The sequence below is a fragment of the Pinus tabuliformis genome, chromosome 7 (genome assembly GCF_031772625.1).
Source record: "Pinus tabuliformis cultivar Carrire ecotype Pingquan chromosome 7, CPIR1, whole genome shotgun sequence".
In the NCBI taxonomy this organism is placed as follows: domain Eukaryota; kingdom Viridiplantae; phylum Streptophyta; class Pinopsida; order Pinales; family Pinaceae; genus Pinus; species Pinus tabuliformis.
Window position 1 is genome coordinate 699,215,545 of NC_142293.1, and position 72,089 is coordinate 699,287,633.

The window sequence follows — 72,089 nt, forward strand, 5'->3', positions numbered from 1 at the left end:
CCTTAAATGGGCTAGCACTAGTCTATCTCCTCGTCTCAAAATTAGCCAACATATAAAAAATTACAATTTTTGTCATCATCACTTAACACTATCTCATGAATGACCCATTCTATAGATTATATGCATGAATTTATGGAAGGCCATCCCCTCTACCTATCTTATGATTGATTGTGACATCAAGTGAATAAAGGAAAATTGGTGTATCTTTATTCACAGGATCCCCTACTTATAAATTGTACTTTGTTCACATGTTCTCACAATGAATCATAGCCTAGGTAGAGGCAATGGTATGCCATAAATTCATGCATATAATTTGTAGAATGGGTAATCTATGAGACAATGTGAAGTGATGACGACAAACATGGTAAATTTTCATTTGCCGGGTCATTTTGAGATGGTGATGACATACCGTTGCTAGCCTATTCAAGGTTATAATCATTAATGGGCAACGTGTGAAGGATAATTCATACATCCCATCATGGAAATCACACTCGTGTGTACTTAAATTGTCATCATAATCACAAACTGTTGTGAATTGAAAACTAATATATGTTAGACTAATAAAGATTAGAAAATCCAACCAATATATAGATTAGTTACAATAAATATAGTAGAAATTAATATAGAATGCATTCCAACAGTGTGGACTAGTCTATATTGAGACTAATCTTGATTCTTCATGGGATGGTGTATCAACTCATCTCATGATTTATCCCAATAATCATTGAATTTCATAATATGGCTCTGTGGTTCTATTCAAATTATGGAAAATTATAAGACTTGTAGCCTTCCACTATTTTCATGGCTCTCTAGCTTCATGTGGTACACTAAGTCTATGTTAATTAGTAGATGTTTAATGAAGGTAGTTTATTATCCTTAGTCCATATTAAAAATATCTTGCAAACATTCTACCATAGGTATGGGATCCCGTAGGTTATTCATACTCTCTATTTTCTTAGTTTGATTGATATTAGAAGTCTCATGGTCATAACACACACACATACACATATGGAAATATTTATCTAGTATTAATCATTAAGATATATGCATCGAACATAGCTCCCAACTTCTATACTCCTTTTTAGACTTAAGATCTTATATATGTATGTGAAAGACCACTTTTTCCTATTCAAGTACAATCACTGTAGTTTCAGACTAGGTCTGATATTTTAACAATGCATTTTCTAACTTAATTTGGATACCCTATTCAGAAAGTGAATTTCAGTATTTAATCATGATCAATATTTGTTTCTGGATTTTTGAAATTGTGCAACAATTCATATGTCTAGTTTAAAAAACAATGCTCATGCATGCCGTTTGAATGAAACCTAATCTATTGAAGGATAAGTGTGCAATTATTAATTTTCCAATGCTATTAAATTTCACATTTTAAGCATCTAAAAAATCATTGACCACACTCTTCCCTAAAAATTTTATACAAATCCCTCTTATCGATTCCCCTAAATCCATAAGTATTTTGTGTCTATGATTAATGCATGAATTAATGAACGTTATATGTTAATGAATAATTTCTATATGTCTTTTTATGTACATGATCTTGTTTCATATTATGTAAACATATTTTTTATAAATTTATTGAGATGAAATATTTTGTGGATTTACGAATGAATGAATGAATGTTTTCTAATTGTTTTTTTTATGTATCTTAATGTCTTGCTTTCAACTATTTCATATATAGTTGATAGACTGGGTACTAGGGAATTGAGAGTGATGTGGGGGGGGGGGGGGGGGGGGGGGGAGGGGGGGGGGCATGAGAGCTTTCACCTTCACGCCATTGGCCCTGTTTAGTAGAGGGAGAAAAACACATCAATCCAACATAGCAACAACAAATTCAATGTTGACTTCACTACTGCTTCATCGAGTGGAGGGAGGTTTGCTCGACCAAGATTAAACTACTCCAAAAATTCATTCTCGAAACCAAGAGGATCTCATTAAGATATTCATATTTTCTATATTAGAATGAATTTTTTTCACATTGTCTGTATTAGAATCTCCATATTTCCTTTGTTGTCCTCTTCTTGGAAAATACAACGTTCAGCCATTGTAGCATCTCCACAATCCATTAGTGATTCATGGTTAAAAAAAATGATTGATGTTAACAAACCTAGAACTGATCTTCAAAAATTTAAAAAAGGGAAAATTAACACAATATCAAAATGGAAAAGCACAATTCTATAGATACTTATCAAACAAATCGCCAATATTGATGAAAACAACCAATATTGCATCCCATCTTCACGAGTAGAATTTGGGGAATCTATGAATTCCAAACATACTCCTGCATAGATTCCATACACACTACTGGTGACTATGGGAGGCAATATTGGTTAACTTGACCAATATCAACATTGTGTATGAGAAGTATCTACAATATTACACTTTTATGTTTTGATATTGTGGTAATTGTTTCTTCTTTTAAATTACAGTGTCGACTAGTGCACGAGGTAAAGAAAAATCTAATGATACCTTTATTAATGAATAATAACACAAAATATCAATTTAACATTTCCTTTTTGTTACAGCTAATGAACCACCCCTCTTACGGTAGCCTCGACACTGTTATGAGTAAGTGAACATGTCATCAAAAATAAATAAAAAGAAAAATAAATGATTGTAATAGTTATCTCATTAGAAACATCACGTAACATATCATGAAAACATATTTTTGATGACTAATTCTTTTGAGATGAAGTATTTTTTGTCTATGATTAATGAATGAATGTTATATGTTAATGAATAATTGATATATGTCTCTTTATGTACATGACATTGTTTGATATTATGTAAAGATATTTTTTATGATCAAATTTATTGAGATGAAATATTTTATGGGTTTATGAATGAATGACCGTTTTCTATTTTTTTTTTTTATGTATCTTAATGCCTTTCTTTCAACTATTTCCTATATAGTAGATAAATTTGGTACTGGAGAATTGCGAGTGATGTGAGGGGGCAGGGAGGAGCCATGAGAGCTTACACCATCACATGGTTCGCCTAGTTCAGCTGAAAATAAATAAGGATTTGGATAATCTTGGAGAAAATCACCCTCAATCCAACATAGCAAAATCTAATTCAATGTTGACTTCGTTCATGCTTTGTTGAGTGGAGGAAGGTTTTCTCCAAGATTAAACTACTCCAACATTTTATTATTGAAACCAAGAGGAGATCATTCTAGTATTCATGCATGTAAGAATTTTTAATTATTATTTATTCATGCAATTAAATTTAATATCTGGTCAAATTTAATCTAAGTTTTCCTCATTGGTCTCATGAATATGTGTAGGAAAACTAGTTTCAATTTGGATTTTGAAGTGGAATAACTATTTGAAGAAAATAACTAAAAATGGTAAGGGTTTAGGTGAGCCAACAAATTTTATTTGATTTTTGTGTTGTATGACTTGTCTAAGTGGGAGTTACATAAAGTTTTATAAGAAATGACAAAATTTTCCATGAAAAGAATTCTAGTATTTGTCTTTCTTTGAAAATTGTGTTTTTATATGAGTGAAACAACACAAACTGTCATTTTGCATGTAAGGAAATAGGAGAAACTCTTAGTCTATTAATTGGGCATAAGGAACTGGGATACTTTTTCTTCTATTTTATTAATTATTTATCATATCTAACTTCTTCTGCTTCCTTTGTTTTATAGGTACTTTCATTCACATATCTGGATTTGAAATATTAACTATGGTGAGAGTCATATATGCGAAAAAAAATCATCGAGGTACTGTTGGGTATACGACCAAAGTCCCACATTGACTAGAAGTGGGGAGGATCATGGGTATATAAGGATGGACAAATATCTCCATTGGTATGAGGCCTTTTGGGGTAAAGCCCAAAAACAAATCCATGAGGGCTTAGGCCCAAAGTGGACAATATCATACCATTGTGGAGATATGTGGTGTCCAGAGTCCTAACAAGTGGTATCAGAGCCATGCCCCGAAGTTAGCCAAGTGGATGAATCCTCGGAATGCTGAACGAAGGTGGTGGGCCCCGGTAATATCACGATGGGATCCGTGGATGAGCTCGGTTAGACAGGTGGTGTGCTCCGGATTCTTCATGGACGTGTCCTGGTCCCAACACGGTGAAGAGGAGTTGACCTGGGATAGAGCAAGCTCTCGAGGCAGGTGGTGCTTCCATGTAAGGCGTGTGCTTCCAACGCATTGGAGCGGAGAATCCTGGTTGGTAGAGAGTGGACGGATGGATAATCGTTTGAGGGGAGGCTCGATGGTCCTTTGTTCGAGGGGAGGATTGTTGGGTATATGACCAAAGTCCCACATTGACTAGAAGTGGGGAGGATCATGGGTATATAAGGATGGACAAATATCTCCATTGGTATGAGGCCTTTTGGGGTAAAGCCCAAAAACAAATCCATGAGGGCTTAGGCCCAAAGTGGACAATATCATACCATTGTGGAGATATGTGATGTCCAGAGTCCTAAAAGGTACTACTCAACTTTAGCCCACCAAGTGGTTGGCTACCAGGTGTGTGATTTAGTTTTTCGTCGCATTTAATTTCAAGCAATTTTTTATTTCTACATTGCAAATATTCCAAGACCATAAATGTTGAGAAAAACTAGCGCAAACATAAATAAGGTTTCTTTTATAATTTTTTCTCTTGTTATATTGAAAATTTTTATGATATAATGTTAGTTCATCATCATCATTATTTTGTGTTCATCATCAAGACAATGCTAATAAAAAACATCACAATGCAAATAAGAACACCAGAAATAGGCTCTAGTCCAGGGAAAAACACCTCCATAGGGGAAAAACCCCAAAAAATTATCTTCTTATAGAAATTTAAAGAAGACTTCCAAGACCTTTGATCAAGACAATTCACCAAGTGATAGGCGAGCCACCCAAACAACAATTATTCTCTCTATAACTCGGTCTACTTCTCTTCTCTAACTCGAATCTGAATAGAGATAGCTTTCTTACCATACATACGAGTTTTACAAACAAATAATTGATGCACAAGATAAACAAATAGACCTTCTTGCTTTTCTCACTATCCTTCACCTATTTTTGACTCTGAATTTTCCTCAGCTAGTCACCATAGTCATGACATGTCATCATCAACTATTATGCATCATAAATCATTCATCAAGGATTAATTTCATATGGGTAAGTAACAAGAGATCCTCCATACAATATCAAATCATTTCCATCAGGGACCTAACCAAATCCAGATAGAGCACCTTCATAAACAAGGAAGTCCTTTACTATACTTGTTGGGAGGGTTCAACATATACCTTCATCTATATTTGATGTTCATAAATTCAAATCTAGAAGACATGCTTTGATTCTCAATAATGAGTCTTCTATTCATTCGCCTAAAAACCCTAAGGTATTCCCAAATATATTTTTCATCTTTCACTAATATCTAGATTCAAGTTACTCTCATGGTTTACTGTTATGCATCACATATATAGGATACTATCACATGTTACTAATTTTTGTTACTGTCGTCATACATTTAGGGTTATATTTCATTTCTTATTGCCATCAAGAGTTGAAGGTAAAATTGTAATATAGGAGTAATAGAACTTCCGAATGTCAAAGGAAACTATGGTTACAAGTGTTGTATGTCATCATTAGAGTAAGGCTTATAGACACCAATTTTATTGGCATGACAATGATTACATATATGGATCACCAACATTGAATCATTAACATATACAAGAGTGAAAATATAGGATAGAGTATACATATATGAGTGAGAATCACAAAATGTAGTACCAAAAAGCTCGTTCATACCATAATGGTTGTTTTCCATACAAATTCATCCCAACCATAGTAAGTAAAATTCACAGAGACAAAAGAGTACAAGCTCACCCAATCTATATGTTGATTATAGACTTGCATAGGAGTATATACGCTTCATACTATCATAGATCATGTTAACTTATTTATGTAACAATCAAGGTACTATCATGGTACCTTAGATTTCACAAAGGTCATTTGTCATATTAAGAGTTATTGCTATGATGTTGGAGATGTTGCAAGTTGTTTATTCACACACCTGTCAATTACAATTTTGTTATATACAAAGGGTTAGCATGAATTAAGTTATTATTATAGAATAACTATACTTTTTTTTGTAAGTCAATATTCTATTAATTTTGGAGAAAGGAGTACATAGAGATGCCATCAAAATAGGTCGTCTCACCCCAACCGGGTTTGTTTACCAAAATGTTCACCATATGACAAAAGTACGAAAGGGCCTCTAAAGGAAGAAACTAGAACCGATTAGGCCATAGGCACCAGAACACATCTAAAACAAAAAATACTCCATAATGCATACTAGTCATAAGAAGTTATGGATGCAGGGTTGTCTGGGTCAGTTCCAGGAGACAGTGGAGGGCAGAAGTTGTATTGGATGTGCCCTTTGAAGTGCATCATCCGGGTCTCCATCTTTTCAACTTTATTTGAGAGGAGATTCTAACCTCTCCACACCACAACTACACACTCCTTGAGTTGATTCTGGAAGTAGTGAAGTCACTCCAAGGTTTTCATCTACAGCACATCTTCTTCTCTCCGGATGCGTTCAAAAAAATCCATTCGATTCATTAGATTAAAAATGAGGTCTTGATAAATTTTCCCACAACACTGGTGGTGGAATTTCCCTTCTTGAGCTTCAGACACTCCTGAGCTACTTTTCACTCCACCTCGACGTCCACCACCCCAGTTCCTCTATCTGAGAGTGTTCTCTATGTCCCCCCAGCTCATCCCCTGTTTTCCACCTCTCCTAACACCTCCCCCTTGGCAAACCCCAAATAATCCTCGACCTCTACCACCTTGTGACCCACCGACACCTCTTTGCGAGCTCCCAATCATTTTTCCACCACGACGAGGAGGAGCCAAAACCAACACTTGGGTGGGCGATTACTCAGTAGCAAGAAGACTAGAGGAGGAAGCCTTTCATGAAGGGGTATTCATGGCATCCAACCCAGACGGGGAATTGCACAGAGCTTCCAACATCAAATTGAATCCCACCATCCTGCACTCACACCAAACGAAATTATCCAGAAACAATCCATTGAATGTCACCATTTTCTTAGATTTCTCTTGGAAAATGGCATCCTTCGGAGTTAAGCGGATTATTACCAAATTGGAACAGAAATTTGAAGAGATTCCACCTGTGGAATTTGACAAACCAAACTCGATAGTAGGCTCTCCTGGTTTTACACTGTGGATGAAAAGGGACGCCACGAAGGTGGGCCGGCTGCCGTTGCGCAAAGAACGAAGGCCAATCTAGCAAACGCCACCACCTTATCCCACTAGTACACTACCAATTAACCACTGGAGCTGAATCATGGACTCTCCATACCCAAATACGTTGAACACACCAGAGAACATAGCTCTGTAAGTAATGGAAGCCTCCCTCTTCCCTCCCAAACACACCTCCAGAGCTCTCTGCCCACAAAAACTAGGTTTACTAGCTCGCCATGCCTTTCTGACCACCATCCCATCACCTTCCTCCAGAAACGAATGAAAAAGCAAATGAAAATACTTGGGATCGTCATCACTCTGTCATATTTCAGCCTGCCACCCTTGACACAGTTTCCAAGAATGCTCATTGCACGATTAACCACCCACTCTACTATACCAATCCCCATGATTATTAATGCCTGAAAGGACTGGGAGGCCCATACCCCCCACCTTGAACATTTCAATTTAGTCATGTGGTGACACAACCACGTGTTGCTGACTCTGCACCCCCATTAGGGATATAGAATAACTATACTTGACAAGGTTTTTGTTTTAAAATAATCCACATTGTAGCTTGTCATGATTATGAAGCAACTTACTTTGTTTTAGAATGTAGCATCTAGAAACCATTTTTTTTTTCAAATACATACCTTCACATGATATGCTACTTACATTGCATTGGGTCATAGGTTGACTTAGCCTTTTTGTATTCAGATCACACATTAATGACTTGCATACCTTATGGTATGTAATGCATAGAGGTTACTTGTATTACTGTAGGATGCCATGTCCAAAAGAGATATTTTCATTTGACTCCTTCAATCAGTGCCCTCTTGGAGCTACTTCTTCTTGGAAATTCTTTAAAATAAAATCAATGTTATCTAATTACGTATGTAACAAAAGAGAAAAACTAGGGTACTTATATGTAATGGAGAAGGAAGCAATCAAGTTCCTCTTGTATAACCATAGTTCATCAACATATGAAAATTTCCCTCTAGAGTGCTACCATATTTTTAGATTCCATATCCTTCCAGTGATCACATTATTTCCTATTGGAGACTAGCCCAACAAGGGTTTCTCAAAAAATCACTGATCATATCCATAATGTTTCAATGTTGAAATCCCATTGAAAATTAAGGCCACTTTTTTAACATTCCTTCCAAACCCTAACCATCAGAGGGTTTCTAAGTTTTCCTTCAAACACTAAAATTCTTTTAGGTCACCACAATTTTTTTTTTTTACTTGCTTCCATTGTTGGTCTCTTCATAAGGGTGATATCCATGAATTTTCTTCAACCCAACTTTGAAACCATGTTAATTTTTCCTAAGGGCTTCATTGTTCTCTGCTTTGATGATTGCATTATATTGAAATCACCCCACAACATTATAACATCAATGCAATTATGTATAAAAAACAAAAATTCAATGAAATGGAAACATGAGAAGAAAATAATCCACATATATAGAGACACCATGATTTTTTGGAGACTAGGGAAAAACCTCACATGGGGAAAACCCAAAATTCTTATTCTTCTATTATATTTAATCAATTGTTTAGCTGATAAATTTAGTACATCACCATGAGATATCATATACATATCAAGACTCTTAAGTCAAGTCAAAATTTCATTTGTGAACTGACTTAAACAATGTAGAAAATAGGAACTAATACAACTTTACACTGACCATAGAAACACTAAAACCACTGTCATATATGTGCTATAAATATTGTCAATTTTTTCATGCCAATACTATCACTAGGGTTTCACTTGAGGTTTCAAAAATGTTGTAAGATAAAGTGGAATTGTTTGCAACTTCCATCCTTACATGATGCCATACTACTATGTTGCGCACATATATAGTCACACACTAATGAAATATACGTTGAGAATGAAATGACCCAAACATAGAGAAGCATAGCAGTGTCAAGAGTATATGAAATGATACTGAAACCATAATAAAAACTTTGAGCCATAACAACTATACGAAGACCATATATATATCAAATAACATGCCCATACTTTTTGAGCCAAAACTATGACATAATATATAACGTGATGTATGAGACAAAATTGTCATGTATGAGCTAACACTATGACTTATGAGCCGACACTGAGATGTATGAACCAAGACTGGGAATTATGAGCTGACATTGTGATGTATGAGATGAGACTTCCGAGACATATGCTATGAGATCTATGTGGGTGCCAAAACGTATGTGAGAGTGATTACATATATAGTGAATGTGATGTGATCCACACAGTAAATATCATACCAACAAATATGTGAGACATGCCCATCCATATGCGAGAGTCATTATAGAAGCGGCAATCCTATAGAGTATTAATATATATCTCAGACTAATCTTCAATCCATCTAGCGAAATTTAGGAATACTAACCATGGTTTAATGAATGTGAACTAAAGTGAAAAGCCCCTCCTCAAAACCATATGTGATGGAAAAATATAATGATCATTGCATTCATAAATTTGTATGAATCCTTTTCTGAATTCCAATGAGCCATCGGATAATAACTCACACTCAGATGCATGATCCTAGAGATCCATGGAGATGTCTTATTTAGAATTCAATGGAGGCACTTGTTTATGAGGGTAAATTTAGAATGGGAGGGAAACTTAAATTTCAAATTTGAATTTCACTCCATAATCGCTTTTTAATACTTGCAAGTCCATGAAATAATAATAATAATTTCTTTAATACTTAATGGGCTTTCCTTTGTGGCTTAGGGTTTCCCTTTGGGAAATTCGTCCTGAAGCTACCTAATTTTAACAGGTTGAGACACACTTGATCCTTTGACTAAGGAAATAGACTTACACCAACCACCAGACCAGTTGTTCTTGTAATTGTCTCTAAAATCAATCCAAAAGAAGATGTGCTCTAACTTATGCAAAGTATGGCAACCCAGTAGTTGAATGAGCCCATGATGGGATAAAAACTCATGTTTTCCCCTTTTTTTTCCTGGGAAATCATTCCATTTATGGATTGGAGGAGGAAGTATGAAACATTTATGGTATCTACAAGTTATAAGTGTGGTTGGTGTCTAGTTGGTTGGTGTCATAGGAGATGTATTTTAAAAATATGATATGCTACCATATTTATACTAGTGTATATTCATCCAAGCCCTCATTTCAATAGCACCTAACTTTCCCATTATGGAGTCAACAAAGCCTTAGGTTGATGCAAAAATTCTTTAATCCTACTCAAGCATGCATAGCCTCTCACATCACTAGACATAATCCAAATGTAGGATTCTTCCCTTTTGTAACCTTTGTAAGTCGTTTCTTATATTACTAAATAGATCCAAATTTTTTTAATATGGGGTTTCCCTTTTAAGATAGGATCTAGATATTTGATCTAGATATCCTGTAGAAAACAAATGTATTTGGGATTTTAAATATCTGAAATTTCTTGTATCCAAAACTATCGATGAAGATTAGATATAGATGATGAAAGTTTGAGATGTTTGGATCTCATGTCACCTCCACATCTATTCGTATTTCTTTAAAATTGGATATTTGAATGGGATGTGGGGCCACATTTCAAACCTTTCAAGTGTTTAGTTGTGGATAGAATCTTGAAGTGGAACATTAAGTGTGGAAATTTGAATAATTTGGGTTTTCACTTTGAGTTACTTTTTTTTATGAAGTCCATATCTATTTCTCATGCTCTATTACTCCTTTGATGTGGAAGTCTAAATGGAACCTTAAATTGGGTATTTAGATAACCTAGAAAATATTGTGTTATGCTCTTAACCTGCAAAATAATACCCAGATACAGAATATGCAAAGAAAAGATACCTAGATCACAGAATATGTGAAGAAAAGATACCCAGAACACAGAATAGCAATGATTTTATTATTCAAAGAGAAATTTTCACATGCCTCTTCGAGGGGGCAACCTCCAATAGAGCAGATCTCGATTACAAAATAAGACACGATGCTCCTCGCAGGGAGTCTCTATCCTTTATATATGACTCATACATGCAATACCACGGGCCAATACCGTGGGTTTTATTAATACCATCTATCTAATACTACGGCCTATTTGCAACTAACTGTGGTCCCGTCATTAATTGCGGGTTAACCACTTACAAATATTAATATGGGCTTTATTGACTCTTGACTATGATGTGATCCCATGACATAAATAAGGGGGTTAGGGTGGGACCCTAACATGCCCTCCCCCTTAAGACTAGCCTTGTCCTCAAGGCTGAAGCTGCGGAAACTGCTGAAGAATAGTGGCTGGTTCCCAAGTTGCATCTTCCGGAGAGGTGTCTTTCCATTTGACGAGGACTTCCTTAATCATGCGGCCGCGCAGGTGCTTGTCTCGTGTGTCTAGAACCTGTTCGGGTTGAAGCCAGATTGACCCTTCTTCGTCCAATTCAGGTAGATTGGTTTGAACTCGGCAATTGTTCCCAATCACTTTCTTGAGGCACGATACATGGAAAACTAGATGGATTTTTGCCGTAGGTGGCAAAGCCAACTTGTAAGCCACTTCTCCAATGCGCTGAAGTACTTGGTATGGTTCGTAGAATTTTGGAGAGAGCTTTTGACAACCCTTGTCTTTGAGTGATGTTTGCTTATATGGTTGCAGCCTCAAAAAGACCTGATCCCCTTCTTGAAATTGGCGCTCTGAGCGATGTTGGTCGGCCTGTTGCTTCATGCGGTTCTGAGCTTGATGAAGATTCTCACGAAGATGGGCGAGCATGGTTGCGCGGTGTTGAAGGAGTTGATCCACTGCTTGTACTTTAGAGCACCCCTTGAGATAAGAAGTAGGGGAAGGTGGAAGTTGACCATAGACTGCTTCATAGGGAGTCATTTTGGTGGTGGAATGATAGTTGGTGTTATACCACCATTCAGCCAGAGGTAACCACTGTGCCCAAAGGTGTTGCTTTTCTGAAGTGAAACACCTAAGGTAAGTTTCTAGACATTTGTTGACGGCTTCGGTTTGACCATCTGTTTGCGGATGATATGAAGTACTGAGTTTGAGTTGAGTGCCTTGTATTCTGAAGAGTTCCTGCCAAAAATTGCTGGTGAAGATCAGGTCGCGGTCGGACACTATAGAAGTGGGCATGCCATGTAATTTGAAGATCTGATCCATGAAAGATTGAGCAATAAAAGTTGGTGTAAACGGGTGGGGTAGGGCGCAGAAATGAGCATACTTCGACAGTCGGTCCACAACCACCATGATGACTGACTTGTTCCCTGACTTTGGAAGACCTGTTATGAAATCCATAGAAACCTCCGTCCAAATTGATGCCGGAATGGGCAATGGTTGTAATGTGCCTGGTGTGTTGACAGTTTCCCCTTTGTGGCGTTGACAGACATCACATTCTGCTACGAAAGTAAGGATGTCCTTTTTCATGCCTGTCCAAAAGAATGATCTTCTGGTGCGAGCATACGTCTTCTGAAAGCCCGAATGTCCTGCAATGGGAGATGAGTGCAATTCTGCCAAAATGCGACTTTTGAGGGTGGATGTTGGTGATATTACGACTCTGTCCTTGTAGCGAAGAATATCATTCTGCCACGAGTAGCCCTTGCTGGAATTAGGATCTACCTGCAATTGAGAAATGAGTTGGGAGAGCCCTGGGTGTGAAAACCATTCCCTGCGAGCCTCTTCAATCCAGTCTGGAATGGGAAGGGAAATTGCGAGCAGAGTACTTTCCTCCTCAAATTGGCGCAATAATGCATCTGCTACACTGTTGTCTTTCCCTTTCTTGTAAATGATCTCATAATCATATCCCAGCATTTTAGCTAACCATTTATTTTGTTGTGGGGAGGATAGGCGTTGCTCCAAAAAATATTTAAGACTGTGATGATCTGTGCGGATTTGGAAATTTTGCCCCAATAAGTAAGGTCGCCAGGTCTCGACTGCATGTAAGATGGCCATCATTTCCTTCTCATAGGTAGATTGGCCCAGATTCCTCCCACTGAGTTGTTAGCTTGTGAAGGCCAATGGTCGCCCTTCCTGCATTAAGACCGCCCCAATACCTGTACCCAAAGCATCACATTCAATGACAAAGGATTTGGTGAAGTCAGGTAGTGCTAAGACTGGAGTGGAACACATGGCGTTTTTGAGAGCGGTAAATGCCTGTTGTGCTTCCTCGTTCCAGAAGAAGGAATTTTTCTTTAGGAGTTGAGTGAGGGGCTTCGCTATGCGGCCATAGTTGCGGACAAATTTACGATAATAGCCTGTGAGACCCAAAAATCCTCTCAAGCTCTTCAAGGTCTTAGGTTGAGGCCATTCTTGCATTGCCTGGATCTTTTTGGGGTCCACCTTGACACCTTCACGCCCCACAATGTGGCCCAAATACTCAGCTTCTTCCATGCCAAATGAACACTTAGACATCTTGACAAATAATTTATGCTTGCGGAGCAGTTGCAAGAGTAGATCTACATGCTGAAGATGTGCCGCCCAAGTGCCACTATAGATGAGAATGTCATCGAAGAAGACAAGGACAAATTTTCTGAGATATGGTTTGAGGATGTGATTCATAAGACTCTGAAAAGTAGAAGGGGCATTACAGAGACCAAATGACATGACTAGGAACTCATAATGGCCTTCATGAGTTTTGAAAGCCGTCTTGGGAATGTCGACTTCCTTCATGCGAATTTGGTGGTAACCGGAGTGAAGATCCAACTTAGTGAAGAATTGAGCCCCATTGAGTTCGTCCAGCAAATCGTCAACCACCGGGATGGGAAATTTATCTTTGACTGTCAACTTGTTGAGGGCCCTGAAGTCGGGACACATCCGCCACTCCCCATCTTTCTTGAGGACCATGACCCCTGGGGATGAATAAGGACTAATGCTGGGACGAATGACACCTGCTTCCAACAATTCCTTGATGATTTTTTCTATTTCATTCTTTTGGGTGAATGGATATCTGTATGGCTGCACATTTGGGGGTTGGGCCCCTGGAACCAAGGTGATGCTATGATCATGTTCCCCTCGCGAGGGTGGAAGCTCATGAGGCTTGTCAAAGACCGTCCGATGGTTATTTAAAATCTGCAGCATCTCAGGATGAATTGGCAGAGACATGGTTTCGACGACATGGATGGCATTAAATTGAGCTACCACTCCATGATGGCCCTTTTTTAACAATTTTTCCATCCTATGTGAGTTGATGATAGATGGGGCTCCCGCCTGGAGTCCACGGAGGGTATGTGTGGAGTTGTTCTTCTTAAAACTCATATATAACTCCTGGAAATCCATTGTGATTGGCCCAAGAGTGCGGAGCCATTCAACGCCTAGTACAATGTCGCAACCCCCCATGTGTATGGCAAACATGTGGGTTTTCAACTGATAATCCCCCATTTGAAGTTTGACATTTTCACAGTGGCCTTCACATTTCATTGTGCCCCCATATGCAATTTGGACTTGGAAGTTAGAAACTGCCCATACAAAACAATGCGCTGCTTCGGCGATTTTTTGATGGATGAAATTATGGGTACTTCCACTATCAATCACGACTACTACTGGGCGATGTTTAAGAAAACCCCTGATTTTGAGAGTTTGAGGGGAAGAAATTCCTGCCAACGCATTTAGCGAAATCACTGGTTCATCAGATACAATCTCCTTTTGGTTGTCTTCTTCGATCGCCTCCGGTTCCTCAAGTGGTGGATCTTCCTCGGTGGAGCTGTAGTCAGTGGCATCTATTTGAAAAAACTTGGGCTCCTTGCATTTATGACCCGGGGAATATTTTTCATCACAGTAGTAACATAGTCCTTGCTTCCTTCTTTCGGCCATTTCCGCAGGTGACACCTTTTGGATCTTAAGTGTCTGAGTCGTGTTGTGAGCTTGTGGGGAACGACCTTTAGCGGGGAAATTGGGGCGGCTGTATTGGGCTGCTATTGCACGTTCCACCTTACGAGCTACCTGGCAAGCCTTCGTCCATGTGGGAGGGTGGTGGAGTAGAACTTGAGCTTTGATGGCTTCTTTAAGACCGCTGATAAAACATTCCGTGTAGAACTCATCTGTGAGATCCTTAGTGCGGAAGGCTAAGGCTTCAAAAGTGGTAATATATTCATCCACTGTACCCGTCTGTCGGAGCTTAGTGAGACGCCCCAAAAAAGAGTCTTCCTGTTCAAAGCGATCTCGAAGAGCTTTGGTAAATTAGGCCCAATTCTGAAAAGTTCCATTGCAATGTTGATGCCATTCCCCCCATTGCAATCGTTCATTGTCCAAATACATGGTTCCTACCATAAGCTTAGTCCCCTCATCTAGGATACGATTCAATTTGAAATACTGCTCCATTTGTGCTAGCCATGCGGACGTGTGAGAACCGTCAAATTTATGCATATCCAACTTGGGAGGTCGCTGACTGGGTGGTGGATGGGTGTGCCAGACATGAGGAGAATGGCTAGACTCACCCTCATGGTATTCATGGCCATTAGACTCCTCCACTTGGGCTGGCTCCTTGCCCTTCTCGAGTACTTTCTGTACCTGGATACTTAGTCTGCCAATCAGACGGTTGAGGTTGTTCAGATCTTCTTCAATTTTGTCTAGCCTTTCATTGGCCATTGCTTGAGCTCTAGTTTCTACCATACACCAACTTGATGAATAATTGGGACCGCCAAATTTTTTTTTTTTTTCTAATAAATTGAATGGTACTACCTTGCTCAGCTCGTCGTCTTGATGCTGATGGGCTAGATCACCAATAAGCGTCTCGGAAGATCTCAGACTCGTTTTTTTTTTTTTTTGGGAAAACTCCTAACGGAGTTTTACTCCTTCTTGATCAATACTGCAGTCGCCAAATCTCAAAATGTCAATGTTGCCAAACATCCTACGAAAAGTATACCCTGGTACAGGAACCCTTCACAACAACTCTGATCTGGTGGATCTGAGAGATCTGAATGGTGGAACAACTGTTGCTGCGGATCTGATGTCTGCTGCTGCAGTACGTCTTTGCACACGCGGATCTGATGTGTGATCCCCGATAGAAAAAGGAAATATGGTCTAGAGGAGTGTCAGGTGCTACAGATCACAATATACATAAGGGTCTGACAGTAGTACTCGGCTCAATGTTTCAGGGCTCTAACTAAGGAGGATCGACCATACCCTTAGCCGTACAACCCAACTACCCTATCGTACGGGCGAGTAATCTCTCCGAGTGCTGTTCTCGGTGTACTGTAGCCACAAGACGGCCGAAGGTTTATCTATGGCGAGGTTTCAAGGGAGCCTAGGGGGCTTCCTATATACCCAGAGGGTACGTGGAAGACAGTCTGTGCGCGGTTCTGTCTAATGCGCGACTACTCGAAGGGGTACCCACAGGGGTTACAAGGGAGTCCAATAGACGTGACCACCTCTTGTATTTCCTGCGTGCATGCCTCCCCAAATCCGCAGGTTTATGCGCTTAACGACAGATCCCGTGGTTTAAAGACGCTGGAACACGTCTCTAGCCAAAATTTTTTTTTGCTAAAAATTGGAGATCCCACCGAGCCCTGGAAAGTGCTCTGATACCACTTGTTATGCTCTTAACCTGCAAAATAATACCCAGATACAGAATATGCAAACAAAAGATACCCAGATCACAGAATATGCAAAGAAAAGATACCCAGAACACAGAATAGCAATGATTTTATTATTCAAAGAGCAATGTTCACATGCCTCTTCGAGGGGGCAACCTCCAATAGAGCAGAGCTCGATTACAAAATAAGACACGATGCTCCTCGCAGGGAGTCTCTATCCTTTATATATGACTCATACATGCAATACCACGGGCCAATACCGTGGGTTTTATTAATACCATCTATCTAATACTATGGCCCATTTGCAACTAAATGTGGTCCCGTCATTAATTGCGGGTTAACCACTTACAAATATTAATATGGGCTTTATTGACTCTTGACTATGACGTGATCCCATGACATAAATAAGGGGGTTAGGGTGGGACCCTAACATATTGTCTCTCTTCTTGATCAAAATAGTGGATACTAGATAAAGCTTTTACATAATGACTTATAACCAAAACCTTGAGGTTGGAACTTTAGTATTGAAATATGTGAATAAATATAAATTTGGATGATTTTCAAAAGTCTATATGTCCCACCTGAGTATACTCTTCTACAAAATTACTAGGTTTTAGGAACTCATAAATTTCTTTGCAATTTGGATAGTTATTTAACCTTGCCTTGTATGTGGTGTTTGAATTTCTTTCTTTTTTAATTAAGTTCAAGGGATTTACGTTTTTTATCCTTTCCTCTTCTCAACATTACTCCTTTAACAAGTCAAATTCAAAAGAAAATTATATAGAAATCTTATCCCAATTTAAATCATTTTAGTTAACAATGTAGAAAAATCAAGAGAATTTTTTTACCAAAGAAAAGTGGAACTGGAAAATTACTTTAACGATGTAGAAAAGTCATGAGAAGATTTTTACCAAAGAAAAGTGGAACCAGAAAATTACTTAGAATCAATGTTAACTTAAGTTTGGTGGTTAAATATTTTGGAGCGATAGAAATTCGTTTTTGTTACTTTTCCTAAGGTGGATTAATGTCAAAATTCAAATTATATGAAGCATCCATTTAATATAGGAGGAAAGTTAAATCCACACTTAGGAATCTATGTAGGTATATGAAGCTTGATAAGTATTTGACACACATATATAATATGGAGTAAAAAAAATATAATCCTTTTGTTTTGACTAGAATTTGATGTAATGTAAGATTAAAAATGTATCTAGTATCCAAGAATCTAGAAGAGCATGATAAATGGGGAGGTCCCTTAACTAGATTAGCCTTAGGTCATCCAATACATTTATTTAAACTTTTTGATGGCCCAGTGATCCATTAACCGAACTAACCCTAAGTTTTTGAAGGAAATCTTAGTCCTCCCAATGGTTTATGTCCTAGATAACTATTGACATTTGATATAAGTATGTCCGTTATATGGCATCCATTAATTGAAATTGGATCTATCAAGGTTGGAATTCATATGGAGTTGATTCTAAATATTTTTTAAAGCAATTAGTGGGAAGTTGGGATGTTCTAGATATCTAGACATCTAGAAAATGTATGACAGCATTTTTCCAAAAATCTAGATGGTAGAATGCATGCATGACAGAAGCTAGAGCTAGTGGAATGTAGGATCTGAAATCTATTAAGATCCATATACCAACATAAAAATCCATCAAGTTACGGATACAATCCACAAAGTTTGTCATGACTGGAAGATTGGTTATTCGAGAAAACCAATTAGAGTCATTTACTAGAAAACCCAGATCCAAATTCCAATGTGGCATATTGCATTGGTTGGTGATTATGTGGCATGATGGCATGTCATAATGATGTGGAACTAGGTACTACTTTGGATTACATGGTATGCTAATGTATTCACTATACTCAATCAGTCAAATATATGAACTTCCAAATTCCCCACCACCATGCTACATTGTCACCAATCATATCCAAATCCTGAGAAATTATAAAGGACCCTTCTTTTCAAAAAGCTATACTTCCAAATATTTGTCTAAAAATGACAACGCTCCATGGTAAAGTGCATATATGAAGCTTGACAGACATCTGGCACTCAGAGGTATCTATAATAAAACAAGTGTAACCTTTTTTGTTTTGATCTAGGTCCAAATGTAATTAATGATTAAAGATGTACCTGGTATCCAGTAATCCTAAGGAACATGAAGAATTCTTTTAACAATATGACTAGATGTGGATTGAAGAAAAAGAGGAAAATAATCATGATCATGAAGTTTTTCATGTAAATCATTCCTTGATAGATCCATATCTAGATATAACATAAAATATAGGACAATACAAGATGTATAATATGTGGACATATGGGATATTTACATTATGTGTAATGGGGCCTTTATTTAGGATTTAAATGATTTTTGCATGAAACCCCATAAAGAAGTTATTTTATTATTAAATAATGTATTCACTTTATTCATTAAATCATGTTGTAAAATGTATCCAAGGTATATGGTATCTTGATATTAGTTATGACGAGTTTCTATAAACTTGTCTAGATCCACATGGTAGCCCTTTAGCCCCATGTCAGCACCATACAATGGTGCATCAGTTAACATGTGGCAACTTACCTTCCCACATGTAGCCTCCTCATAAGGCTACATCTTCATTTAGAAATTTTATCCTATTTGATCCATTCATATCACAAAAAAATTGTAAAATCCTTTTATAAAAGTTATAGATATTCGATCTTCCAAATTTCCATTTTTTCAGATCTAGGATTTTCAAAATTTTTGAATCCATCTAGATGCATGGTTTTATTTTTCCTCCAACTCACTCTTATAATTTCTACTGGATTTTTCTACAATCAATGAGTCAAATCTATGAAATTCTGAATTCCCTGACATCGTGCCACATCAACACACTATGGCAACATGCCATGGCACCAAATCCTATCCAAAATGCCACATCGCTAGTGACATGTCAATAGGAATTTATGTTTCCATGTCACAGTCTAGTTGGGTTCATCCTATGTGGATTTACAAATCATTAGTAACACAACAGTAGCCACGGCCATTGACTATCCCCAAAAAACTCCAAAACTATCCCCACGACAAAGTGTGATTTGTTACAAGAGAATCTGCATTCTTCTTCACCATGAACCAATCGTACAAGTTGATGTGATTCACCAATTTCTTATGCCTTCTCCTCTCCACACCCTTGGCTATATATATGGGGTGTATGGCGAGTAAAGGGTCATGTCCCTTCAATTCCTATGGGGTTTTCATATGACACCATGCAAGCTAACTCACAAAAATTCTTTGGCCGACACACATCTCCTCCATGAAATATATATAACCATTCACTCAAGTGTTATTTTGGGTGTGCCTTTAACTAACCACACCCACTCGCCACACATGCTAAGCCATGTTCCAGGGTTATCACCAAAACTCATTGACCAATCCATGATGTGACGCATGATTGTAAATAGTTGTGCTCATACTCAACTTGTGTAAGTGCTCTATGCACAGTAAAATTTTTGCGCCAATTTCTCTATGCCTTCTTGACACACTTTGGCCATTCTCCTTTCCACAATTTCAGAAGAGTAAAGTTTCTCAATCCTTCTTCCTTCACACTTGGGGAATTTTCTTTCCACTACCTTCTTTTTCTCTGTCCACATTTAATAAGGAGAGGGGAATGTATGATTCCATCCTCCACTCAGGCTTCCCACTTCGACTTCAATGCTTGTCAGTGTAGGCCAATACTTCATTAGGTAGATAGTTATGATAATTAAGGGTGGTTTGTATGAGCCTACACATGATACAACATACGGAAACCAACTAATATGAAACAAGCTTTCAATTTCTATGCAACAACCCACCAAAAAATTTCCCTCTTAGAACTTTGGATTTGTATGTCTGTCCATTCAGGCCAGTCATCAATTTATTTTCACAGATAAATAATTAACATAATTGGGTTTATATACATGGGTTTTTATGGAAAAAGAGTTGTTACACATTTTTCTGTTCTAGAGTATCTTTCCATCACACAAAATAATATCTCTTATGATTGTTGTTGACAACCATAAATCTATAAGCCACAATATCCTCTAGCTTCAACTCTGGGTGATCAACAATATGAAGAAAAGTATGAGTAGATAGTAAGAGCTAGAAAATTGTGCACTGGATGTAGAGCTATGGTATTGATGCTGGCCTTGAGAGTGTTTGGTGTATTCAGTGTCTAAGTGGTGCGAATATTATGAATGAGAGCTATGTTTTTTGCCCTATCGGTTACAAGTGAGGTGGAGAGTGTTGTGTTTGTGTGGGATATATGAGTTGTTGTCCCCTACCAACTGAATAAGTGATCAAGTGTCATGATGAGTGTGTAAGGCTTGACTCTACCCTGCTATGTGTGAAGTATACTATGTAATTGATTGAATACGTGCTACTAAGGATCCAAGAAAGAAAATATCCATAAGATATAAAGAACTATAGATAAGATATCAAGAACTATAGAAAATATAATATATAATATGATTGGTTTTGTGTTGTTTCTCTTGTGATTCGTATGTATCCCAAGAGTTCCATTCCCCTAATTGTATGTAATGGAAGGAAGCACATTAGGCTCACCACTTGTTTAGGATGGCTTCCTGAATCTGTCACCTGCTATGGGTTTGTGGAGGAGCCTCTTGTGACTTCTCTCCCCTCCCCAAACCCTTAATCGAGGCTTTGAGCCTAATCCTTTCTTTCAGTGGTTGAGTAGAAAGAGGATAGTCCTAACCCATAGGAAGGCCAATATCGGGTTTACATACTGTGTATTATATATATATATATATATATATATATATATATATATATATATATATATATATATATATATATATATATATATTTTCAATGCTTATCTTCATTGAATATTTGAAAACAGAGATAGTTCATCGAATATTGGACGACTGCCAGTGAGATTACTCATTGGATAATTGATGATCGAATCGATGAATAAAATTTTCAGTACCTTAACACTTCCATTTGATAGAACTCCAGTCCGTCGCATATCCAATGCTTCACTATCAACTTGAAAGCATCGGAGTGACAACACTTTTGTCGCACAATTTATTTATGTCTTCAATTACCTGATGCCTCAATGTCGGTTTGTTCAGTCGGACAAAATGATCTATGAAACTTAACCATATATCGAATATATGAAACTTAACCATTGGCTTGAAAGTGTCAAAGTGACAACACTTAAGTCACACAATTTAATTATGCCTTCGATTACCCGATGCCTCAACGTCGGTTTGTTACATCGAAAAAAATCACCTATGTGTCGAATATCTGATTCTTCACTGTCATTTTGAAAGTGTCAGATCTACAACACTTTTGTCACACAATTTACTTATGACATCCATTACCCAATGTCTCAACATCGGTTTGTTCTGTTGGATATCCTATTATTTGTAGCATCACAAAACTGACTTATAAACATTATATTTTTAATGACAATTTCAGCCTTTTTATGTGTTAGATAATTGACATATGTATCGTCGCATATACGATGGTAACTAAACTGTATACTATTCAACAAAATTCTAGCAACAATTTGATAACCAATAATGTGTCGGATAGCTGATGCCAACAAGTCGCATATCCGACTAATAGCCATCGGATTTTGGCCCCATTTATATTAGTGTGTTTACCCTGGTGAGCAGGTTACATATTAGGGTGAGGTGGTTACGTATTGCATATGTGTAAACACATCCATATCCAAATACATACAACACTTGGGAGAGGAAGAAGTATCTAGCCTAGATACAAGGTACATCAAGAGGGCCATGCAATCACGTATAAGTTTTAGATTACTTCCAATGATTTGTAGAGAAGGAAACTCAAGGGAATTAACCAAAATTTCCTAGAGGCCAGGGTATCTGCCATGACACTAGATTTACGATACAATTACCAAATCTTAAGAATACCATGTTTAGAAAATCTCAAGGTTATCAATGGAGCTCAATTTACCTTAGATGTTAAGCAAAAGATAAAGATGGTTCCAAAATCCACATTTCATAATAAAGCTACAAACCAAGCTTTGATCAGTGAGTCTCAAGACATCACCACAATATACAAGTGTTGGCTTAGTGGGTCCTGACCCAGGTTCAGAATTAAGTTTTCCAAACAAATCCCTACACTACTGGCCCTTTAGACATCAATCCGTGCAGTGCAGATTGAAGTTTTACCCGAAGCAATATGGGAGGATGCTGGAACCAAGTTTCTACACCCAGTGATGGTTATGATGTCATTTTATGCCCTAACCCTACCTTCACACAGATCGATAAGCCCTTAAGGCTTATCGATATAACTTTCTCTTACCAGCCTCTAGACCTTCGCAAAGGTCTATGACTGTCTTTCGCGGACCTTAAACAGGTGAATCAACTACTTACGCACTTATGAGATTGGTTCTACTTCTGTATTTACCCAGATCAACTTAAGTGTCTGATAATTTTAACATGCATTAAGATACTCTTCGCGTAAACATATATTATGACTTGTGTTCGTATAACAATGTAAACCATATAGATTTGCACATCAACACAACATTAAATCATAAACCCATTATTCATCATAACATAAACACATTCATCCATAATAGAAGTAATTAGATAAAACACAAAGATTTCTAGAGTAGTGCCTTGATTGATACTTCAGATTTGCTTACAGACTCAAAACTACCCTGTGCACTCAGCTGCAGGGGTCTGCGCACTCAGCTATGGAGTCTACTTTAGGCCTTTGCGCACATAGCTGCAAAGACTCTCTTCTACTCTAAGACTCTTCGCTCATCACTTCTACTAACCCATTACATCAACTATGAACTTTTTCTCTATAAACTACCTTAGACACTCTAAGACTCTCCTTTTTATACAATCCCATGGTTCACGGACCATGGGTAGGTCTATACAAGCTGACACAACTTACATAAAATAAGGGAAAATCCCATTATGACACTTACTATCTACCTGCTCCTCGATCATAACTTGTGGAGACTTTACACTTTACATCACAAAAACTTGGGCTTTTAGCCCCAAAAATTGACCTTAGGGGACCCAGTCCCAACAGGCCCCCAAAACAAATATCGTGACTCACTCCCAAGTCACTCTGCTGGCATGAATATCTTACTACGAAGACCTCCCAACTCCACTTGCGCTACCGCAACTTCAACTGTGCACTTCGTATTTTCTTGCTTGACCTGCTCCACCAACTGCTCAATTGTTGGTCCTCCGCTATCTTCCTGGATCTTCTACTATGATCTCTGTAGGCTAGCAAACTTCTCCCTAATGGTGGCAGAGATCACATAGGCCTCATCCAGCCAAGGCCCCAATCTAGCCTTGAGGACTGCCTCTTTCCATATCGCTGCTTCCACATATTCTTGCAGTCGCTTTGCCTCCTATAGCTTTTCTAATCTTTGCGTGACAATGATGGTGTGCGCTGTCACCTTTTCTTCATCATACTGCTGCTATAGTTTCCAGGCCTCTTTGTTCAACCTCTATGGGTTAGGATCTTCTTGCAGACTTGTGATTAGCTCCATAGACTTCTCGAAGGGCACAGTGCATTCTGCCACTGCGACATCTACTGCAGCAACTCCATCCCTCACAGTAGCTTCACGTTTTTCTTTGACCTTGGGTGGAGTTGAAGGTTGTGCCTTCAACTCAAGCTCTGTAATTTTCAGGTTCAGCTTAAACTAAACCTTTGCCATCTTGGTCTTCACGTCACACACACCTATAGCCACTTTCTGAATCTTGGCTTCCATCGGTTCTTCTTCTGGGATATGCAGTTTGGGAATGGTTATGCATTCTCTAGCTACTATTTTGGTGGTGTGCTCATTCTTCTATTGAACCTTCTTCTAGGCTTCTAGCACGGCTGTCTTCTCAAACGGATATCTATTCACTGTTGATTTTCTTCTCACTGATAATATGCAGCGCACGCTGCTCTCGGGCCTTAAGGTCTTCAATGACACCTGCTTGTAGGGTGTGAAGGAATTCACTGGGGAGTGCGGCCAATTTGAGGCCAACGTTCCTCAGCGCGTTGACAGTAACCTTGTATGCTTCTGCCTCCCCGCTTAGAGCTCCATTCAGTAGCACGAATTCTTGGAGGTCTAAGATAGAACCAACTCTGCAGCTTGAGTGGTCCCCAAAGCTAAACTAGTTGATGACGCGCTTCTCTATCTTGCACTGTCTGTAGTCTAGTGGTTTGGATCTGCAGCTCATGCATACCTGTCTAAATGACACTTAATGCCCACTTCTACTGCTGCTCAAACTGCTGCAGCAGTTTCACTATCGTATCCCTTACCTTATGCCCATTGTCATCGAAGTCACCCTCTGTCAAGGTGATCAGGTCTAGCGATGACTTAGTGGCCTTGGTCTTCTTTCACGGTCCTTCCTTTTCCTGTTCCATGTTCTGCTTCACCCGGAAGGGAGTGATTTCTAGATCTCCACCACCCTGTTCTGATTGCTTGTCATCCTTCATCTGTTATGAAGGGGATTTCTGGCTCTTGTTAGAGCTACGCTCTTCCTACTCTACTTGTTCCTTGGCAGCATGCTCCGCTTCTACGCGTGCCTTCTCCTCAGTCTCCTTCTTTCACTTTTCATCCAACTGCTGAACTTTCAATCATGCCACTTCTTTTTTATGCTTTTCCGTGGACTTACTAATTCCGACAGACAAATCCGATTTTGTGTGCCAGTCTGCTAGCCACCGATCGAGGACCGCTGCAATGGCATCATCCATTGCGAGGTATGGTAAATCATACCACTTATTTTTTGGGTCCTTTCATGCCCAGATGGAGATATAGTGGAAGTTTGCTTTGAACTCCGTGTACCCAGGCAAATGCTCAAAGACGGTTGGTGACAACTGTGCCTTGAGTTGATGACCATATTAATGCCCATCTCCATCAATACCCAAAACAACTTGCTCTCTCGAACCCACTCAACGCCCTTTGTGGCCCATGGCGAAGTAAACTTCACTGCTTCTGGCAAATCTGGCATGATCGGAGGAAATTGGTTGTCCTTTGGCAACTGCCACATGACTGGCACAATCAAAAGTAAGAGCCATGAGTAGTGAAACGTCTTGCTCTGGTCCTATGCCTCCCTACAGTTCATGAGGAACTCACAACACAGGTAGCACGCCTAGTGAATTGTACGCCCTCTGCGCACTGGGCTGCTAGTGAAACAACTAGTGCCGACACCTTGTCTGTGCGGCACTTTATCGTTATTTTTCCAACCAAAATCTTGGCAGCCACCTTTATTGCGGGGTTAGCTATGCTTGAAATTTAATACCTGCGTAGCTTCCTGACAAGCTTAAACTTGTCCTTCATCCACTCGGTGAGGTTGTGCTTGCCCATCTTTCTGCCAAATGCCTTGGCTAGATTTAGTCCTAAATGTGGTAATAAGGTGATCCTATGGATCAACATGTCAGTTGTAGGGATCGGCTCCTCCAACCACAGGCACCCGTCGGGCACCGAGCACAACAACTGTTTGATAACAATCAAATTTATGGGAGCGAGGTGTTAATGCGACACCCATAGCACATTCAACAATCCTGCCTTTTCCACCTCAAGAATCCACTTCACTGGCTCCCACGTGGTCACGCCAGACTCCTTGTAGAATAATCACTGCATGAAATTATTGGTAGCCAGGTGGGGGAACTGCTTAGTGTCCCCCAAGTCCCAATCTTCAAGCTTCAGATGTGGGATGCATGCCAAGCACGAACCTTCAAATGTGAATTTCTCTGGCAGAAGGGGTGTATGAAGGAGAAAATTTCCCTCATCTGGGTCCTTTGGGAGCTTCACCTTGCCCTGACATGGAAGGATGTATTCTAGCCGCCTAAAAATAGGGTCTACCCCGTCAATATCAATGTCCTTTGCGCCATAATCTCCCTCTAGGTCGACCACTTTTTCCCTTTCCTACGTGGTTGGATTTTCTTTTCTCTATTGTTTCCTTGGTGATTCATCCACCGACAACGTCTTCTTCTATTTATCCTTCTTCTGCTTGGGAACCTCTCCTGCTGGCGTAGGCTTCGGCCGAGGAAACCTCAGAAATTTTGGCACTACTACGGACACCTCCATACTTATGACCTTAGGGGGAGCTCCCTTAGAGTCAATAGACCCTCTAGCACTTTCAGCTTCCACGGATTCAGACATGAAGCTATTAATAAGTTGCTGGGTTTCCTTAGGTAACTTGTCAAACATAGAACTAATGACCAAGTCCTCAAAGAACGCATGGTTCATGCACACCAGATAGCGCAACACATAAACTCTTAGAATGCAAAGTGTCTCTCATTGGGTGGCCATCAAAAATTTATAGGCAATTTTGAATTCAAATTGAACCGTTCCCCCCCAAAATATGCTCATAAATGCTAGATTGGTGGCAGATTTTCCAAGATCTCGCTCTTAAATTTAGCCTTAAATGCCTCCCCCCTGATCCTCTTAGCCATTTTCTCACTATCAAATCATGAACAGTGATGGTAATGGTCACTTTCTAGCTAAGCTGCACAGTCTCTCATCCTGTAGTGCAGCTCCCTTCGTGCATCTGCTAACACTGTGACACCTGTCTATCCCGTGCAGGCCCCTTATCGTGCAGCTCTACAATCCAAGCAGTGTAGTTTATAGTCCCGCACCTCCTTGCAATTGCCTAGAGTGCTAAGACTGTGATACTGTCATATAGTCATCTAGACGGATCCCTGGTGCATGGATTCAAACGACTACCATTTATCTTTCTGGGAAATGGATCTCCATTAAATTTCACCAGCTGAACTGCTCCATCATCAGTAATCTCCTTGATCACATATGGCCCCAGCCAATGCATCTAAATTTTTCCTAGAAATTTATCAAACTTTCTTTCATATAATAAAACTAAATCGTTTACCTTGAAGGTGCACAGTTTGATGTGTCGATCGTGCCACACCTTTTCGCGCTCCTTCTGAACTTGTTGATGGAATCCATCCAAGAATATATCTTCCTCCAGCTCTGTCAGTTGCACAAGCCTTTCTTCTAAGGATCTATGGTCCACCATTCCTGTGAACATCACTATCCATAGACTAGGCATAATGTACTCCATCAGCATCACAACTTCTATGCCATAGACCAGTCGAAAAGGTGTCTGTCTAGTCAGCTTTTTACAAGTAGTTCTATAAGCCCATAACACCGTTGGTACGAGCACATCCCATTCATTCCGTTGCACATTGAAAACCTTTGTCAGCACATTATCCAATATCTTATTAAACACTTCCAGCGTCCCATTAGCCTGAAGGTGATATGGCATTCTCTTTTGATGATAAACTTGGAATTCCTCCATCAGCACACTAATCGTTTCATTAAGTAAATGTGTACCGTGATTGCTCATCAAAATCTTCGGGCAACCAAACCTAGTCAACACATATTCATATAGGAACTTCGCTGTTGTTTCCCCTATATAATCCTTTACAGACGCCTTCACCCATCTAGTCAAATAATCAGTCACGGTGATGATATCCTGTGCACCCGTCTTCTTTCCCGGAGGCTGAATCGGTCCTACAAAATCAATTGCCCATTTTTGAAATGGATGCAACGACACTTGTGGATTCAGAGGTAGCTCATCCTTCCATGATGGCCTGTCTGTCCTCTGACATGCATCGCATACCCTACAATAAGCTTTGGAATCCTTATGCAGTGTCGACAACCACAACCCAGCGCGTAAAATCTTCTATGCTGTTGCTTTTACAACATAATGGCCTCCTATAGCCCCTCCATGAGCTTCGACTATGATGTTGCTTCGTTCAAACTCAGGTACATAATGTCGCAATATCTCATCCACACCCATCTTATACAAGTGACTTGCAACAATAGAAATTTTTTTTTCTTGCACCACCAATTCCTTCTTATGTTGACTAGTGTACCCTTATGGAGCCGTTCCTATAGTCAGTAATTGTATGATGTCTGCAAGATGATTATTTTCTAGGTGCACCACAAAGAGCTGCACGTCAGGCAGTCCTTCCTCCAAACTGGTGGGCTCCTCATGTGTTTCAATGCTCGACAGATGATCCGGTCCTGCATTCAATCACCCTAGCTTCACAATGACTTCAAAATCATATTCCTAAAACAACAACAGCCATCTGCATATGCCCCCCCCCCAACACTAACTTGTTGACCAGGCACTTTAATGCAGAATGGTATGTATACATCTTAAAGTGTCCACCTAACAAGTAGTGTTTGAACTTCTGGAGTGTGTACACCATAGCCAAAACTTTGCGCTCTGTCGTCGAATAATTCTTCTCAGCCTTAGGTAACTTCCTTCATGCAAACACGATAGGGTGATCCAACTCTCCCTCACCAGCCTATGTCAGTAATGATCCCAACGCAATACATGATGCATCCACATGCACATGAAATTCCTTCTTCCAATCTGGGAAGACTAGGATCAGCGCGATGACCATATTTTCTTTTAACACATCCAACTTTGTTGACATTCTTCATTCCAACAGAATGTAGGCATCCTTGTTCAACAATTTTTCCATCGGTGCGGTAATCTGGGCATAACTCTTGATGAACTTTCGGTAATAACCAGTATGCCCCAGCGTTGTGCACAACTGTTTGACACTTCTTGGCGCCTCCAAATTGATTATAACCACGATCTTAGCTGGATCCACCATTAATCCTTGTTTGCATACTACATGACCCAGCAAGATTCTGAAGGGAACATAGAACAAACATTTCTTCAAATTTAGCGCGATCTGATACCTCCGGCATGTATCCAGCATCAAGCGTAGACTAGCTACATGGTGTTTTACTAGCCCAAACACCGTCCAATCATCAAAGTATACCTCCAAAAACTTGTGAATGAAGTCCTTGAATGCCGCGATGACTACATGCGAAAATATCAACAGTGTGTTCTTCAGTCCAAAAGGCATTATAGTATACTAAAAGCATCCCCATTCAGTCATGAAGGTCATCTTACTCCTATCTTCCGGTGCGATCTTGATCTGATGGTACCTCGAGAACCCATCAGTGAATGAATATGCTTCTTGTCCTCCTACATTATCCAACACTTCATTGGTGAACAGAGTTGGAAAAGGATCATGCACGCAAGCATCATTCAGCTTCTTGAGATCTATGCATATCCTTATTTCATCCTTCTGCTTCTTTTCCTAAACTACCATAGGACTGACCCAATCAGATTCCTCCACTGGTTCAATGATTCCTGCTGCCAACATTTTGTCAAATTCTAAGCGGACCCTTTCTTTGTACTTAGGATTGAGGTGATATGGCCTCTGTTTCATAGGCTTCGTGTCTAGTTTCAACATTATCTTCATCACCCCTAAATCGCCTATTATTCCTTTTAGGTCTGAAAATGATCTAAAAATGAGATCTAAGATAATTAATAAGGTATTACAAACTTATGTGCATGGATTAGTCTATGCCATTATATGCAATGGATTGATAAGATTGTGAAATGCACAGACAATGAAGCAGTAGCAAAACATGATAGATAACACATGACACAACAAATTTAATAAGGAGTTCACCCAATACTCCTGGGCTACATCTCTTGGTCCAACCTTTAGTGGTGGCCTCTCTATTATGTCTTCAAGCAGAGTTTTGTTTACAACAATGAGCTCAATTTGAGCTTCACACACAATAGAATACAACAATAAGAGTTTACTTGAACCTCTCAAGTTCTCTATGAGTACATAGACTCCCCTAATACTCTTTGTCCCAACTCTATCTCGGCATTTTCCTAAATACTACTCTCCTTCCATTATGCTCTCTGTCTGTGGCTTTATAGCCAAAAATATGTTGCCTATTCATTTCATGGTCCTATCTCTCAGTCTCCCCGGCCTCTTGAACGCTTTGAATCCCTCTCCAGCGTTATACAATCATTGCTCAATGCATGGAGAGGAGGTGGCCACCCATTCTGCAGCGCTAGAGTGCTTTCAGCCCCTGAAACGCCTGTAACGGCCGTGCCCTGTTTTTATAGTGAAAACACAGTTTAACAGAGATAAGCTACCAAAAACATGATATGTCAGACTTTAAAGTCCTTTAATTATGGTTCAATCCCTATCGGGTCTGCTTATTGGTCGCCATCGCATCTCAGAAAGGCTTTGTCCCTTTGTGTTTTGGAAATACATGAAAATCACGAAAATACATTGAAATGGCCCTGTTACAGACTTGAAATTATATCAAATTTCCTTTAGAATGCTATCGAGTCTAGCTATCACATGGTGTATTGATATCGGCCCCTCTGCATAGTTTCGATGCAATGCGATATATCGCAATCGCTCATCAAAAGAACCCTTTTGCCATTGTAAGCACTTCTGCAATCCCTTGATAGTGATCTGGAAATGTAATATGGGTCGTCGATCTGCACACTTGATCAATGGTCCATATTAACTCCACCAATCACCGTCACCATATACATATGTTAAGCACTAATATCGCTGTTCGCAATCGCAACTCTTGAGTATATCCCGCCGATCTCTGCCAAAGGTTTCCGCTTATTGTGATTGTCGATCTGATTGGGACCGTTGATCGACCAGATTGGACGGCTACTATGCATCACTGGTTCCGCCTCCAATTAATCTATTTTCTCGTTGATTTCATGGGTTTTGGTTTGCCTGATAGTGTTTTTCCGCCTGGCTAAGGGTGTCCCTCTTATGATGATTTCGATATTTTAATGGATTTTTGGCCTTGGGCATGCTTTTTAGAAGTTTCATGAAGACTTAGAGGGAATTCTTGGATCCATTTGGATCACGCCTTCCCACTGAAAAAGGCTTTTGGACCACCAAAAGTTGGTTTTCAAGCATCAATCAAGTGACGATATTGCTGCCTCACTTGTCCAATCTCTATCCATTTCACACTGCTGGGTTTTGAACCTTTGAGTCCAATCCTTAGGTACTCAACATCTCCTCTGCGCATCGTCCTCACCTTCCTGTCTAGAATTGTATCTTCCTGCAGCTCATTGAGGTATTCAGGCAACATATCATCAATGGAAGGCAATTGGCTTTACTCTTTAGGATCTTCAATTAATGAGGTTCAAACAGTCTTAAATTTTTTGCATTTACTACTGAATAGATGTGCATGTATGCTGGCAGATCAAGGCGGAAAGCATTCTCACCAATTTTCTCAAGTACCTTAAAAGGCCCATACCTTATTGGCTTCAACCTCTCTTTGCTTCACCTTGCATTCTGTCCTTGCTGATATACAACCATACTTGATCGCCAACTTGGAATTTGTGCTCCACCCGGTGTTTATCATGCCTTGCCTTGTATTTGGCTTGGCTCTTTTCCAGCTATTCCTGGACTGCCTGGTGAGTCTCTTGGATCTATTCAATAAATATGGTTGCTTTATCCACATCACTGTGTCCAACAACTGCTATATCTTTTTCAAAGACAAAATCCAAAGGAGACCATGGTATAAAACCAAAACAGGTCTCAAAAGGAGATCTCTGTGTAGAAGAATGTTTAGCACGGTTGTAAGCATGTTGCACATAACATAAATGTTCATCCCAAAGCTTGGGATGCTTGATGCAATAACCCCTGAGCAACTGGATCACTGTCCGGTTGACTACCTCTGTTTGGCCATCTGTTTGTGGATGAAAGGTTGTGCTTTTCTTCAGTCTGGTGTCCATTAATTCCCACAGACTTGACCAAAAATTCCCAACAAATTGGGAGTCTCGATCAGATATTATGGAAGTGGGTAACCCAAAATGCACCCAAACATGCTGAAAGAACAATTTCGCTATTTGTTTAGCTGTAATCTGCTTATTACAAGGTATTAAAATACACATTTTGCTGAACCTGTCCACAATAACATATAAATAGTCATGTCCCTTTCTAGATTTTGGCAATCCCCCGACAAAATCCATGGAGACACTTTCCCAAGGACGGGAAGGGACTGGCAGTGGAGTGTACAACCCTAGTTTTCTATTGTTGGGCTTGCTTTTAGCACACATGGTACATCCTCTTACATATCTAGAAACTGTTTCATCCATTTTTAGCCAATAACACTATCATTGTAGTTGTGCAATTGTTTTGCTTGCACCAAAATTACCTGATATCAGAGAAGTATGTGCTTCCCTAATTATATTAATTCTCTCTGTTTGTGGAATGCATAGCTTTCCCAAATGATACAAGAGTTGGTCCTTAATGTAGTAATCCAATTCTTCTACCTTTTTGCCATTACTTAACGCTGCGTATACATCTTTAAAGTATATATCTTGAGCATATTGTTCAATGTAGATTTCATGCATTACTGAGTTATGCTTAAGTATAATAGATGCATTTATGATTGGTCTGGAAAACATATCTGCAACATTATTGTGTATGCCCTTCTTATATCTGATGACTAAATGAAACTGTTGTAGGAAACCCATCGACCTATAGTGTCTTGATTGTTGCAACTTAGTTTGTGAGTGCAAGTACTGCAGTGGCTGATGATTAGTATGTATTACTGTTTCTTTTCCCATTAAATAATGTTTCCACTTTTTCACACTCTGGAATAATGCATACAATTCTTTATCATATGTAGGATAATTAACTACTGCAGAATTAAAAGTTTCAGAATGGTAGCATATGGGTTTACCATGTTGAATCAACACTGCTCCCATGGCATAATCACTGGCATCTATTTCAATCTCAAATGGTTGTTGAAGATTTGGCAATGCTAGTACTGGTGCTGTACTAATTTTTTCTTTCAAAGTGTCATATGCTCTCTGCTATTTTCCTCCCCACTAAAACACCTTGTTCAATCCTGTCAAAGCATGTAAGGGAGCTACAATTAAGGAAAAGTTAGCAATAAACTTTCTCCAATATTGTGTTGCCCCTAGGAAGCTTCTAACTTCTGTAGCAGACTTGGGTTTAGGCCAGTTTACAATGACTGCAACCTTAGAGGGATCTATCTTTAGTTCACCACCCCCTACTATATGACCCAAATAATTCAAAGATGTTTTTCCAAATTCACATTTTGATAATTTAACATAAATATTTTCCTTTTTCAAAACATCTAGAGTTTGCTTCACATGCTTTAAATGTTCTTCCCATGTTTTACTGAATACAAGAATGTCATCTAGATATACAATCAAAAAATCATCAATAAAAGGCCTGAGTACATCATTCATTACTCTCATGAAAGTGGCAAGAGAATTAGTTAAGCCAAAAGGCATAACTAGCCATTCATACAGCCCTTGCTTTGCTTTGAAAGTAGTCTTCCATGCATCTTGCTCTGCTACACTGACCTGATGGTAACCACTATGTAGGTCCAACTTGGAAAAGTAAGCAGCCTCTTTTAGCTAATCCAATAGATCATCTATGTGAGGAAGGGGATAACGATTCCTGATCGTTATTTTATTAAGTGCTCGGTAATCAATGAACATCTTCCACGAACTATCCTTCTTTCTCACCAACACAATTGGAGATCTGCATGGTGATGTGCTTGGTCTTATGAACCCTTTCTCGAGTGGCTCCTATACCTACTTCTTGATTTCTGCATTCTCTAAAGAAAATAATCTGTACATTCCGATGTTAGGCAATGGGGCATCTTGTTGCAAATTAATATCATGTACAATTTCCCTTTTTGGTGGTAGACCTTTAGGTTCTTGAAATAATATATCATATTCTGAAACAACTTTTTCTAAATCAGTTCATTGTTTAGCATCACAGCCCTCAAATATATTGGTTTTTTTCAGGTTTCTTTTCCTTTAAAACCATCAGTAAAAATTTCTTGCATGAATTTACAATCCTTTTCATCTGCCCTAAGTTTATGAGAGTATAATTATTTTTGAGTTTGTGAGCTCTTACAGTATATTCTATTCCATCTTTAACAAGTTGATACTTATTTTCTGCTCTATAGAAAATTGCTTTTCTATCATACAAGTAAGGACTCCCTAAAACAATCCCACATATATCCAAGGGAATTACATCTAACTCAACCTCATCTACAAATGCTGAACCAATGGCAAACCTAAGTTTACATTGTCTAGTCATTTGTAGCTTTGCTTTATCACATAATCAACCTAATGGATATGGCTTCTTGTGAGGTGTGGTTAGTAATCCCAGTTTCTTTACAATTTATTCAGAAATTAAGTTTACTTGTAAGCCACTATCAAACAAAGTATCAATCTTTTGATGCTTGGAAATAACTCTAATATGAAAAAGCTCATGTATTCTTCTCTCATTTTCTTCATTATCAATATTTTGGGCAGAATTACTAGAAGATGCTTCAGAATTTTTACCTTGTATACCTGTGGTTGTGATGGTTGGTTCATTACCTGAGTCTGACCCCAAATCTCTTTGAACAGCAGCAGCAACCTTCTTCTTATTGCCATCGAACTTCTTGGGTTTCAGCTTCGAATGCAAAGACCAGCAATGTTCATCATGATGTCCATCCTTCTTGCAGTGAGTGCATGAAGGTTTGGCCTTTTGTACAGCATTGGCCATTTGTACAACATTGGCCTTCCTCTCTTTCCATTTCTGCTTCCTCTTTTCCTTGTTCTTGTTTGCAATGGGTTTCGATGGTCCCCCAATCTCTGGGTTCACATTCTTGCCTCTAGCCTCTAGATGGGTAGCTTGAATAGATACTTCATCTATGCTAGTAGGGTTAAACATGAGAATGGTGTGTCTCAAATAACTATGTAGACCACTTATATACTTCAGCAATGTTTCAGGTGAGTCTAAATAAATGCCTAGAATCAAAGCTCTTTTTCTAAATTCTTGGGTGTAGCTTTGTACACTTTTCCCTTTTAATTGGTGAAGAGTTTTCCAACTCATCATAGCTTGCTGCATATAAGCTAGTGGATAGAATTGTTTTTTAATTGCAGAAACAAATTCACTCCAGACAGAAAGAATTTTACCATGTTTTTTCAAGTCATGTTGTGTCCTGCCTTCCCACCATACCAAGGCAGTTCCTCCAAGGCATAAGCTGGCCAGCTAAATCTTACTTCTGTCTGAGTCAATGCTCTGCACCCTGTAATACACATCAATCTACCTAATCTAGTTATCCAGCTTCTATACATTTAACTCTCCATCATATATTGGCAGATCAAATTTAACATCTAATTTAATCAAAGATGCTTTCTTCTTTTCATTTTCAAGACTATCAGGATGTGTGGGAAGCTTTTATTCTTTCCCTTTGCCTTTAGAATGGTCATTTAGGAGAGATTATTCTACTCCTTTGTCATGGGAAGTTGAAGAATATTCACTTCGACCTTTCTTAAATTCTCTATACATTTCCTCTACCATGGCTCTCATAGTCATGAAACTGTCCATGAACTGAGAGTCTGATTCCAAGGGAATTTCTTCTGACATTTTCCTCCTAGTATAGACTCTACCCATTTCTGGGTTAGATTCAACCAATTCTCCTTCTCCTAATTTAAGCTTTGATCTAGTTAGCATTCAAAAATAGTCCAACACAAGCTTGTCTAACCTTGGCAACCTAAAGCTTTGATACCACTTGATCTGAAAATGAGATCTAAGATAATTAATAAGGTATTATAGACTTATGTGCATGGATTAGTCTATGTCATTATATGCAATGGATCAATAAGATTGCGAAATGCACAGACAATGGAGCAGTAACAAAACATAATAGATAACACATGATACAACAAATTTAATAAGGAGTTCACTCAATACTCCTGGGCTACATCTCCTAGTCCAGCCTTTAGTGGTGGCCTCTTTATTATGTCTTCAAGCGGAGTTTTGTTTACAACAGTGAGCTTAATTTGAGCTTCACACACAACAGAATACAACAATAAGAGTTTACTCAAACATCTCAAGTTCTCTATGAGTACACAGACTCCCCTAATGCTCTATGTCCCAAATCTGTCTTGACATTTGCCTGAATACTGCTTTCCTTCCATTATGCTCTCTGTCTGTGGATTTATAGCCAAAAATGCGCTACCTGTTCATTTCATGGTCCTGTCTCTCGGTCTCCCCGGCCTCTTGAATGCTTTGAATTCCTCCCCAATGTTATACAATCATTGCTCAATGCATGGAGAGGAGGTGGCCACCCATTCCGCAGTGCTAGAGTGCTTCAGGCCCCTGAAACACCTGTAATGGGCGGGCCCTATTTTTATAGTGAAAACAGAGTTTAATAGAGATAAACTGCCCAAAGCATGATATGTGAGACTTTAAAGTCCTTTAATTATGGTTCAATCCCTATCGGGTCTACCTATCAATCACCATCGCATCTCGGAAAGGCTCCGTCCCTTTGTGTTTTGGAAATACACGATAATCACGAAAATACATTGAAATGGCCCTGTTACAGACTTGAAATTATATCAAATTTCCTTTAGAATGCTATCGGGTCTGGTTGTCACATGGTGTATTGATATCGGCCCCTCTGCATAGTTCCAATATGCGGCGATGTGATATATCGCAATCACTCATCGTAAGAACCCTTTTGCCATTGTAAGCACTTCTGCAATCCCTCGATAGTTATCCAGCTATGTAATATGGGCCATCAATATGCACGCATGATCAACGGTCCATATTAACTCCACCAATCGTCATTTCCATATACATATGTTAAGCGCCGATATTGCTGTTTGCGATCGCAACTCTTGAGTATATCCTGCCGATCTTTGCTGAAGGTTTCCACCGCTTACGATTGTCGATCTAATCGGGACCGTTGATTGACCAGATCGGATGGCTACTGTGCATCACTGGTTCCACCTCCAATTACTCTATTTTTCATTGATTTCACAGGTTTTGGGCTGCCTGATAGTGTTTTTCCGCCCGGCTAAGGGTGTCCCTCTTATGATGATTTTGATCTTTTAAGGGATTTTTGGCCTTGGGCATGCTTTTTAGAAGTTTCATGAAGACTTAGAGGGCATTCTTCGATCCATTTGGATCAGAAAATGTTGTAGGGAACAAATCCTGGTACTCGTGGAGCAACTCAACGACCTTATCCACCATAGCATCATCCCAATAGTCCCCTATCTTCGTAAACTTTGGCTCCGCCTCTATCCCAATGTTCACTTGTCTCGTTTTTAGCGGTGCAGTGATATCGGGATTCTCTATTTGTGGCCCCTCAACTTCGCAGTGACATTCTGCCTTGGGGACATCCACCTCTTCTTCTTGAGCAGTCACATTGTAGCAATCCAGTGCATGGCGCAACTAAGTGATCCAATCTAGTTGAATCAAATTCAAGGGATCCTATGGGATTCTAAAGATCACTGCTTTGACCTCCTGCAACGCTTCATCAATACACTCAAATCCATCTTCAAAGCTGAATGTTATCAAGAATCCCTGTCTCAAAGTATCCCATTCGTCCATGTTGTGGCATAGCTCTGTTTCCAAGTACTAATTCATTGGTATTACATCCAAGGTGTGACAGAACAGATGCACCCACTCCAGTTGCAGTTCTGTTCCATAAGCATCAGTCCATTTCACTAAGTGATCACGCAGATCACTCCTCCTGTCATATTTTTCTGTTAATTGTACTTTTGGGCAACCAAACCGCATCCTCATCATTCTTCTATATTCGCGCCACCCATCAAAATTATCTTTATGCATACCCCACCATCTTGCAGGCGTAGTGCCAAGTCCAAGGCTTGGAATCACTGCTTCTGTGGCACTTCCCTTTCAAATGCATCCAAAAATTTATCAACATCAGATAAACCTTGATAATAAGGTAGACTTCTTACCTCCGTTGATACGTAGTGCAAGGATTTGGTCATCATGTTACATCGTAGCGTAGACACTTCGTGCAATCTATTCTGTGAGTGTTCCAATTCCTCATCTGAATCTGATGTGTAGGAGATTTCACGGTCCCATGCAATATGTCCATCTGCTGTCAGATTCACCCAATCTTGATCTCATTCCATTATCTTATAAATTTGGTCCAAATCATCGTCACTTTCGTAATCACGGACTGGTTCAGTATATCGCGGTCCTTCTACAGGGTCCAACGGTACTACTATGCGGAGCGATTTTCTTTCAAATGACATCATCTACTTCTTAAAATTGATTAACCCATTCATGTCGATAGCCCAGTTGATCCCAAGGAGCACGGGGTAGGGATTGTTGTCATCGATAATCTTTATTCCTTCGAAATCCGCCAATGCACTCGTGCCTTCAATATCGACTATCACTCCCTGTAATCTTCCCACGGGGATAATCTTTTGCTAATTTTCCATCCTCAATTGAATATGAGACCACTGCAATACAGGTCTCCCCATTCTCTCCCATTTTTGTTTCGGAAAAACATTCACATCTGACCCAAGATCCATAATAACTTGGTCCATTTCATACTCTCCTATTTGCGTGGTGAGCCTCATCTCACGCTCTGTTCTTGCCTTATGCTTACCAATTTTCCTAACCATGCACGGTCCCTCAACAGCATTACCAACACATTTATTAATCAAATCTTATAATCCCTCTACGACCTTGCTATCGCGTAGCAACTTCATACAGGTCTCCAAAAAGGTAGTAAGCATGGATGGGTCCATTTCTTCAGACTTCTTATCCTGACTTCCTGAGGTAGAAGCCTCAGCGAACCTTTTCCTTGCTTCCATGAAGGTTTCCTTTGCGTGCTCCAAATCAAAGACAACCTCATTTTCTGGAGCTTTGCAGACCCATTCACCTTCTTCAGGCCACTTTCTCTTATCTTCGCTAGTTGTCATTCCACTTCACATCACAATATTCATATTGGGGTCCTCTTCGCGGGGTTCAACCCTCATCATCTGCAGGTTATGCGTAGGCTGGTGACGTTGCGTCCCCTTTTTGCACATCTTAGTTATTAATGCAGGGCAGTCTTCTGTTGCATGGTCAAAATGAGTACAGTATCGACATGACAGGCGCATCAGGTTCGTAGATTCTCGCACGTAGTGTCTTAGACCTCCATAATTGTAGCAACTAACTTTCCCCCGACCTCTTGCAGGTCCTCCTCCACCTTGGCCTTGTCTGAACCACTGATATCTTCCTCACGGCCCCCCAACGCCTTAATCCGGAGGCCGAGTTTTTGTCTATATTTGATAAAAGGGTGTTCTCTCTATCATTAACTCATAACTACAGTAATCGCACTCCTCACGACCTACCGATTTGCAGAATTTGCAGAAGAGCTGTTGTGATGTCTGTACAAATTTTTGCAATAAGTGCCAATTATCTGTCATATGTTTTCTAGCTACCTAACAGATAGCACACCACAGCGCAGGCCCTGCACTTGACCCTGCTTGAGATTTTTCCCTCAGAGGCATCGACCCTCTTCCTGCGACATAATTCGCGAAGATAGGGCAATGATCTTTATCATGCCCCTTGACTCTTACATTTCAAACACCAAACCTCTTCGTGCACCTCTGACTAAGCCACTCTATCCTTCTTCAAACTTTGGAATTCTAGGAAAAGGTTCTACAACTCTGCGTGGATCTATTGAACTCCTAAAGCAACATCTTGAATTGGTGTCTTGTGCAATCTCATCGCAATTTCCAGATCCTCCGCCTAGGTCCCAATCTTTTGTTGTGATAAAGCAACCCTTAGATGAGGCAAGAGTGAAGCCAAAAACCATTCATAGTGCTGTCCATCTGTAAGATTCATGTTAGCTTCGCAAATCTTGCACTTCAATCTCTGATCCAACTCCCAGGGTGTCTCTCCAGGCTTCATCATGATTTCCTTGAATCCAATAATTGATTGTGCTTCAGACTTAGGATTACTAAATTCCTTATTCACCATAGTCTGAATGTCCGCTAACGCAACCATCGGGTTATCAGTGCAGTACTTAATGTACCACGTCAGCGTGCATTCCTGTGAAGCAGTAACTAATGTTTCTTTCTTTATATGATCATCTGTAATGCCCTGGGCTTCCTACACAGCCTTCGCAACGAACCAAAACTGGTTCAGGTTCTCATTCCCCAAGCCCTTGAAAATGGGCAATTTTACTAAATTCTCCATATTGAATGGTGGTGGTGGTGTGGACGAAGGTGTATGCGGTGGAGCTGAAGATGGAGGTGGTGGTGGTGTGGACGAAAGTGTATGCGGTGGAGCTGAAGATGGAGGTGGTGTGGGTGGATGTGGTATTCGCAGGAACCCTCGCCTTATCAACTGGACAATGCTTTGTGGAGAAACCTTTGCTGCTTCTTTTTCGTCACTTATAGGAGGCTCGATCAACGAGCTATATTCAAGACCTATTCCATTTCTATCCCTGAAGATCTTTCCACTTTGTGTAGCTCCAAATATCAAGGTAGTTGCATAACATGCTTTTCACACAAGAGAATTTTAATCCAAGTATTCAAAGATCTTAAATACTTACCTCGCGGTCCTTTGAAGAAGTGTCGCTCTGCTTCGCTATAGCTAACTGAGGTACCAACCGCAAACTCTGTCACAAATCCCCTATGATATGATCAAGCCAATGATTGACAACACGTGTGATCTTATCTTTCAGAGGCTTCCAATCTCTGCACTAACTCCGTGGTCCACACTATCGGACCGTCAAGCCTCCAACCTCCTTGGTTGTCTGCCAATTTAGCGATCCACTCATATAATTTGGCCGGGAAGGAACATAAGAAAATTTCATGTATCTCTGTGTATAGATACTTGTCCAACCACTGTTCATTCGTCAACCATGGGTTCTTGTTCTCTTGCGCCTTGAATTGGTGGATCTTTCTATCCACCCAATCTTCAATTTATTTCTTTTTTGTATTCTAGTGATGTGACATCACACATCTCTTTATGTGGATCCCGATCCCAGCAACGAAACCATTTTTTGGCTTAGTGGGTCCTGACCTGAGTTCAGAGTTAAGTTTTCCAAACAAATCCCTACACTACTGGCCCTTTCGGCATCAATCCGCAGAGCGCAGACTGAAGTCTCACTCGAAGCAGTATGGGGGGATGTCGGAACCAAATTTCTGCACCCAGATATGGTTATGATGTCATTTTATGCTCTGACCCTACCTTCCCGCAGATTGATAAGCCCTTAAGGCTTATTGATATGACTTTGTCTTACCAGCCTCTAGACCTGCGCGAAGGTCTACGACTGTCTTTCGCAGACCTTAAACAAGTGAATCAACTACTTACATGCTTATGAGATTGCTTCTACTTTTGTATTTACCCAGATCAACTTAAGTGTCTGATAATTTTAACATGCATTAAGATACTCTTCACGTAAATAGATATTATGACTTTTGTTCGTATAATAATGTAAAACATATAGATTCGTGCATCAACACAACATTAAATCATAAACCCATTATTCATCATAACATAAACACATTCATTCATAACAAAAGTAATTGGATAAAACACAGATATTTCCAGAACAGTCTCTTTATTGATACTTTAGATTTGCTTACAGACTCAAAACTACCTTGCACACTTTGCTGCAAGGGTCCACGCACTCAGCTACAGAATCTACTCTAGGCCTCTGCATAGACAGCTGCAGAGCCTCTCTTCTACTCTAAGACTCTTTTCTCGTCACTTCTACTGACCCATTACATCAACTATGAACTTTTCCTATATCAACTTCCTTAGACTCTCTCAGACTCTCTAAGACTCTCCTTTTTATACAATCCCCTAGTCTGTGGACCATGGGTAGGTCTATACAAGCCGACACAACTTACATAAAAGAAGGGAAAATCCATTTATCAAACTTACTATCTACGCACTATGTGATCATAACTTGCGGAGACTTTACACTTTACATCACAAAAACTTGGTCTTTGAGCCCCAAAACATGACCTTAGGGGACCCTGTCCCAAGAACAAGTATGTGTAAAACAAAGAATGGTTACATCACTCTTAAACCAAGTGACCATCAACACTAGTTGAATCCTCATTTAACACACAACACATAAGTTACGTTCTTAACATGTGAGATAGTCTACAATCTTAAGTATGGAAATGATCCATTCAATTCATTATTGTTCCTATTGTTATAGACATTTTTGGGCACTGCAACCCCAATCAGACATGTCCATAAACCAAGGGCTCCTAAGTCCCTAAAATTTTTGTTCCATAAACTAAAAGAACAAGGTTAGCTGATTACATCATCTCCCAGAAGTTCTCCTTGAAAAACTGCTCAGAACTGGTCAAAACTGGACCATCTCACCTGCTCCATGGTCAAAGTGTGATGCATCCCACCTAATGCACATGGGAGGTGCGATGCATACTGAAAATCCCTTCTATGGGGTGCGATGGGTGAGAGTGGACAAATGGTAGAGACAGTTTGCGAGGTGGATGATCATGAAATATTCCAGAAACTTCTTCTGTGACACTTGCCCCTATTAATTTGCCCAGGGATGAGTAAGAGATCATCAATCTCCAAGTGGAATCAAGAACTATCAGAGAGAGGACACTAATCAGGATCCTAGAAGCTGACTCACCCCCTGCAATCATCTATATATGGATCCCTCATCCCAGAGATCCAGAGGCTTGAATTTTGTATCTTGTAAGTAAGTGTTGTTGGTTTCTTGTTGGAATATCATAGTGTTGGGTGATCTAAGCTTTTCATGAGGTGAAAGAAGGGCTTTCATGCTGGAGGATGACGTTGGGTCAGAACAATTGGTTGTAATCCTCTTTGCTTATTCTTGATATTAATAAAGCTATTCAAGTTTTCCTCCACATTCTTGTATGTTTGATGATATACGCATTTGTGTGGTCAATATACATCTGGTCCTATATTGTTTATGATTGTAGATCTTTGTTCTCCGATAGCATTATGCTGCTTTGATTCCACAAGTGCTCTTTGAAGCTGGGTAGACGAAGGAGAAGTGGCAAGGATCTGTCAGAAGGGAGAGGAGCCGAGTAAGGAACCAAGCGCAAGAATGAGGTTGGTGTCCTTCATTCCACTCTCATCTACTTCTCATAAAGGAAAACAAAAGTAGTTTTAGTTTGTTTGTTTCTAAGATAGCTACCAGTCTTAGTGGGACTAGCAGATCCCAGTGGACACTAGATTTCCCGATAAAAAAATGGCGACTCCACTGGGGAGCGAATAGATTGTTTGTTTGTCCATATTTGTTTGTTTTATAAACTTACAGACGGAGCCTGAAGTCAAGCCAACTAGTCTTCGAACTGCATTTGCTATGCATGTGAAAAGTAGATCAATGCTGCTTCAGTCTATCTCCGGGTTTTGTTTATAAACTGAACAATTGATTTGCAAACCTTCTAATTACCCTAGTGGTGGCTCTAGTAACCTCATTAGATCATCCCCTATGATTTCTATTTATTGTATATCATTTGCTCGGCCTAAATCCCTGAACTGAGCTGCAAACTATGACCAAGAGCCAAGTAAAGTCTTGTCCTGGTACCATCGCACCCTCTCTTCAAGGAAACCAGTATGCATCGCACCTCCCATGTGCAGTAGGTGGGATGCATCCCTGTTTCCCTCTGTTACAGGTGCGATGATCAGAAAAGGCTAATTTTGCGTCTAGGTCTTGGTTTTTCTTCACTCTTTTCAGCTCTATTCTGGAGTTTTTCTGTCTGTGATCAATATACCAATGTGGAAACCCCCTTCCTTTCCATCATTCTACCTCCATTGTGCAAATAATTGTGAATGTTTTTATGTATTTTCCGCCATTTTCAGTTCTCTTTTGCAAAGTAGTAGCATAGTCATACTATCGTCTTTTGATTTGAAAGTGTTGCAAGTGTCGTTTTTAGTCAAAGAAAAGAATTCTATTATTCTTGATGGTCGATTATATAGTTACTCTTGTATTTGATTTGAATTAGTAGTTTTTCAAGTGTTGAAAGCAGTTTTCTATTCAAAATATAAAGTGTCGTCATTATCTTCCTTTCATTTTTGAAGAGAAATTTGTTAGTACTATCACTTTGAAAAGATAATTCAGATTTGTACTCAACATTCTTCTTGTCATTCACACATTAAGAAAGCTGAAAACAAATACATGCATGTGCATTTGCATGTAGACTTCTTGTTGGTTTGATTTAGGACAGTGCATCTAGTGTGTGCTCTCTACTCTATGTTGAAAGAATACTGTCTCTCTTTCTTTAGTAGCTAGGATTTTCATTGCAAAAAGAAGATTAAACGATTGTTTATCATCTTAGATTGCATTTTAGGAATTGTACATATACATCACGTGGTGAACCTGAAAGGAAAATTTCTTAAGAAAGATCAACTGTAAAATAAATTTAATGAACCTAAAAACACTTTGTAGTAGCTAGGATTTTCATTGCAAAAAGAAGATTAAACGATTGTTTATCATCTTAGATTGCATTTTAGGAATTGTACATATACATCACGTGGTGAACCTGAAAGGAAAATTTCTTAAGAAAGATCAACTGTAAAATAAATTTAATGAACCTAAAAACACTTTGGAACCTAACGCACAACATCTAGAAGTCTAGGCTAGAGACGTATTACGGTGTTGTAAAGCCTGGTAACTGTCGCTTTCACTATTGGTTGGGTGATTCCTCCTCTTTGAGACGACAAGTGCCAATACGGACTTGTGCTCCCACGTACCATCGAGTATATATTGGGAGACCACAATAGGCTATATCCTTTATCCATAGGAAGTCGTGTCTGCTGCCCTATCGATCGCAATGCACTGAACATAGCATTCGGGAAGATTGACTGCCAGACCATAAAAAGTATTCGGCAATTTTGTGATTGGTTTGGTAATCCCTCTGTCTAGAATTCCAGAGTAGTCTCTTTCATTCCTTTTCAGACTCCTTAAAGGAAAAGGTCCATCTGATCACTTGTCACTTTAGGCTCATTAAAAATTGAAGGCAACTAGAGTCATCTTTTGTTTTTTCTCGACTCTTAAAAATTGAAAAAACAAGTTGTGTCAAAGCGTATAAAATTCGTTTAATTTGGAAACATTTTCCCCTTTATTTTTAGTTGATCGAATAATCCGAAATTGTGGAAGAAAGTCAATTGAAACCCCGTCATTCACGGAGACTTACAATTCAACCGTCTTTGTCCCCAGAATCAAAACTATTTCGGATAAAGCGAACTCGTTTAATCGGCTCAAAGTCCCCTGATCGGGTTGGAACAAGTGTTCTGACACACTCGGAGACTCCGGTTACTCCAAACATTCCTAGTATCCCTGCCTTTATAGAAGAAGTTCCGCAGCCACAAGAGGACAGTAGAAGTGATCCTAGTGTGAAGGTAAACACTTCTATACCTGAACCGGCTACATCCATAGCTGATTTAGAGGGTGTTGTTCCCCAAACATCAGGCACTGTAGAATCTATACCTTCTTCGGCACCGGAAATATTTTACGGACCTGACGGTCTACCTCTTCCACCTGGTTTGATTGCTATAGAAGAGATTGTGGAGGATCCACCATCTAGTACTCCATCGCAATTTGGAGTAGGGGTCACTCCGTATCCTTCTTCATCAGAAATTAGTCTACCGTTATTGGAAGTTCCTGTAGAATTAATAGGAAACGTTTTGGATAGACTAGATATGTTTGAACAACCGTCGACATCTAGGACTGTGTCATCTGACACAGCAGCGGCATAACTTCCTGCTGCTACTCCGACAATGTTCGCCGGCATACTGCCTGTCGCAACTAGCTCTCAATCACTGGATGGGATCCATCCAGGGGCTGTTTTGACGGTATGGTCTATTCCTGTTTGTTCATCTGGAATAATATCTAGAATCTCTTATGTTGAGTCTCAACAAATTGATCCTTTGCAATGTCAATTTGGGCAGTCTGGTCCTCAAAGGCAAATAATTCCCTTAAGCATTGGATTACCGCCATATGGGGGGCAATATGCCCTGCCATTGTCTCCTCCAGGAGGTCAAACATACAAGAGTTCCCAACAGAATTCAGGTTATGCTAGAATTACATCCAGTAGTTGGATGCCAACACTGCCCCAACAACCAAGAGTTGTATACTCAATGCAACAAAGTATGCCTATGTCAAATATTCCCACTACACCAGCTATTGTGACAGTGTCACAAGTAAAAGCATTACCTGTTGTATGCCAACCTCAAGTCTCTGAGGTAGCAATCCAACAGCCCCGTGTGCCTGCGACGCCACCACAATAATCAGTTAGTGGCTCCTTAACTGGAGTGACCCAGGCTCAAATGGGTACCATTACCCCTCATCTCAGTCAAACAGCTAGTATTGGGCAACAGCACATGGTCTCACAACCATGGCTGGTGCAATATCTACAACCACAATTCCAACAAGTTTACCAAGGATCTGAGCAACAAGTCTTTGCAAGTAATGGGCAGCCGTATATCCAAAATGGACAACATCAACCATTTCATAATGGTTATGCCCATCAACCTTATCAGAGTTATCAACATCAAATGAACTATGCTAGTACGCAAAGACCCACTACTCAGGCGATCCCATCTTATCCTGGGTACGCTTCGCCAAACCTGAATCAACAGTTGCCCTTCGTGGCAACTTTAGAGTTACTAGATCTAAACCGGCTAACAAACGATCCAATCGCTTACGCCCCTTGGTGGCCAGCGATTCCTCATAAACTTCCATTAGATATTCCTAAATTTAATGGAAATCCGGGTGAAGACCCGTCGAATCATGTGATGACCTTTCACCTATGGTGTTCATCTAACACTCTAAATGATGATTCGATCAGGCTTTGCCTCTTTCAGCGAACGTTAACTGGTCCGGCGGCAAAATGGTATATCGAATTTCCTAGAGCTTCGTTTGATAACTTCAGCACCCTAGCCACAACCTTTTTAACCCATTTTCAGTTACCCATAAGGTACGAAACGGGAACAGAACTTCTTACCAATTTCAAGCAAACGACGACCACTCACATATCCGATCATATTCATGAGTGGCGACGTCGTCGTAGAATGGTAAAAACATATGTTCCTGATCAACTATTGGCTGAATGGTTTATTAAGTCATTGTTACCTTCTATTATGAAAGATGTGGCAAAGGGAGGAGTCGTCACTGAAGAGCAAGTAATTGCTCGTGCACAATATCTAGACTTGATTTATACTCAGTCTGGCACGCTCTACGATAAAATCCCTGATACGCCTAGATCGGAATTTTCCATTCCTCCATCTCCTAAATTAGAAAAAGACTCTCATGTCGGGGATGGCATGATAGGAACGACCAGCATGAAAACTGTAAAGGCTAAGTTGAAGAAAGCCCGTTCGGTTTCAGGTCAAAATGCAAATGAAGAACTTCTTGCCTTGGAAGTAAATTCCGTGTCGACTGACAAAGGCAAAGAAACCAAGCAACCAGGAGGCAAGAAGAAAAAGAAAGGGAAGAAGAAGAAATAGGAATAGTCGTCCCATGAAAAATCTTCTGCAAACCCTTATGGAGATAGGAAACCAAAAAGTCCATGCCTAATATGTGATGAGGATCATTGGACAAGAGAATGTCCATATAAAGCTGAGCTTAGAAAATTCTTCAAGAATTCAAAAGCCTCAGCAGTATTGACTGATCTGTTTCCAAATCCAGGAACAAATTTGGTTGCTAGTGACAATGCTTCCCCGTCCCAAGTGCTAATTTTGTCAGTTTCAAAGCAGCAAAACGATGCTTTGATATCGACAAGGAATAAAGATTACGGGAATCCACAGCTGTCGGACAACAAGGCCAATGATCAACCTAGTAGTTCGACAACAACTTCAACCGAAGTTGTGCCACCCATCATTCCTGAACTAACGATAAAGTCGCCAAAGGGAGTAGTACACAAATCGACATTTAATCCTCGTGCCAGAGTAGCACAACATTATAATATAGTGGAGGATCTGGCCCAATCGCCATCTGCTATGTTGACACTTGAGGTACTGCAAAATTGCTCCACTCAAAAGTAGGCTTTATTATCAGCGATAGGTGGGATTGACCCAATGGATCCCAATCTTGTGTCTTTTAATCACAAAGGATATGACCCTCAGTTACCAGCTCAACTAGCTTTCCTTATTCAAGTGAAAGCCCTCAACAAAATTGTTCATCGAACAATTATTGATGAGGGGGCATCCACATGTATTATGTCGATGAGTTGCTGGAAAACTTTAGGATCTCCACCCTTATCACGATCTTCGACAACATTAAAAGCATTTGATGGACGAACATACACCCCATATGGGATTTTAAGTAACTTGCAAGTCGAACTAGGGGGAAAAATAGTAGAAATAGATGTTGAAGTAATTGATGGAAACCTCGATTACAACATCCTACTGGGAAGGCCCTAGATATATGCTATGGCAGCCGTTGTGTCGACCTACTTCAGGAAGATTGCATTTCCCTTTCAAGGAGGAATTACAATCATCGACCAACAAACATTTCTCCCCAACAGTTCACAAGTTACGAGAAGCATTCCGATGATCCACAGAAGCCCTCACTCGCTTCAAAATATCAGAGTAGGCCTACTAAAAGACCCTATATTAATGGGGAATTTTTCCCTACCACCTCCAGTCAATCTAGCGGAAGTAGCAACAGTGGGAACCTGCAATATGATATCTTCCATTCAAAAGATCTCTAAAAATGATATTAAAATGGATCATCTGCAGGTATTGCCCCCAAGCCTAATAGAAATCTTGTTGCAATGAATGTTTTCGGCATGGGAGGCAAACCCAAATCAACGCTCATCAAGCATTTGGATAGATAGGTCTAAGGAATATGGTACCCCTTCAGATCCTTGGTCGCAAGTACATTATACAGACGAAGGAATTGTTCAGTCAATGATGATTGACGGGGCACCATGGGAAGATTACCACCATCGTTCCCATCTTCTGGATTACAAAGAAGATACTCCTAGTGACCTTCATCATCCCTCAGTTTTTGAATTTTTATCAAATACAATAAACACGGTGGATTCTGAGTGAAACTTGTCCAATATTGAAGAGACTATTGCCATAAATATCTCGACCAAAACAAATGTTGTAGAGAATATTCATGTCGGCAAATCTTGTTCTCCTTCAGAACTGGAAATATATAACGCTCTTTTTTGCAAATTTAGAGATGTCTTTGCTTGGTCGTATGATGAAATGGCAGGAATTGACTCGAGCATAGTTGAACACAAAATTAAGATGTATCCAGATGTCAAACCGGTACGACAACGGCTACGGCAGGTGCACCCCAAGAAAGCCACTGCCATCAAGGCAGAAGTTGAAAAACTTCTCCATGCTGGTTTATTTACCCGGTTCCTCTAACCGATTGGGTATCAAATATTGTTCCTGTAATGAAAAAACAAGGAACGATTAGAGTGCGCGTCGATTATAGGGATGTAAATCAAGCTTGTCTGAAACACAACTACCCTACACCCTTCATTGACCAGATAATTGATGAATGTGCCGGATGTGAAATCTTCTCATTTATGGACATATTTTCTGGGTATAATCAAATAAATATCCACCCACAGGACCAATCAAAGACTACATTTATTTGTCCGTGGGGCACATTTGCATATCGCAAGCTACCCTTTGGTTTAAAGAACGCAGGGGCAACATTTCAGAGGGCAATGAATTATGCCTTCCATGACATCAAAAACATTGTTCAACCATATCTCGACGATCTTCCGGCTCATTCGCGAAAGCGGACTGATCATCCACAACATTTGAGAGCGATATTTCTACATTGCCGACACTACAATATATGACTCAATCCACACAAATGTGTATTCTGTGTCAGTTCTAATCGTTTACTTGGATTTTTGGTCTCAAAGGATGGGATTCGTCTCGACCCATGTAAGGTTGAGGCAATCATTAATTTTCTTCCACCTTCAAATTTGCTTCAGATTCAAAAACTCCAAGGGAAAGCAAACTTTCTGAGGAGGTTCATTCCAAATTACGCCAAACTTGCTAAAGGTTATACTCGTCTATTGAAAAGAGAAGTACCCTTCATCTGGGATCAGGTCGCGAAAGCTTCCTTTGATGCTTTAAAAGAATCCCTAATAAAAGCATCATTAATGTATGCTCCTGATTATCAAAAAGACTTTAACCTATATCTAGCTGCAGCGGATACAACCATCGCAATGGTTTTTAGTTCAAGAAGACAACGGAGTTGAACATCCTATATTGTATTTAAGTAGAAACTTAAATGATACAGAAAGCAAGTACTCCTACGTTGAAAAGCTAGTTCTCGCAGCTATTCAAGTGATACAGAGATTTCAACACTATATCCTCTTTCGAAAAACTACCATTCTATCAGATTGCAACCCCATGACTTATATATTGTCGTGACAGTGATTGGGGGGAAAGTATTCAAAATGGATAGCAATTCTACAAGAGTTTGATCTGGAATTTATAAAATCCAAATCGAAGAAATCCCTGGTTTTCGCAAAGTTACTATGCGATCTCCCATTGTCGTCCAACGATGTAACATCAGAAGAAACAATCGTGGACGAATCTTTGTTTCTGATATCTTCAAGCAATTCGTGGTATGGAGACATAATAATCTACCTCCAAACCCAAACATATAGGTTTAATACCTCCCGCTCGGAACAATGATGCATTCGATACCAAGAAAAAGACTACATGATCGTCGGTGATACACTTTACCGTCGTGGTGTCGATAAAGTTCTGAGGAGGTGCCTCACCCACAAGGAGGCTGAAAAAGTCCTGAATGATTGCCATTCAGGCACGTGTCGGGGGAGTCAATCTGGTTAGGCCATGGCGCAAAAGATTTTATGAGCGGGATAATTTTGGCCAACAATGTTTAAAGATTGCATAATCGTTGTTAGAAGTTGCCATGCATGTCAAATCTTTGATCGGAAAACCAGAATACCACCCGCACCTCTGCAACCAGTAGTTGCTGTTGGGCCATTTGCCAAATGGGGCATAGATTTCATGACATGTAACCCCACCTCGGCCGGGGGGCATGGGTATATCATAGTCACAGTAGACTATTTTACCAAATGGGCCAAGGCGATGCCTACATTAAACAACAACGGCGAAATGGTTGCCCTCTTCTTTTTCAATCATGTAGTCTCCAGATTCGGCGTTCCACAGGCCATAGTCACAGATCATGGATCGCATTTTCGCAATCACATGATGGTTGAGTTGGCTGCCAAGTTAGGGCTGTCCCACGATAGCTCTACTCCATATTATCCGCAGGCTAACGGACAAGTTGAGGCAATCAACAAGGTCCTGAAGCGGATGCTGCAAAGGATGATTGGAGTCCACAAAAGGAGTTGGCACCTGATCCTGTACTTAGCCTTGTGGGCATACTAGACATCGGTGAGGAATGCAACCAGGTTTACACCCTTTCAATTGGTGTATGGCCTGGAAGCAATCTTACCAGTTCAATGTGAAATCTCGTCCCTCAAACTCGCAGTCGACCTTCTCCCTGGAACTTCTGAAGAAGAGGCTCGTTTCTTGGAACTAATCCAATTGGATGAAACCCGTCGTGATGCCGCTTTGGCTAATGAAGCCCATAAGAAACGAGTCAAGGCGCAGTTCGACAAGAATGTCAAACCCCGTGTCTTCTCAGAAGGTGACCTGGTCTTACTTTACGACTAGGAATCCGACAAATTGGGAGCAGGTAAGTTCAAATCCTTATGGATGGGCCCCTATATTGTTAAACGTGTATTAGCAAAAGGAGCCTATGAGTTAGTAGATTATGATGGGATTCCACTGGCGCAACCTCGCAACGGGTTGTACCTTAAGCGTTACTATGCTTAACTCAAGATAGTAACCCCTATGCTTTTGTTACATTTTTGTTTTCGCTAAGGGTAATTGTTTTGGTTAAGTGATCCACTTTTACATTTGTTGCAGATGTCGGACCCATTGGAATCATTTGTGGGATATGCCGATGGGGCGAGTCATAGTTCGCGGAACCTATCTTCTGTGGCCTGGGCCATCTTCGATCCAAGCGGCGAGTTAGTGAGTTTTAGAGGGGTATGTATTGGTCGGTCAACGAACAATATTGCTAAATAAAGCGTGTTGATAGAGCTCCTATCTGATGCCATTACGCGTGGCATACACCAACTAGTCATTAGGCTAGACTCACAACTCGTCATCCTACAGCTCACTGGTATCTACTCCGTATGGAATCCAGCTATCTATTGCATGTTCCTAAGGGTCAAGATTTTGGAAAGGCAGTTTGATTCTATTCAATATCAGCATATTTCCATAAACTTAAACACATTAACAGACTCATTGGCAAATTATGTGTTAGATAGACATTTGCAACATTTATAAAAGAAGAATTTCATCAAATATTTGCATCAAGATCACGTAACTCAACCAAAATAAAGCTCCAAAAATAAAAAAATATATATATAATTGTTTATGGTTCATACATAATGTTCTGTAACCAGGAAAAAATCGGTCAAATGACCCAAAACTCAAAATGCTAGGGGGCACCCTAGTCTAATGATGTTGGTGATAACAAGTCACTGCCTGTGCAATCATGCGTAAAAGCCTAGTCCATCGACTCGGCACACCAGTAGTATGTCACTGTAACCTCAAGGGCAGCTTGTCGGTCCTCACATCCAGAATACCAAGAGTGAGGCCCTCGAACTGATCTTGCAATGCTGAAAGAGTCTCGGCCACATCAAGGTCGTGAAGGATAGCCCTCCCCACAGCCTCTCCTGCTGGAGCGGCAGCTAGTACTCTCAGACGTACTACTGGCCGAACTGGTCCAATATCTGCATGAGCACATGAGTTTTGATTAGTCATGATAGAAGAAAGCACAAGAACATTATAAAAAGAAATGATGAACAGAGATATGGTTAGAGAATTTACCGATAACACGCCACTTCTCACCAGCCTGCAATACCAAATCCGGGTCACCCCAGAAATCCATACCAGCATATGGATACTCGGAAAAAACCATCTCCTGATGGTTGAACCACTCAAAAAAGGTATCATAAAAGGAAACCTAGGAATGACCAGCATGTCAGGCCATAAGGTCGACCCATCTCTACATCCATGGCTCAGTCGGTAGAGGTAAGCCAAGTGAAATGTACTACAGCTGCATCAGTGGGATCTTTTCCAAGGCGAAAGCGGTCAAAATAGAACCATAGCTGAAGTTCTTCAATTTTCAGTATTTTACCTTGGTCAGTTGTTCTTTCATCATAGGGAGTACTGCGTCACACCAGTTGAACACCTTTGGTTCCAGGCATTCCAAGGCGTACTGCATATAAGACCTGTTAGCCATGTGAGGAGTCGTACTACCAGCCAGTCTAGTAAAAGTGAATAGAATGGTCCTCAAGGACCGGTCATCGACATCTTGGATGTTGATCTTGCCGTCCCTACTCAGCTGAGATCCCTCTTTGCAAAACCGGCGAATATAATCTCTCACGGATTCGCTCCCACGGGCGGAACCTGATAGTGAAAGAGGGGCACCACGCCTCAATAAACCGGTCAAAAAATAGATGTCCACGACAGTCAAGGGGATAGATTTGCCTATGATCTGAAACACCTGGTTGGTAGGATCCCATGCATCGAGAAAATATTGCAACAAGGTGATTTGTTTCCTCATGCTAGAAATTCAGAAAAACTTGAACAAGCCACAGTTCCGCAGTGCAGTTACCGTAACCGGATCATGTAGAGCAAGCATGTCCTCGTCTTCATGCTCACGTTCTCACCATGTAACAACCATGTTGCTCCGATAAATCTCTGCAAAACAAGCAAGAGAAGAGTCAGGGTCTTGATTTGACAAAAAACAGGCAAAAATTCCATGAGAAAACAATGGAAAAACTTCCCTTCTCGCTCCCATCACACCCCCAGCAGTGTACTAGGTGGGATGCATCCTAACTGGCCAATGGCCAAGCCAGGTTGCATCGCACCTTTCGATATAGAAAGGGTGCGATGGAGCCAGGGCAGATTTTTCAAACCCCAAAGGCTCAAAAAAATAGGGAAACATGCATAGAATTCAAAAAGGAAGGAATGCAACTGAAGAGCTCGGGTTTAGCTCCTACCTAGTCCAGACAGCGCTGAGAATCGTCCACAGAATCTCCCAAAATCAGCTGGTGAAAATCAAGGGGGAAAAGCACCTCCAGAGCTCCAACAAACCAAAGTTCAAATGAAATGGTAAAATGAGGGGTAAAAATTACTTTTAAGTTACTTTTCACGTAATTCAAGTAAAATATTAGTGTTTTAACTCATTTTGAAACATATATTGTCCATTTCTAATTGGTTTGATGAAGCAATTGAACAGGCAGTACAACCTTTGAAGGAAAAAAGTGATTAACGGTGAAATTAGATCAATGACCATTATCACGAGCAGTTTTTATGTGGATTTCAAGCTCATTAAAAGTTAAACATAAGCAATGAGCAAACGTTCCCCCAGAGTTTAAGCTCATTAAAAAATGAACCAATTTCCGGTAAATAACCATTGTGAATGCATTATCATCAGCTTTTGAGCCCTGGTCGTGTTCTCATCATCACCTCCACTCTATTTTAGCCGATCATTCACCTCCATTTGATTGTTTACCCCTTTTGAGGAACAGCTGCGAAGAGTGATCCTGTTAGCCATCCTTGTGACATTGCCGTGATTGGAAAATTCCAAACCTTACCTGGAATCAGTTGCTACCTGAAATTATCACTCATTCCTCAAAAACGAGTCTCCTTTAAGCTCTTTTCACCTAACTCGTAAAATATGAAAATATTGCTGAGCAGGCCTCTCCAGCTCATTAAAGCGACCGGAAGTGCTATCCCTCCTCTAGATTTTAATCTTTTTTGACTTGAGGGATTATTACACAAAAAGATCGAGCGCTTGTTTTGTTCGACTCGTTAAAATTACTGAAAATTCATCCCTTTCGTATTATTTTATACTTTTTCAGACTTAAGGGATTACATGAAGAAAAATGATTATTGGAGTTTCCTTTACGTCCCTTTCAGACTCTCTAAAATTGAAAAGGACCGAGTTATCTTTGTCGTTAAACTTGTTAAAACCGAATAGCGACAAACTTGTCCATACAGACAAGAACGAGTTTCACTGTCGCTAGGCTCGTTAAAATATAGCGATGGATTTGCCCGAAGAGAAAATTATAGAACAAGCATATGTTATCCTCCTCAAGCTTGACAAAAATAAAGTTGTACTGGTCAGCAATGACTGGGGAAAAATTGGGAAGAAAACATGAAGAAATTTTATTGGTAGCAAGTCGCTCTTGAACATGACACTTTCACTCCTCATCCGAGTCAGGTTGGGTTGTTCCATCCACTGGTCATATCACCATTGGTCCATCACACTATCCACATTTGGGGTTAACGCTACCAATCCATCATGTCAGTGTCGCCGGTATGTTCAAGAGAAGTCGCTCAGAGAATTCACCTATGTCTCATCCGCTGCAATACATTCACGCTTCATTATTTCATGACCGCCACCCTGAACCCTGTATCATCAGATCGTTTTCACCTCCAAAATCATTTACTCCGTTCCATGTCGTAGATGTGGGATTCAGTAAGGCCCTCCTACGGTGGGTCGCTTCTTGTCGACATCAGCTCATTATCCAAGAAGTCGACTTAGGAACAACCCTTTCAGTACTTTGAAGCTTCCATGCCTTAATGGCAAGTTTCTCACTTTCGGCGACAGGTTTACATCAATGGCCTTCGACCAAAATATTTTGCGCAGTGTTTGATGCCAAATCCCTTATTCACACCACGCGAATTGTATTGTAGTACCTTGAGGGTCATCATCATTATCGATGATTCCTCTCGCGCCTGTTAACAGCTTACATCATTGGCTGGTAATAAGGCGATGTCTTTCCATGTTCGACTCTAGAACATCTTTCACATGGATCGACTTGTACTCCGAGTGAAGATTGAATGAGTTTGAAGACCCCAGATCTAGTTTCATCTATCCGGACTGCGATATATTCAGGAAAATAAATACATCAAATGTACATTGTTGCTACACAGATGATCATCAATCTCCCGCATAGACGGTTGTTTGTCTTATGTACATGAAAATGAATTTATAAAGCTGAGCATGGGAATTCCCACCTCGACTAGATCATGAAAAATATTATGAAGATAGTGTATTGTATTGTATTGTATCTTATTACAAGTCACCTTCTAGCTCGAAAAAACTTCGGATCCTCATGATAAAGCATTTCACCCGACATCAAAAGATTAACGATCTCATGCTTTAGGGGGCAACTGTTATAGACATTTCTGGGCACTGCAACCCCAATCAGACATGTCCATAAACCAAGGGCTCCTAAGTCCCTAAAAGTGTTGTTCCATACCCTAAAAGAACAAGGTCAGCTGATTACATCATCTCCCAGAAGTTCTCCATGAAAAGCTGCTCAGAACTGGTCAAGACTGGACCATCTCACCTGCTCCATGGTCAAAGTGCGATGCATCCCACCTAATGCACATGGGAGGTGCAATGCATTCTAAAAAGCCCTTCTATGGGGTGCAATGGGCGAGAGTCGACAAATGGCAGAGACATTTTGTGAGGTGGATGATCATGGAATCTTCAAGAAACTTCTCCTGTGACACTTTTCCCTCTGAATTCGCCCAGGGATGAGTAAGAGATCATCAATCTCCAAGTGGAATCAAGAACTATCAGAGAGAGGACACTAATCAGGATCCCTGAAGCTGACTCACCCCCCTGCAATCATCTATATATGGATCCCTCATCCCAGAGATCCAGAGGCTAGAATTTTGTATCTTGTAAGGAAGTGTTGTTAGTTTCTTGTTGGAATATCATAGTGTTGGGTGATCTAAGCTTTTCATGAGGTGAAAGAAGGGATTTCATGCTGGAGGATGACACTGGGTCAGAACAATTGGTTATAATCCTCTTTGCTTATTCTTGATATTAATAAAGCTATTCAAGTTTTCCTCCATATTCTTGTATGATTGATGATATATGCATTTGTGTGGTCAATATACATCTGGTCTTATATTTTTTATGATTGTAGATCTCTGTTCTTCGATAGTATTATGTTGCTTTGATTCCACAAGTGCTCTTTGAAGCTGGGTAGATGAAGGAGAAGCGGGGATCTGTCAGAAGGGAGAGGAACCGAGTAAGGAACCAAGCGCAAGACTGAGGTTGGTGTCCTTCATTCCACTCTCATCTACTTCTCATAAAGGAAAACGAAAGTAGTTTTACTTTGTTTGTTTCTAAGATAGCTACTAGTCTTAGTGGGACTAGCAGATTCGAGTGGACACTAGATTTCCCAATAACACCTATTCACTAAAAACATACTTAATAATAGGTTAACTGAGAGACCTCACAAAACCATTCATATTCACATAAGAACCACTACAGTTCATGAATAGAATAATAATCACATATTGCTAAAATTTCAACATAACCATAAAGTCATATAAGGAAACTCATTCACCATGAACATGCAATGAAATCAATAACCTTCCATGAGTAGTGTTGAACCATAAATTTTCGAATAACATATCAAACAATTTCATCATATATAGTTTAAATAGACATAATTCATTATACTTATCTAAATAACTTTAGGTGTTTAGTAATTGAAAGAGGGACTTCAACTCTCCACCAAACTATAGGCTACCTATACTGCAATATTTCTTGTAGTGGACCATCATTGAGTCAGATCCAGAGTCTAAGGAAATTCTTGCATAGGGAAAATTCACACCAATGGCTAGATACAACACTCATGATATGATCCACTATCTAGTGGTTCCCCAGCCAAAAAACTAGGATTTTGGTGGTCTTAAACATAAACGCAGTAAGAAACACTAAATTTCATAAGTTATAGGGTTACAGAGTAGTGGCTTAAGGTCAAATCTAGTGCTTCCCAAACATACATGTGGAACTCCGTAGTTGCAAACATCCCAGAATAAATGTCAAAGTTTTTCTACTCTTATACAATAAGAGGGTTAGATGCAAACATGGGTTCCTGAGAGAAATCAATTATGATTTAAAACCCACCATGAGGAGTTTTAGAATAGTGGAATGTTGATCAAATCCCATTCATTTCTATTGAGTGTACCTAAATCTATTCCTTTACATGTCATTGTGTTTAGCGAGAGAGAGAGAGAGAGAGAGAGAGAGAGAGAGAGAGAGAGAGAGAGAGAGAGCATCCTTCCTCTTTCCTTTGCATTCTCCTAGAAACATGTCTTCACATGTCCTTGTCTCCTTGACATGTGAGATTGAAAAAGAGAATCAGTACCACTTTCCCTTCCACTACCCCAGTACAATATCATCAATACTATTAGTGAACTTTACCAACTTCATTAAGCCCCAATTGCATCACATTAAATTTGTTAGACCATGGCTTGTCTTAGCTTCAAGAAACCAGGATGTTTAATTCTACTGGGTATAGATTGTAGCTAGGTGAGAAAGCAATTTGCTTTAGGCCTTAAATTTAGTTGGGCATGGCTTTAAAAAGACAAAAGCAAGCAAGATTCCCTTAGTTAAAGGATTTGTAAAGTTGTCCCTTCTTCATTTGTTTCTAGTTAATTAATTTTAATATTAAGTTGCAGTTGTTTAATCAAAGTTTTTCTCCACATTGGTTCTATAGTTCACAATTATCATTACGAGGGCATGGTAGAATAGGGAATGTTACACTCGAGGTATTTCTTTCCATTATTCATTTAGATTGGAACATAAGTATTGCATTAGACATATTGATGGATGCACCATGTACTCAAAAGCATAGGGGAAAGATAATATTAAATTCCTGGAGGTTATCATTATAACAAGAGTATCATAGGCATGCAAGTCAATTAGGGTAGTGCATTAAAATATGTTATTTCTTAAATTCTACTCAAGGCATTGTGAATCTTTCTTATTTTGTTTATATTAATTCATATTATGAGACCCAAATACACCAAAAAGTGGGTTGGGATTTTCTTAGAGATGAATCTAACCTAATGATTGATTTCAGCCTCATTTCTCTCATTGTTTCTTGTCATTACATTATGCTCCTATTATTTGTTGGAGCCTTCCATAAGACCAACCTCATTGGTGGAACCATCATGTGGTGTACCTCCCATAAGTAATGGCTCATCCTCGAGCCTTATACCATATAATTCCCACCCATTATGTGGTGCCTTACCATATCTCCTTGAAATAATCTTTATCATACTTGACATTGAAGTCAATGCACTTTTAGTAGAAAACCTTACAACCTCAACAGAAACACTTTAATGTGCTCATTTTCTTATGAAACGTACTATCACTCAATGTATGTGACACAAAAATATCGATAATTTTCAATATGTATTATAGGAATCACCACTATCTCATGTCCCACTTATAGCTTTGGCCATATCAATTGTTCCGTGCTACCATGATGTTATACCAAATTAGTAATAATACATCAATGCTTTCATATCATACTTCCTATCAAACTTTTCCACATTGGAATCTACCATGATTCCCTCCATTATGAGATCAAATTTAAAATGTGATTTACAAATAAACATTAACTTTTTCATTACGAGTTTCATTTTAGTGTGGTTTTTTACAAAGTGTGTAACTTTTATGATATACACATTGATTATACAATTAATTTATGTAAATTCACTATTTGGTGAATTCAATATCATAGTTTTATTGTGAGCCCTTCTTTTAATCATCAACCTCTAAATGGCATATCTTGGTCATACAATGATCTTGATTAGATCAAGATATTTATTTTCATCCATATGTGTCCTTTTTGGATGGAAAATTTGGGGAATCAACCTGCAAGGCCATTTTACTGCTATGTCCTAGTCTGGAAAATTGAAGTTGGAAATCATTTGAAACATTTCAAAACCATTTCAAGGAATTCAACAACATGTTTTGTTAAAACCCCCTAAAGAAACTTGCCAATATTCTGCACACTCATGCCTTCCCAACAATGCAAGAATCGTAGCAATTAGATCTTGTATGCAAATGTTATACCTCTTACAATTTGACCTACCTCATTGACCACCATGGTGTGAGTGGATACCATGCTAGCCACCACTACTCGCACATGTGGGGATTACCACATGTGGATTTTTAACAAGTTTACAGAAGGTCCAAAAAACTTATCAATAATTGAGTGTTAAGGAAGTCAATAGCCTAACCCCACATACATATTGGGTTATGTTAAAATCAAGCTACTAGGAGGAAAAGGGGTTCTTTAGCATTCTATCTTGTTCCATTGCTAAGAAAAACATATGAGAGTGGTAATTTTTTATTACAATAAACGAGGAGGATTCTGTAGTAGTGATTCAAACTACAGTGTCAAAAGGTAACTACATTGTTCCAAATTGGATCAACATATTATTGTAATCCATTTTATGGCTTTTAGAGTAGAAAATTTGGAGGAATTGAATTGCAAGGTCATTTTTACTTGTAGTCTAGGTTTGGAAAATTCCAGGCAAGAAACTTCAAAATCCATTTTAAGGTTTTAAATGGTTACTTTTTTTGGTCCCGATCTTACCATAGACCTAGATTCCATAGTAGACACATTGATAACTTTCAAACATCATAAGAATCACCTCAATCAAAGCTTCTATGAGAAATTTATGCCTCTCAAAAGTTGACCTATCGAAATTGACTACCATAATTCAAGAGGATGTCACATCAATCCCTGCTACTCATGGAAAATGGGATAGCCACATAGGAACTATGAATAAGGATCTAGAAAAGTAAATATTTTAAATTTAGTTAATAATTGGAGGAATCAAACATAACCACTAGTAATCTATTGAGTTGTGTTGTAACTTGCCACTAGGAGGAAAAGGTGTTCTATTCTATTCAAGTGCATTTTGTTCCATAGATAAGAAGCATGGTTGAGAGTGGATAGGGAGAAAGATAAAATAAGAAGGGTTTGTTTAATCTAGCATCCCATAGGCCACAAGTCTCACTCCTTTGTAGTTGTATCCATTTCATTTCAAAGAAAAGAGAGAGTAGAGTAACCTCACCTTCTAGTTAGGTTTTCTCCAAAAATAGTTTCCTAGATCATAACTTGTATTTTTATGGGCATGAGTGATAATATATTTTTTTGTTATATATCTTTCACATTTTATATATTGCATTCCTCAAATAAACAACTTAACAAATCCAAATGTCTAAGAAAATAACCCTTATAGAATATATTTCATATTTTAAGTATAATTTTTTCAAATATGTTATAATAAATTATCCATTGGAATATCCATGAAAATTTATAGATTATCCATGTTTGGTTCCCATTCCTTTGTATGTTTAGTTCTAAAACTAAAGCAACGAGAGAAAAGAAAAATCCTCACCTTGTAGTTGGGTTTTCTAGCATATTGGGTTTCCCATGATAAATATGATGTTCATTTGTGTGGATGGTGTGTACATTTCGTTTATCTTTTCATTTTCATATTTTATTTATTTCTTAAATTTAAGATATAATCTATAGATACCAAATATGAGATCTAAGGAAATGTACCTACATAATCTAACATTTCAAAGTATTATAAGATTTGTTGTGATGAATTGTTCCATTGGAATATCCTTGGTAGTTTGTAGATCGTATTAGTATCAAAGTAGTTTTATTTGGAGAATTTGTGGGCAATTTCAAGATTGAGGAATTGGCTTAAGAAAAAAAGTAAAAGAACCCTAGCCCTTCCAGGTGATCTTGTTCATAACCAGTTTGATATCTAGCAAAATAAATATTTATGATATTGGAAAGTAAGTTGCTAAAATTTCTTGCAATATGAGCCTCCTAACGGAAGCTCTAGCAATCAAGATTGAAAATTTTTGGGAGGATGTATGCACTAATTCAGAGATTATCTTAGAGGGAAATTTTGAGAAAAAGAATAACCAAAAAAGGAGTCAAGCAACAAGACCAAGAAGGAGAAATCAACTTTCAATTTCATTTCCCCTTCACAATCCTTAGTTAGAACAGAAGTGAAAGTGGACATCAAACATACCAATGTAATATTATTGTAGTAGAGTAGAATGATTAGTTGCAATAGTTAGAGGTATATCTCAATGTCTACCATATAGTAGAAGAGTAGAATATATGTTTTTTCTAGACTACCATTAGAGGTTCATGCAATAACCTAGTGGTAAGTCACATGGAGATACTTAGGCTAGAGGGTGATGTGCTAGTATCTAAGTGGGAGGATTTCGAAACCATCATTAAGTCCTAACTCTACCTTATTGGGAATGTTGAGGACTAATGGATCTATTGGTATCACTTTAGGTAAAGGAATAGGTAAATTATGAAAGAGTATGACACCAAATTTAGGAAGATGGATATCATGTAGATATCTCTCATAAGAACCCAATGGTACTCCTCAAGTATCTGGGGGTATATGTATTCATTTGTGAAACCAACTGATGTTTTTCAATCCTAGGATAGCTGGTGAGGTTTCTGTGCAAGCATACTATTTGGAAATTATAGGTAAAAAAAAAAGTACATCCATGTGGTTCCAAGTAGAAATAACACCAAGATGCTTCCAAGGAGGGAAATAAGTGGAATGGGAAATACAATAAGATAACGACCGCCACAAATATAAGGATCCAATTAAACACTACAATCATTAGAATATTTACGTTCACACTAAAGAAAATTGTTGAAAACTACATCGATTGCTAAACCCTAAGATACATAGAATGATGACAAGAAGAAGAACCCTCTAGCCACATATTCAAACAATTATGAAGATAAAAACTCATACATCGATGGTAATAATTCCTACACTTAATTGTAGAATGATGTGTATCTTTCCTCAATAGGAAGAGAGAGATGAAAAAATTGATCCATAGCAAGGTTCCAGCCAAAAATATAATGGTAAATGATTTATTTGATTTTAGTGAGAAGAATAATCTCATAGTAGTTGATCTAGTGATCAAGCTTGGGTTGGAGGCTGGTATGATCACCCAAACCCATTCCCATTGTGGTGGAAGAAAAAGGACGTAGCAATATGTTGGAAATATATTCACTACTGAGGGGGGGGAGGCAGTGAATCAGTAGTGGGCCTTTGTATTAGTTTTCACCAAATTAAACTTTTTCTTCTATATATATTATACATTCGCATGCACAAGATTATATCATAAAACATGTAAGCAACAATAAACAGTGAAACCATTATAACCATGAGAAATAAAAACACAAGCATGCACACACAAGAACACATGAATTTCTGGTGGAAACCCTTTTGGGAGAAAACCACCGTGCTGCTGCTTCACTACTCAATTCTTTTTATTATTTATTGAAAAAATTGTTACATGGATTATTTACATCCATATCCAGAAGACTTGGATTTCTCTACAGTATAATGGAAATTATCAATTCAAAAATTTATTTCTCTCATGGATCTACGGACTACCATCCATTGGAAGCTCCCACAACCAACGATCCTCACCCAATCACCATTGGACTAACCAACTCCTATTGGATGGAGAAAACTCTTCCTACTTTGAATCAACCAAATCACTTTCTATATTGAAGCCTCCACGCCTTTGCTTCCTCCATGTGAACCACCTTTCATATATTTTCAAACTAGGTTCTCCATTCACTCAACATGAGCAACCCAACATCTCTAGAATTCTGCTCATCAAATATGAAACATAAATTTTGAACCAGAGAAGTGAATTATTCACTACTTTATACACCAAAAAACTGCTCACAAACACATCACAAAGCTACCAAAATTCTTCCACAACCAACACACAAATTTTGAATCTTCTTCCCAACTCTATCTCTGATTTCTGCTCACAAATCTCTGATATATCTCTGCATAACATATGTGAGCAATTACTACATACTCTACTCACTCACAATGCTCTCACACTAGCATACTCACTCACTCTCCAAGAAACCAACCAAATGAACTCAAATCCTTCTTCTATTTAACATTTTTTGAGATGATTAACTCAGTAAATGCAACAAGTTATGGAAGACTCAACAAATATGTTCACATGCTTTAGATTTGGTTGAGGAAGGATTCTTGACCAAATCAATCACTAACTCCACTAGCCCTTTGATATCTTCAACCTTGATTAGCTTCTAGAGGGTCCAAAAACTTTTTCTGACCATATGCCAAAAATTCCCGATCAATAACATCACCACAACACCAAAATTGGTAGAGGAATGCGAGGAATACGGAGAAAAAAATGGTGAAATCCCTGAGTCACTCCCTTAGAACTATCCTCTGAGCGACTGGAGCTATAACCACTCCCTTGGGCCTGCTTCCATGCTACTGGATACCTCCAACCACTCCCTTGACCCATCATGCATGTGACTGGGGCTAAGGAAGGTCAAACTTCAGTAAACTCAGCTCAGAAACTTCTTAAACCTCTCCCAGATATTGACAAGCCTCCGTAGGTCCTATGGAAGCCTATTACACCTTTTCAACACTTCATCAAGTCACTTCCACATCATTTTAATCATCACCAATCAAACTAGGTTGAATAGGATGCTAACCAACAATCAAACCAACCATTTGATCCATCAAACTTCACTACAACATCTATGCCATCAGTATACAACACTGGTACCTCTCAGACATCGTTAAACACCTGCAAAACTATCTCAAGGATCTACTACCACATGTAGATCCTCTCCAATCCTAAGATATAGCATCATCATCATAGGAGACCTAATCAGGAACATGGAGACCAAGGAGACCTAATCGTCAAGGATCCTCAACTCTAAACTTTGTAGCAACCACTAATATCTGTATGCAACAACATGATCATGAAGAAAACCATCACGAGAATTCCTCCAAGCTAGTGCAACACAACATCATCCAACAAGTCACACCTCCATGCTAGTAGACATGTCATCAAATCATCTACCATATCTCGATCATCTCCTTAATCATCAAACACCTAAACAATTTGTAGCCACACATACATATGCATAGCCAACACACATATAGCCCAAGAAACCAATTTTACATCAATGAAAATCAACCACACATGTGCAACACTACAACACACATCAATACCAACAATCTCCCCCTTTGGCATTGATGTCAACCCCCTAGCTGAAATAATCATCTGATGAAAACATCCTTACATTCTTCCCCTTTGAAAAAGAGGCTAATCATGTAAAGGATGAATGCTATATACTCCTCTACATGCAAGGGGATCCATCAACAAAAACATAAACTCCACTCATAATCATATGCAAGTGATGAACAATGGAGTGCAAGACTGAAATACAACAACACTCCCCCTAGAAGATATGTGCACTAAACTGCCCCTTGACATAAGCTATCCCCAATCAACAACACACAAGAAAAGCAACATACATATCCTGCTAGCAACAAAAATATATGAAACACGTTCTCTCCCCTGAAGCAACAACAACATAATCCATGTCATAGCAGAAGTAGCAGATAATATCACCAACACATAGCAGCAGTAGCATAGAATGACCAACTAGCAGCAACAACTCATATCAGCTCTATAGTAGCAACAACAAACATCCAACTAACACTAAATCACCATAAGAAAATACATTCTCTCCACAATTTACTCCCCAACAATATAAAACTAATACAACACTAGAAATAATGCAACATCTCTCTAAAGTAGTCATGGTAGTAGCAAATCCATGATGGCAGGTCACAAAAGTATGACCATCCATACTCCACTGAATGCAATCATCTCCATGACTTAATATACACTGATATACATGGTTTTCATTTTCCTCCTTCCTATATGCAAGAGGCTACTCCATATGGAGCAAAGACTACGAGTAAAATATATCTAACAAAGTACAAGGCCTCATAGGCTTATTACATGACGACAATATTGATATACATGGTTGTGCAATTACATCAATAAGCCCATATATAGCTGAACTATGTTTCTCATGATTCTCTCTCTTTACACACATGACTCAAGAATGTTCCTCCATGATAAGTATGAGAGTGTACAAGAATAAAACGTGAAATACATGGCTGCAACAACACTACTAACTGACCATACAAAGCTTGACTAACTCTCATGAGTCATTATGAAACATGTGCCAACATGGCTCTCATAACAACTTCTCTTATCAATGCATGTCTAATACAAATAAAACAAGAACATATATCATTGTCATGTATACCAATCAACCCTCCATAAAAATATATGGCAGCAACAATCACCATCATATGGAGCATGATAATCAAAATTGATAGGAATAATAAGAAAATGATGTAATGACAACAAAAACATCACATCAATAACTATAAATATCATCCACCATCATACTACTCCATAGCAACATCACATGAAAAATATCATGATCACACTAATCCCAATGGCACAAACATATGCATAAAAATCATCAACCCAAAATGCATGATGCAAGCCACTTACATGTCAACTCATATATGCAACATATAATCTGTGCATGATGAAAACATAAACATTTGCAACTGATAAGCACATAGCATGATATGCATGGCCTAACTCCACCAAGGAGCCATAATTCCATCGAAATATGGAAGCATATAAAGTCTCCTCCCTGAACATGTGCCATCTCTCCTCCTGATCACACCTTAGCAAGGACAACATCAGTAGAAAAAATAAAATCCATCATCATGAAATCATGAGCATCATCAAAAAAAACTTCTCAATAAGTAGATACATTCACATATAATTTTCTAGCTATGGAAACACCAACAATGATTCTACATGTAGAAAAGATGCACCATAGCTCCCCCTCAGGCCACGTAAGCCTCATCTTCTTCTTGTCGGTCATTGTTGCTCCTTCTTCCTCCAAACTTTGAGTGGTTTCTCTCTTGCATATGAATATACAACTATCCTCTTTTTTGGGCTACTTTGCATATTCTTCATTCTTTGATTTGGTGGCCTCAAGTGTCTTGGAGTCTTGCAATCCTTAGCCATATGACCAAGATTATCACATACATAGCATCTGATATGACCGAGAAATTGAGGAAAAGATTTAAATCTTTGGATCCTCCTTTTAACCATTGCATGCAACCTGCAATCAAAATTGTTGTGACCAAAATCATTGCATGAGTAGCAATAACCATAGAAATAACCATTATACTTGATTTTGGCTTAACTCCAAGACTTGATCTGAAAATCACTTGTGAGTGATCTCCGTTAATTAATGTAGGTATTACAGACTCATGTGCTGGTGTGCCTATGTTATTTTAAGCAATGGATCAATAAGATTGTGAAATATACAGACATTGGAAAACAATAAGAGAAACATAGCAAGCAAATGCAAAAACACAACAATTTAATAAGGAATTCACCCAATCTTCCTGAGCTACATCTCCTGGTACAGATTTCAGTGGTGGCCTTTTTTATTGTGTCTTTAAGTAGAGTTTTTACAATGAGGAGCTCAATTTGAGTCTCCTGTAATAGATGATGCTTAGTAGGGTGGTACTTGGATTCCCCAAGCCACTAGAGTACACAGACTCCCCCTTACCAAGTCTCGACCTCAACTAGTCTTAATGGGATGAGTCCAATTTGGTACTCAGTTCCCGACAGATATCCTCACAGGGATTGCTTGAACCTCTCAAGCCTTCTCGATTCTGTCTGCTCGATGCTGCCTTAGCTCTGCAGGTTAGCTCGACTTCTTCTGTTCTCCGCTTCTTGTTTCACTCTTTGTTCTATCTCTTCTGTCTCACTGTCTTCTTTCTATTCTCCTTCTGTTCATGGCTTAAAGTCAATCCGTCCCTTGACTGTTCATTTCCTCTTCTATCCCTTCGATTCGCCTGCCTCTGTCCACTTGGAATTTCTTGCTTCTATGTCATCGCCACTGTATAACGTTGCACAGAGAAGTGGCCACTGGTCTCCTTATGAAATGAGCGCCAGCTCTTCATCGAACGGTCATGATTTCGGTTACTTTGTGAAAGTATTCATCCGCTAACTCAGCGGTCAAATTGGACTTCAAACCTTTATGTGCCGTAGTTTATTTCTCCCTCCAAATCCGGTCTCCCATCGGGTGCAATCTCCGCCACTAGATCTGGGGCCTCCAGATCCTATGGTCATGGCTTTTATCACGTGGTTGACTTGCTCGACTATTAGCCTACGATGAGAGCGGTTTTCTCTCTCATCCACCAGACACGCGTCATTCAACGTATGGAATCGCTAGGTCGTCGGCTAAACCCGCTTACCACCCGAAATGCCTCCGATATTCTGCCGGTTTTGGAGTGCGGGACGCGCCTGTCAGTTTTAGTGCTTTTCCCATAGTTTTTCGGTTTTCCTTGTGACCGAGCACTCGGGGCTTTTCCTTCTCGAGGGGTTTTGCCCAGCGATGCGCAATTAGCACTAATCGCACATCAGAAACAACCTCCATTTCTGGGTTTGAGCCTCCCAACTGCCATTTTTGCGCCATGCACAGTCCCCATGGGCCAACGGTTAGCGCGCTTTGACCGAAGGTCCTTGTTGCTCCGTGCTGGCTGCAATTTACCATTATATAGAGGTTATTTCTGATAGCTCGTTGTTTACAAGATTTTGAAGTATGTCATGATTTTAAACAATCATAGAACTCTGATAATTCTCAAGGATCCAATTTGGATCACGACCTTCCCACTGAAAAGCTTTTGGACCACCAAAAGTTGGTTTTCAAGCATCGACTAAGTTAGGGTACAATTGTCTCACTTGTCCAATCTCTATCCACTTTGCACTGCTTGGCTTTGAACCCCTGAGCCCAATTCTGAGGTACTCAACATCTCCCTTGCGCGTCATTCTCACCTTCCTGTCCAGAACTGTGTCTTCCTACAGTTCATTAAGATATTTAGGTTGCAGGTCATCAATAGAAGGCAATTGACTCTGCTCTTCAGGATATTCAATTAACGAAGGTTCAAATAGTCTCAAACTACCTACATTTACGACTGAGTAGATGTGCATGTAAGCTGGTAGATCAAGGCGAAAAGCATTCTCACCAATTTTCTCAAGTATCTTGAAAGGTCCATACTTGATAGGCTTTAGCTTTTTACCTTCACCTTGATTTTTGTTCCTTGCTGATATACAGCCAGACTTAATCACCAACTTGGAAACTATGCTCCATTCGATGCTTGTCATGACTTGCCTTGTATTTGGCCTGGCTCTTTTCTAGCTATTCCTCTACTGTCTAGTGAATCTCTTGGATTTATTCAATGAACCTAGTTGCCCTGTCCACATCATTATGTCCCTCAACTGTTGTGTCCTTACCAAAGGCAAAATCCAAAGGAGACCTTGGTGTGAAACCAAAACAAGTCTGAAAAGGAGATCTCTGTGTAGAAGAATGTTTGGCTCCATTGTAAGCATGCTGCACATAACACAAATGTTCATCCCAAAGCTTAGGATGTTTACTGCAATATCTTCTGAGCAACTAGATCATTGTCCTGTTGACTGCTTCTGTCTGGCCATCAGTTTGTGGATGGAAAGTTGTGCTTTTCTTCAGTTTGGTGTCCATTAGATCCCACAGACTTGACCAAAAATTTCCCACAAATCGGGTGTCTCAGATATAATGGAAGTGGGTAATCCAAAATGAACCCATAAATGTTGAAAGAATAGTTTTGCAATTTGTTCAGCTGTAATCTGTTTATTACAAGCTATCAAAATACACATTTTGTTGAACCTATCCACAACAACATACAGATAATCATGACCTTTCCTAGATTTAGGCAATCCTCCAACAAATTCCATGGAAACACTTTCCCAAGGATGAGAAGGAACTGGTAATGGAGTGTACAAGCCTAGTTTTCTATTGTTGGGCTTGCTTGTAGCACACATAGTACATCCTCTTACATATCTAGAAATTGTTTCGTTCATTTTTGGCCAATAACAAAATATTTGTAGCTATGCAACTGTTTTACTTACCCCAAAGTGACCTGATATTAGAGAAGTGTGTGCTTCTCAAATTATCTTTACTCTTTCAGTTTGTGGAATGCATAGCTTCCCACAATGATATAGGAGTTGGTCCTTAATATCATAATCCAATTCTTCTACTCATTTACCTTGACCTAAAGTTGCATATACATCTTTGAAATCTATATCTTGAGCATATTGTTCAATGTAGCTCTCATGTAACAAAAAATTATGCTTAAGTATAGTAGATGCATTTATAATGGGTCTAGATAACATATCTGCAACTTTATTATGTATGCCCTTTTTATATTTGATGACTAAATGAAAATGTTGTAGAAAACCCATCCATCTATAGTGTCTTGATTGCTGCAACTTAGTTTGGGAGTGTAGATATTGAAGTGGTTGATGATCAGTTTGTATTACTGTCTCTTTGCCCATTAAATAATGTTTCCACTTTTTCACACTCTATACTAATGCATACAATTCTTTATCATATGTGGGATAGTTAACTACTGCAGAATTAAATGTCTCAGAATGATAACATATGGGTTTACCGTGCTGTATCAACACTGCTCCCATGGCATAGTCACTGGCATCCGTTTGGATCTCAAAGGGTCTTTGAAGATCAGGTAGTGGTAGTACTGGTGATGTACTAATCTTTTCTTTCAAGGTGTCGAAGGCTTTTGGCTATTTTCCTCCCCACTGAAACACCTTGTTCAATCCTGTTAAAGCATGTAAGGGAGCTGCAATTAAGGAAAAGTTAGAAATGAACTTTCTCCAATATTGTGCTGCTCCTAAGAAGCTCCTAACTTCTGTAGCAGATTTTGGTTTAGGCCAGTTTACAATGACTGCCACCTTAGAGCGATCTATCTTCAAGTCACCACCTCCTACTATGTGTCCCAAATAATTCAAAGATGTTTTGCCAAATTCACATTTTGAGAGTTTAACATAAAAGTTTTTCTCTTTTCAAAACATCTAGTGTTTGCTTAACATGCTTTAAATGTTCTTCCCATGTTTTGCTAAATATCAGAATGTCATCCAGATACATAATAACAAAATCATCAAGAAAAGGTCTGAGTACATCATTCATTATTCTCATGAAAGTAGCAGGAGCATTAGTTAAGCCAAAAGGCATAACCAGCCACTCATACAATCCCTGCTTTGTTTTGAAAGCAGTCTTCCATGCATCTTGTTCTGCAACTCTGACCTGATGATATCCACTATGAAAGTCTAACTTGGAAAAATAAACAGCTTCTTTCAATTGATCTAAGAGATCATCTATGCGAGGAAGGGGATAACGATTTTTGATTGTTATATTATTTAGTGCTCGGTAATCAATGCACATTCTCCATGAGCCATCTTTCTTTCTCACCAAAACGATTGGTGACCCACATGGTGATGTGCTAGGTCTGATGAACCCCTTCTCGAGCAACTCCTGCACCTACTTCTTGATTTCTGCATTCTCTAAAGCGGACAACCTATACATTCCAATGTTAGGCAATGGAGCATCTTGCTGTAAATTAATTTCATGCACTATTTCCTTTTTGGGTGGCAGACCTTTAGGTTCTTGAAACAAGATATCATACTCTGAAACAAATTTTTCTAAATCAGCTTGTTGTTTAGCATCACAGCCCTAAAATACATTGGTTTTATCAGGTTTCTTTTCCTTTACAACCATCAGTAAAAATTGTTTGCATGAATTTATCATTTGTTTCATCTGCCCTGAGTTTATGAGAGTGTAATTATTCTTGAGCTTATGAGCTCTTACAAGGTATTTGATTCCATCTTTAACGAGTAGATACTTGTTCTTAGCCCTATAGAAAATAGCTTTTCTGTCATACAAGTAAGGACTTCCTAAAACAATTCCACACATATCCAAAGGAATTATTTCTAACTCAACCTCATCTACAAACGCT